Genomic DNA, 72,089 nt, shown 5'->3' on the forward strand with positions numbered 1-72,089 from the left:
TGTCCGAGTGAACATAGCCTTCAGGTTGCTCTATATATACTTCGTCAATCAAATCACCATTCAAGAAAGCATTCTTGATGTCCATTTGCCATAATTTCCAGCCTTTGCATGCTGCCAAAGCAATGACAGTCCTGACTGTTGCCATTTTAGCCACCGGAATGAAAGTCTCCTCATAGTCAAGACCATATTGTTGTGCCTACCCTTTTGCAACTAGCCTGGCCTTATAGCATTCTAACGAACCATCTACCTTGCACTTAACCTTGTACACCCATTTGTAGCCAATGGGGACTTTGCCTTCAGGAAACTCAACCAATTTCCATGTCTCATTTTCAGCCAAGGCTGCATACTCCTCATCCATGGTAGCACACCAATTATTATCTATAACTCCATCATCAAACTTTGTAGGTTCTTTGTAACTTGTCACACTAGCCATATATGCATAATGGCAAGCTAAATGACCAGTGTATGTAAACATGTCAACTGGTTTTTTGACTCTCTCAGATCTCCATAACTGTGGCTCACTCCTGTCACATCCTCAAGCATCTTTTATTTTCCCTTGTCCAACCTCCCCCTCACTAACATATACGTGTCAATGGACATAGGAGTACGACTCCGTAAGTGACCTGACCAAGGACTTACTGTAGGTGACCCATCACATGTAAGACCACTCATAGATGTACTCACTGTAGGTGCATTTTCAGCACTACTAGTAATGGCTGATCCATCAGTAGCCACTATAATAAGATTACCATACCATGATACTAGCTCATCAAAAATAACATCTCTGCTAATCAATGTCTTATGTGTAGACGGTATATAACACTTGTAAGCTTTTCGGTTTTGTGCATAACCAAGGAACACACTCTTGATAACTTTGGGATCCAATTTCTTCCTCTTTTTATCAGAAACATGCACATATGCAATGCTACCAAATGCCTTCAAGTGTGAAATGCCAAGCTTATGACCATACAACCTCTCATATGGAGTTACATCATGAATCCCTACTATAAGGGTTCTATTTAGCATATAAACAACAATCACTACTACTTCAGCCCAATAACCATTTGGCAAACGCTTCTCATTCAGCATCAATACCCTATTTTTCCTTTCCGCTACACGATTTTGCTGCGGTGTATAACTGCAAGTTAACTGTCTTCTGATTCCATATTTAGCAAGGTACCTATCAAAGTAATTAGAGACATATTCTCCACCTCCATCTGATCTAAGACATGAAATTTTACAGCTCAACCCATTTTTAGCATGCTTCTTGAAGTCCTTGAATGCATCAAACACATAAACCTTATGTTTCAGTATGTAAAGCCAAGTATACATGCTGAAATCATCAATGAAGGATACATAGTAACGAGTACCACCAAACGAAGTATTATGAGATGGATCCTATACATCTGAATGTACCAACTGCAAGGGTCGTGAGCTATTCTGTACATGTCTCATAAATGGAAATCGTACTTGCTTTCCAAACTGACATGCATCACATACATGTCCAAAGTCATAATACTTGAACTTAGGCAGTCCAAGCACAATCTCCTTCTGATGCATAGATTTCAGCTTTTGTACATTCACATGGCCAATCCACTTATGTCATGTCTCAACATCTCATATAGCACATCATCATGTGCAAACATGGCTGCTTTCAATTCTAGAATTGACACATCAAGAGTAAACATTTTGCCATCTCTTCGGCCTCTAGCAATCAATTTGCAGCCATTACTATATTCTTCAACAAAGCATCCATCTCTATTAAATCTCACCTATAGATTCTATTTTTCCATCTGTCCAACTGACAAAAGATTCTTGGTTATTGTAGGTACATGTAGTACATCATGCAGGATCTTTTTCTTGTCATCAAGCATCAATAACGAAACAATTTCTAAGTGTTGAATGTCATGTTGGGTGTCATCCCCAATACACACATAACCATGTGAACCTGCAACCATCTCACCAAACCATTCTCCATGGGATGTCATATGATTTGAAGCCCCTGAATCAATGTTCCATCTCTCATCTCTGTTCTTCCTAGATGCATTCTTAGACACATGCTGCATGGCAAACAATCTGTCAACCTGCTCATCATGAGCACTGCTAGAAGATGCATAGTGCCCGTGTTGTTTGCCCTTTGCCTTCATATCTCCCTGCTTCTCGTAACAATCCTTTGCAATGTGTCCATATCTGCCATAGTAATGACAGTCCTTATCTCTATTTAAGTGATCATTTGTCCACCATAAACCAAATCCATCACCTCTACCATGGGGTGATCTCCCCCTTCCTCTAAAGCTGCCAGATCCACGCTGGCCCTGTGTATTTGTGCCATGCCAAGCATTTTGTTGATGCTGTCCATAAGCATTTTCAGTGTCTCCTTGACCTTGAAAAGAGCCATGGCCTCTGCCGCCTCTACCATTGGCTAGAGTAAAGAACAGTGTCTCTACGTTGAGACGTACTAGAACATGTATTCAACCCAAGCTCAACTTCCTCATGCAACCTCTCGTCAATACTACACACCATTGATGTGTAACTCCCCCTCCAAAAACTTGTTAATCCTCAAATTTGAAAGCACCTTCACCACTTGAAGACGAGGCTCCTTAGGAAATAAAATGATGGAGTTTAGAAAAATAATATTTTTTCTTATAATTTTTAAATATTTATAGTATTTTAGACTTAAAAAAGATGTTGTATATGAAAATAATCACTATACTAATTTTGTAGAGCATCGGGATTACCCTTTTAGCTTCTTATTATATATCTATATAATACAATATGTTACAAAGATGGGCAATCACTAATATAAGACAAACTGCAATCACCAAGGAATAGATCCACTGACTAGCAATGAGTGAATATGTGACTGGCACTAAGAACTGTCAAAGGATTAGCATGTTAGACTGAGATACATCCCATAAGCATAACCATCATGCATAGACTGGGTCTCAGGTAATAGAAGAGACCAACTAAAGGCACAACTAACTAAGTAATGTAATGGAAGCTCAATACATAACCAACCAAGATGCATACTTCACTGACAACATCATGATAGAGGTAGGTGCCGGCCTAAAAGTAATGTCAAATCAGCCCATTAAGCATCAACTGCATATATAAAGCATGACAAGAGCATGTACATGCCACCAAGTTCCACATTCTCATTGTAAGATCAACTACATAACCCAATGCTCAATGTAATATCCAAATTTCAAGTATAGCAACTCCTAATGAAACAAAAGTCAAATGCGAGACAAGTAAAAAAAGCTCAAAACATCATGTAGAAGGCATCCATACATCCAAGATCTAAGTATATATCCAAGAGCATCCAATCCAAGTAACTTGCAAAGCTCTTACTAGAGCATCAAATAACCATACATAATTGTGACAATCAATGTCAAGATTCAATGCTCCAATCTTAGGTCAAAGGAAATCTGAAAGCATAACAAAGCATGTAACATGAACCATAAGCATCAATACATCAACCCAAGTAGTTCGTAAGCACCCAGGAGCAATAGACATATATTTTACTAATTAAATGAGCTTCAGTCATGGTTATTCTAGCAATAAAAAAACATCTATAAAACTAAGAAAAAGAGTGCTTAAATCAATCCCATAGCATTCCAATAGATTGGCATAACATCCCTGGATGATCCGACATCAAATAGACATCTCGGGAAGCATAAGTGACCTCTAGACAATGAATGAAGTGCTATCATGGACTATATGACAACAAATTGTCACAAACTATGAATCAATGGCTAATCCCAAGAGCTCCAACTGATGCCCAAACTAATGCCAAAGATATCAAGGAAGATTCCAAATATTGCTAAGAGCCGGGAGGAGTGCCAGGAGCTAGAGAATGGAACTGAAACTATCAGGGAGTGGGTAGCAACAAACAAGTGCAAACCACACTGATGTTGTTGATGTTGCTGCTATCTTTACTACCCACATTGGGACTTAGACCAATGATGACTGGGGTCACAAAAAGGCTTGAAGCAAGCCCCAACAGGTCTATTATCACTAGGAAGAAGAGGAGCACTAAATCATACCTCGAGGTGAAGAATCTATGGCTACCATTGAAACTGTGAGCTAAAGCTTTTCTCCACAAGCTAAAGCAATGCTAGGTCAGCTTGAGCTTTCAAGGAAGATAGATTTGACACCAGTTGAATTGAGTGAGTCTTAAAGTGTAAGCAGGGAGCAAAAGCAAGAGTTGTGGTGGAAGGAGCAAGAGCAAGAGAGAGAGACACACACAAGATCTAGGAACTCCAATAGTCACAATGTGTGATTGGCCTTTCCTTCATTCAAATGTCACTCAAAGAATAAAGAATAAAGTAACAGTGATGGGCGTCTGCCACCTGCAGTATACAAGTGTGCGGGTACTATTAGTGTAACTAATACATGGGTGGGTAGGCATATGTGCCTTTACCCCTAACATCCACTGTGATCATGTTGATTACATGTCAAAGAATAGAGTGGATGCTACTCATAGTGATGCTTATGTTTCCCCAAAGAAGATGGATTATTATCATGTTTTGGCTAAGTCTCTACTTCCCATTTGGATTGAATGTGCTCCTTCTTATGAAGCTCCAACGAGTTGATCACATCAGGTAAGGATGGCTGAACTCGACACTCATCATTGCACCAAGTAGCATTCAATGCAAGCATCTTTCTTTTGGAAGGAGCATTCTTTAACAAATGTTTTGTGGTCATTTTCACACAATCTCGATGATATCCATTATGAATACAAAGATAAAGTAGTATGAAGGTAGCATGGGCCTTGGTCTTAGTGGAGGCTATCTCAAATAGCTTGACAAATAGAGTTGTGCCATTTTCAATTGACCATGCCAATTGCTCGTCCAACAAAACCCATGCCTACTACTTGACCTAGTGGAGGTGTGTGTGAGCTACCATTGCCCACTCATTAGCAACAACCTTTGCAGTAAGAATGAAGAGTAGTGTCACTATATATTCTTGTTGCTATTGAGAGGACCAATTTAGTAATGATATGAGCAATTGAACTACATCTCAGCCTTGAAAAAACTACAAAGGAGATATATCACTAGTATACAAATCTGTAAGTGATTCAATTAGGTCAATTTGCAACTCTACATTAGCCATTGGTATTAGCCCATGCAACACTCTCTTGGCTTTTGCATTTATAGAGTGCATAACACTATTGTGGATATAATCATTATTATAAATATAATCACTCTCATTATGACCTATTACATACTTCAGTAGGGGGAGATTGGCTATGTTTGCTTTCTCTTGCACCTGAGTGGTGGCTAACTAAGTGGTGAGAATTATAAGCCACTCAAGTGTTTGTTGAGTTCAAGAGTTGGAGAGAGCCATCATTAGGGCCAAAAATGCTTCAAAAAAGGCACTTGTAAGAAAATGATTAAGTTGCTAACTAGTTGAGATTTTGGAAGAATGAAAATGCCAAATTTGGTTGCTTAGATGTGATTAATGAGAGAATATTGAATTCATCAAAGAGCTGAGCCATTAATTGTCCCTCAAATTTAATTTATGTCAGGGTCACCTTTTCAGTCATTTTTTGTCTTGGAACTTGGGAGAATTTGTATTTTCGAGAAATGTCCACCTAGATCGCAATTTGTTTACTCCCGCATCTTCTTTTCACACGCTCTTTCTCCATTCTCTTTCGCCATTCTCTTCTTTGTGCTCACTTTCTTATCACTGTGATTGTTGATCTACTAAAATGTTCAGCAACACCTCTGCAAGTGATACAGATGCAAGCACATGCAAATACAAACTTACCATCCAACTAGATCCAATTTATTCATCTTGGAGAAGTATACATCGTCGAGTACTAACAGATGAGATGGAGGCCAACAGATTGCGAACTCAAGGAAAGAAACATATAGATTTGTGGGTAGATGGAAATATTTATCCAAAGGATCCTTCAACAGGTAAACCTCCTAATTTTTTTAATATTCGTGACTACATGAGATATGTTAGGGAAGGTTATAATGGGATGCTTGGGTATTATAAAGGTTATACTCTGCATCTTACACATACATGGCTCAGATTAATGAAATGAGAAAAGCATTATTTATTGCACAGACAAGCATTTCTGAGCTTACAAATAAGATTGACATTTTGGAAAATGCTAATAAGTGATTACAAGACAAGTTAGCACATTTAAAGAAAACTCCAATAGGATTAAGAGAGAGAAAGAGACCATTAAAAAATATAACTAGCTTGTGTGAGAGAGCAAAGAAAAGAAGATTGAATCTTGCAAAAAAATATGTCTCTAACATGTCGGGTATTAATATTCGAGAGAGTGAGGAGAGAATCAGTTTTTTAAAAGAGACCATGAATAAGAATGATATTTTGAGGATACTTAGGTCACCTCAAAATATGGATTTGAGAGGCCCAACTTTCAAAGAATTAGTAAAGGACTTAAAGGACACAGTAAAACCAAAGACATGTGATACTGTGGGCATTAGTCGAAAAGGTTATCGGGCTATCTCAAGATTATGGTTTAAAAATCTAAAATGTAATAGAATAACTGCATTTGGGTTACCTCGAGCCCTAAGAGTATCGATTGCTAGGACTGCCATGAATCGTAAGATTCCACAAGTTTTCGAGGAATACATTTATATTGAAGCATCTATGCCATATGAAAAGACAAAAAGAAAATCTAGTTCTGAATACAATGTATTTAACAATATATGGGTTGATCTAAGAAGAGTGCAGATTACAATGGTTTATATGTATAGACTCACGTTAGAGGAATGTCACGGTGTTTTAAAGTTTGCCTTGAAGTTAGATGAAGCACATATTCAAAAAGGACAAAAGATGGAAAGAGTCAGCATTTGCATCATGAACAGGGCATTGGAATACAACAATGGTGGGGGTCAAGCACCAGTGCATAAGTTCCAGTCTGAGATGGAGATTTGGTGGGTTGGTGCAGCTCAGGTACCAATTGAGAATCATCAAACATTGAAATGGTTGTTTACTCATACAAGTATTCCAAACATTATTAAGTCTCAAAGTGAAGGAGAAATGTTGGTTGTTGATGGGGCTGGTAATTTTAATGTGGAATGGCACATGAGCGCTCACTTGAAAACTATCAAATGTATGTTTGGAATATGTAATGGGGCAAATGCAAAATATCCTTGTATTTATTGCATGGAAAGTGTTGGGTCTAAAAATTGGAGCAACTTGTGCCCTGTAAGAAGAGCCCCGACTAGAGACTCTATAGATCTAAGTTATAAAAAAAAAACAAGAAAGATATATGGGATCCAATTCTTTCAATTCCTCTTACTAATGTTCATATATGCACTTTGCATGTAGAGATTAGAATTATTGATAAACTTTTCAGGTTGCATCTTGACTATGCATACTCAATTAAGCCTTGTCTTTATCGAATGAGTGTATTGACAAATGTGAGGCATTACTCTCCAAAATGGGTTTTCATGGAGGTCAAGTTCATTTAAGAAAAGATCCAATACTTTCAGGGAAAACAAGAGATGTCTTGGTGGCTGATGTCTCAATGGGAGGCTCAAAAGCTAGACGTTTTTTAGGTAACCATACAGGAAAACATGTGAGCATTACTTGGGAGCATTGGAGAGAGCTGTGTGGGATAACGACAAACGTTGCAACCACACCACGACTTGCATTTCTAAGGATGAAAGTTTGGAGACACATTGATGTCTTTCTAAAGCTCCTCAAGCAACAAACGAAAACGTACACGTATCCAAAAGAATTCAAATGTTCGATTACAAATCTTGTTCAAGCAATAAAGGAGGCATGGGGAGAAAAAGATATCACTTTTTATTTGGTAAGGGAGAATATTTAATCCAAGCTTTCTTTGATAAAATTTCCATTGGCAGAAAATAATTGTTACTCTTATGAATTTGCAGCATATCCTTCATATCCATGGGCCTTACTTTGTGGAGGAGCAAGGCCCCCTCGCAACTTATAGCGGCCAAGGCATGGAAAAATCTCACTATCAAGCACGGTTCGAAGCACAAGACATGGAGGTGGAGTTACAAAAAGCAATGCCCTTGAGGAGCTATTCAATTGGTTTTTTCGACGACAGCTTCAAAGAATGAATACTTCAACTTAAGAATTCATAGTATTTTTCGACGACAACTTCAAAGAATGAATAATTCAACTTGAGAATTCAAGAAAGAAAAGTACAAAGCTAGCACTCAGAAGCCTTTACATCATCCTTCCTTTCCGGGATATTTCCTCTATAACGTAGAAATTTTCTTCTCTTGTAGCCAACTATTGATTTTATATTAGTTCAATTTGCTGCCAAAGCAAAAGATGAGAGAGCCAGAAAGTATCTTGCTCTAGAAGCAGAGAAACCAGGACCATAACCAAAAATCCTAATTGTCGCAGTCTTCTCCAAAAACATCACCTTGTGTGCATTGTATTGTAACCCAGAGAAACCAAGTAGCCTTGTAAGTGCCTTGATACATAGTATAGGCCATGTTGCTTTCTCTGAGAAGATGTTATGAAATACCAAGAAAACATTCGGATCAATCCTTGCTAAGTAATGGCCAAGTGCAACATCTTTCAGTGAACTAATACCAACTCTTGTCCCTTTACCCCGTCCCAAGAAGTTATCAAAATCTTCAATCTCCAACTGTAAAAAAAGATCAATGTCAAATGAATGTTGAAATCAAACATATTAATGTATATACATCTTACAAAATTTGAGATAATAGTACCAATTGATTTTCATCATTTTCTAGCTTAGTTGGATTCCATATGTTAATTGATGATTGTGTCTCATTGGTATCTTCCAATTCTTTAACATATTGCGACTCTTCTCTTCCAAAATGGAAAATTTCAAGTCGGTCTTGAAGGCCATGGAACTCCTCTTCAGTAATCTCATACTCTTCCTCAGCATTCTTTGCCTTATGAAAACAAAGAGAAAGGGCATCCCCTGCTTCAATAAACTTATCGTCCGTAATTTCAGTGTCAAGTTTAAGTAACTCTTTTTTAGATTCATTTTCGAAGTCAACAATGCCATTTGCAACATCAGAAGCCTCTACAATGATGGCTAAACAATAATCCTCCCTAAGATTGAAGAGCCTTTGAATGTCTGCTAGTAGTATGTATTCCTTGTCCTTGATAGGGAAAGTTGGAAGTGAAGCAACAGTATAAAAAGAAGAGTCACATACAAGATCTGCATTTGCATGGTTTTCTTCAATAATAGTCTCAGCTTTGAATTGGGCAACATCTAGTTTGCCAGCAATATTTGCTTCTTGCTCAAGGTCCAAACATTCCTCTGCATCCATGTCATTTGCTACCTTGTCCAAAAGGTAAAAGCTGGAACATTTTGGACCTTCTAATTTTTTTTCATCAAATTTCACAGGATATTTAACAAGAGAAAACGTAATGAATGCATGCTTGCATTTCCTAGAATGAGCATAACAGAGCAAATCTGAGGTACAAAACCGGTCAAGAGAATGAGATGTACACTTTCTTGAAAATAAAGCCTTCTCTGAAGGTGAGCTCCCAATAGGTATGTGAACATATTCCTTTGCATCCTTTTCAACTACCGGAAATGGAAGACTTTCAAACTCAGCAAACTCCTTCAAGAGAAACTTTTTACATAAGTTCAATACATGGTTAATATCCCAGTGATGGTTGAAAATATCCTTTGCAGTTCTGTAATAAGATAACTCCATGCCATTCTAAAGAAGAAAGTCTAGAAGCCTTTCAGATGGAGAAACCTATGTGATCTGAGACAATCTAGAAACCCTCAATGGTGACTTGCCTTTGATTGGAGACTTCTTAGGCGTTCCCACACTTGCTGCTGAACAAGGGGAGGAAGCTGTGGGAATTCAGGGGAGAAGGAAGCACAACCAGAAGCTCTTGCTAACCCTGATGACAATCTTCTTCTTTTTTTAGAAGGGGTTACCTGCTCTTGGGAGCGTGCAACATCCTTAGGTTCAGACATGAGTGAAAGTACAATACGGCGCGAAAGTGTGCACCCACTTCACGAGCGATGCCTTCTCACTTCGTATTTGCTAATCTACAATACGACGCGAAACTGACCAAGCGACCTCAAGAACAATATCTCCTTGCTTCGTATCAAGGGGTACACAAAATGGCGCAAATTCACATAAGAAACACTGAAAGTGGACCTCAACTCTAAACAAGCTTGTAAATTTGCAAAAAAATTCATAAATGCCTGACCACAGTGTTTATATAGACTGAAAAATATTTGCCACGTGCGAAGCCACGTAGACAGCCACATGGATGGCCCATGCAAAACCTAGCCAATTAAACACTGCCACGTGTCACGTACCCCGCAGGTATAAAAGATCGATGATAGCTTACATGGCTCACTTTTCAAATCTAGAGCGTGAATACATAGCCACGTCGAGATCAACTTTGCCCTATATCGGTCATTGCAATTACGGCGCGAGCAGGTGTTTTTTTAACGTGTGCTTCAACAAATTTGCGCCGTACCAGTCACCGCAAATACGATGCGAGCAGGTGCTTTTTAAACATACGCTTCATTGTATTCGTGTCGTATCGGTCACTACAAATACGGCGTGGGCAGGTGCTTTTTAAATCTGTGCTTCACTATTTTCATGCCGTATCGGTCACCACAAATACGGTGCGAGAAGTTGCTTTTTAAAACTGCGCTTCACTGTATTCGCATTGTATTAGTCTATGGCTTGAGAAGTTAAACCGTGCTTTAGTCCTATCACAAATACGACGCGAGGAGTAACATTTTAGACCCAGGGTTTTCTCCTATCGTGCCGTATTAGTCATCCGCAAATACAGTGTGAGGAGCTTCATTTCAAACCCAGGCTTTTTCTCCTATCGCATTGTATTTGTTGTTTTTGTTTGGGTTACTTATGGTTTTTAAACATTCTAACTAGTCTCATTTTTTACTCATGGTTTTTAAATGTTCTAACAAGTCTCATTTTTCTACAGGTTCATGGCTAGGACAAAGCAGACTGCAATGAAGGCGTATATAGACAGCAAAGAGAGTGAGGAGGAGACAAGGCTTTTAGCTTCTCAATCTTTCCATCCTAAGATCCCACCTACCCCTGGTTGCCCTCAGTCTCCTGCCATGGAATCTAAACAATCTAGTGCATAGACAGTGTCTTCTCCTGCCCAGAGTAAGCTTCATCATGTACAGTCCCCTACAACAATTGCTAAGTTTCCAACCTCCCTTAGAGCCCCTATTCAATAGACAGAGCAACCTGGACCCTCTTATGCCCATGGAGAAGAAGACCCTTCCAAGTCAAAGAGAAAGAGAAAGTCTAGATTTTTTTATGTTCAGAAATATTTTAGTGAGATAAGGAAGGCACAAAGAGCTACACAGCATGTGATTCCAAAGACAACATTTATCAGAGTTGTCAAAGATATTTCTTTTAGATGCCTTCAGGAAGCTGCTGAAGACTTCGTTATTGATGTTATGAACGATGCTTACATTGCTGCTACCCACGCTCATAGAATGACTTTTATGAACAAAGACTTTAGTATGGTCAGCAGAATCAGATATAGGTTCGACAAGGTATTGAGACCCTTGCCCACTACTGATAAAAAAGCATTTGAGATCCTTAACGTTCCTCCAAAATTATCTAGGAGAGCGAAACGGCCAGTGATTGAGGACGTGACACATTTACACCCTGCAAAGACCACCTCCGAACAAGTGTCTGCCTATCAAGAACCTAAAGAAGACGCCCATCAAGAACGACCACAAGAGACTATAGAGTCAGAGGATGAAGTTTGCAAGAGAAAAATCGTTGTCCTTGGTCCTATCAATCTGAAGAGAATGGGGGAGGTATACCGGAAAATGTTTGTGAATGTCTCTTGCACTTCTTCAGAAGACTATCTTAGTATTTCCCTTGAGGACAAAGAAATGTTTGTTAAGAAAGATATTCAATTAGTAGTCTTTTGTTGAGTAAGGTAAGGCTTTTTGGCTCAAAATTTTTAATGGATTGATAGTGTTGTTTTGTTCATTGCAATTGACATTCATTTGGTTTTACTATTGGTTTTAGAGCGTTGATTGCTTCTCTTAGCCAAGAAATCTCTAAAACTATATTTATCGTTGATCCACTATTATCAGTGGAATTGTTTTCAAAATCTCGTTCAAACATAGAATTATTTTTCAGATCGTTCGATCCAATTACAAACTACCATAATTTTTTTCCTTATGTTGAAAGGTATGCAATTTTGCAAAGGGTTTAATGTATACTTCTTTATAGTATGCATTTCTTACTAACATTTTACTTTGCAGAGGACATTGGAGCTTAATATATATTGATATTCTCACTCAAGAAATTATCCTTATGAACTCTCCTAGGGGTATCCACGGTCAAGCAAAAATGTGCGTTGAATTACAAATCCTCACTTTTTGGTTTATTGTTTATTTTATTTATTGTCCTTTTTTAATAACATGTTTCCATTTACAGTGCTGGGAGGTTGGTGGTAACCTTTTTGGACACTACATATGAGGATATTGATGATCCTCAAAAACCATATAGCTTTCTCTTACAAGAAGTGCCCTTACAAAATGATGCGTATTCTTATGGATGGAGAGTAATTTCAAATGTTTGTAGGACAATAGATTCAAAGATTCTCAAGATAGATGGGGTTAATGTAAGTATCTTTCACATTCTGTTTTGAGCAACATTATTAGTTTTTTTAGCAACAACATTATTATCAAATTTTATAATCATTCCATTTCTTTGTTTTTACTCCCTACAAGTACGAACTATCACTACCCTAATAACTTATTACAATTTTCCTTTACGCACTAGTGCCAAGATTACCCCGATTCATACACATGGTGGATAAGAGAGAGATGTTTTGAGTTAATTTTGGACGAGGCAATCATGCCAATCGACCCCGACTCTCCTCCACTTAAATCCTTAACTAAGAGTAAGGCAAAAGGCAAGTCATCTAGAAAGACAAGTAAGGCAAGCTCCAAAAAGACAGAAATGCCAACACTTTCTCATCCATCTTCTCATCTACCCCCTCAAGAGAAGAGAGCCCCTGTCCAAGTTAAATTCTTCAACCAACCAAAAACAAAAGCCACTGCAACTGCAAGATCTATCTTTTCAAAAAGTGACGAAGAAGTTACATTCAATTAAAAGCTTTTTGTCCAATGTAATGTTTTCAATTTTATGGCTTGAAGCTTACAATTGAAGGAGGCAAGCAACTCATACAAGAGAAAGAGCATTCAACTCTTTTCCCTACTATTTTACCATTTACTTTAAACTTATATTATGGGGATGTACAGTCTAGCATCTCCAAGGTATCCCTTACATCTTTAAGATTTCAATTGGAAGTGATATTTACCTCCTTTTCTATAACTTGCACCTTAAGATTGAAGGGCATGCAATCTGTATCTGAATCCAAGGGAATCCACATGCCTAGTTTAAGCTTGTATCTCCTGTAATCAAAACCCAAAGCAAGAGTTTGTCGTGCTATATTATAACACAGAGACAAGGATTGGGGGCGTACAATACACCTCATGGTATCGCCCTTATGGTCAACCTCTCTAGATTTCCAAAGCTTCCCTATAATGTTATCTAGTTCTACACTTGCAAAATTTCTACTTAGCCAATATACTTTTGTTCTTCGTAAGTTTCCTATTTTGAAGCAACCCACAAAGATATGTAAGGGGATAAACCATGACAGGCGTATTCTTCTTGAGATCCTTCCAACTATCATGGACTTTTGAATATCTTGACATATTTTGAATTTAAAACTATGCATGGTTGCCTTATCAGGAACCTCCTAAATAAGAGAGGAGAGACTTGGCAATGGCAAATCCTCGATATGTCTATATGTACCCTCTTTATATGGAACCACATTTTGTGCGTAATATATAAAAATTCTTCTCTCACTGAAAGAACTAATGGTCTCATCAGCATATATAATGTCTGCAAACGCCTTATGAATCGCATTCAAAGTTCCACTCAAACTCTCCACAGGTTGCCATTTAGTACTTGTTGATGGAAATATATCTATAATGAAGAATTCAATATTAATACTTGCTTAAATTTAAAAAAAAATCATATATGTTATCAACTTAAGACTTACAATGTGTTCGCTGGCAAACACATTCATTAGGAGATAAGTGCATATCCTTGGCCATGTAAGCATGTTGCACTTCGACTAACCACCCTTCATGCGTAATTTTGAAAGCAATGATACGCCCTTTCTAGTGATGTTTTATATCCTCTCTTTTTCTTCTTTTGACCTTGTGAGAGCCTTTGCAAGAGGGCAACATGGTCACCCAATCGTTTATGCAAAAGGTTTTGGGCTCCCAATTTCCATCTACTCCTGGGCCATAGACAGTGCAGGAGTTTATTAAACAAGACGGGCACCTTTTGGATGCCATTCTTAGATTGAAATCGCAAAGAAAAGTGCTCACTGAGAAAGGCAAATGAGCAAAGAAAGAAGCTCATTGAGAAAGACGAATGAATAAAGAAGAAATACTAAAAAGACTAATGAAAATATAGTGGGGGCACCAAAAGCTCCCGACTTTCAAAAAAGTTATTATTAACATCACAACATCGTTATCATAACTAGTTTTGTTAGATTTTATAAGTAAATAAGGACTTTGGGACCATCAAAACATGTCAAAGTTTGGAGATTTTGGCTAAAAGAGAGAAGAGAACCACAGAGTTGACTCTACTACCTCCAAAAAGGAGGAGACAAGAATACCATATTCTTGCACACGTGGAAAACTCTCTTTGGCCCTTTCCTTAATCCCGTGATTAACAAAAGTGCATTTTTTGAAGTGTTTTTGGTCCTAATGATTTTATTCAATCACTTAATTGATTTTAGAGAGAATTTGGTAGTTGTTGGCTACCATATCATTATGTCTCTTTGTATGACAAATCTCATGTGTTGTGACAAAGGATAGGAATTAGCATACTATTGTGTTCCATGTCTAGTACGTCTTCTTATATCTCACCATGATACACTTGGCAGGAGCTAGGTTGATTCTTACATTCCTGGGAGTCTCCTATTTCCCTTTGAAGTTCCTCCCAAGCCTTCCCTTTGTCTTTTTTCCTCCCATTCTCGAGAGCTATTGTCAATAGACTGACCTTTTGATAGACAACTCCCAACGGTGTACTTTTTAATTCAAATAAAAGAGGACAATGCTTCTTCAAGTTGAGTTATTAATATTTATGACAAAATACATGTGGAATTTTCTATAGCTCAGTATCTATGACTTTTTAGGAGCAGTCTACAACCTTTCCACATGACCCCTGTGCGCAAAAAGTGCATTATCTCCTAGATTGTAGCTCCCATTAGCGACATTTTTGGCTTGAATTGAAGGGGATGATAACCACCCTGACTCACAGCACAATGAACTTTTTGGTCATCAACAATAGCAAGCTGATATAATCAGGGCCAAAAAAGAGAAGAGACAAAAAATCATGGACCTTGATGCACTTGTGCTAGAGCCCATCCACGATCAATGGACATTTGTAAAATAGTAGCTAGTTCAATCTCCTGGGCGATGCCACCACATTAGATTTGGTCATGCCTTACTTCATGAGCCTTTCTCCGTTATCATTCTCACCATCATAGCTCCTATTTTTTTCCTACCATAGCTCATTGCTACCTGCCTCTAGCCCTCCCTTCTTTTAAAAGTCTCATGACAACTTTCCCTTCTATATAGATTTTGTGCTAGTTGGTAGTTGCCTCAAAACTCTAGAAAAAAACCCAAATGATCCTTAGCAATTGGCATTTCAAAAATAATTATCATTAGACCCTATAGTACTAGCATAGATTTCAGTGACTCCAATATGGCACCTCTGCTAGAGATCTTGGTGGAATTCACTTCTAGAGAGCAACAACACAACATGGATGCTCCCGCTTCATGCAACCATGCACAAACTTTCAATGAATGCATAAAACATGCTCTCTCATTCATTTCTTGCAAGTTTTGGGAAGTGATGTCCTAATGCAAGTTTGGTGGCCTAAAGGTGTGGATAGGTGGGTTGTCAGTAGTGCCTTTATTTCTAGCCGTGAATGTCCTCATAACCATGTTGCACTCAAGGACATGAGAGCTAACAGGCATAACTGACTGGAAAATAATGTTGGCTTCAAGGGCTTTGTGAGATGACAAAGCCTACTCCAATTCAAGCACTTGTATAATTCTTTCAAGTTCAAATTGAGGCATGGAAGAGGTTTTATAGCCTATTATGATTCTACGTTGAAGAAGGGATCACTCAAAATGCCAATCCTGGAAAGGAGCATGTCATTTTTTTTTCCCATGAAGCCTAAATAAGAGCTTGCTAAACACTCCACAAAATAGTGCTTAATCTCCTATTTCAAATGCCTAGAAGCCATTAACAAATGCTAGTTGACCACTCGAGCAAAAGGGAGAGAAATTTGAAGTGATTTCCACCATGGGCTTAAGCAAAGAGAGAAGAAAGGATTCTTTCTTGAAAAGTAATTGAGGTTTAAGCCTTCCCCAACTTTTGAGACTCCATTTTGATGGTAGACCTTCAAAATATGCATAAAAATTTAGTAGACCTACCAAATCGACCTTGCTACCTCCAAATATGTCTCTAGCTCCTACCATAGCTCTTATGTATCTTCTGAGAAAGCTACCATCTAACTCTAGTCCTCCTTGATGTACATCACTTGTTGCTCGAGTAACTAGGGTTTCCTATTTTGAAAAGAGAGCTCGATTGAGCAAGAGAAAGGGGGAAAGGACCAAAGCATTGAGCTATGATATAACGACTGTAATGAAGAGGACTAGAGAGGGAGAAGAGAAGAGAGAGAAGACTATAGAGAGGAGATAGAAAGAGAGAGAATATGAGAGAAAGACTAAAGAAAGAGAGAGAAAGAGAGAGAGGAAGCCATGAACCTGAAAAGGGAGGTGAAGAGACTTGATTATTCATAAATTGATACGTTAACTGAGTCTCTCAATACCTTATATACCCCATCAGTGTGATCAGGTATTTTCCTTGTACTAAACATGTGTCTATCTCATCTATCCCACTCTTTACAACCTTGAAGGAGGTGAATAATCTATAGTGGGGCTTTGTGGGTTGAGGATGACATTGACTCATAAAGGAATCGAGTGGGTGCTAAAAGCATACATATCACATCATTTTCCTCCCTTTCATTTTGGCTATGGGCTCAATCATTCTCAATCTGATGATTTAGCCGCTCCCTTTCGAAAGGGAGTGAGCCCTGAAGTAGAAGCATGGAGTGGAGCTTTAAAGTACTTTGCTACTTGGAAGTATAAAATTAGAATATGTAGGGATTTTGGAAATGCTAAAGGAATTACTAGGGGTCTATAGAGGTAGAGTCATTATTATTGAATCTATTTTTTATCTCCTATACTTTCTTTGTGGGTGTGGTGTTCCCCTTTTGCAAGTCCAATTGGGATAAAGGCCTTCATATGGAATTTTGGAGAGGGCAAGAAATGGCCAACAATGAGCTAGGATCAGATTACTATATCCAAAAAAGAATGGGGGTGGGGGTCTTGATCTTCCTACATCAAGAAGGAGCTATGGTGGAAGGAGCAAGAGCAAGAGAGAGAGACACACACACAAGATGTGGGAACTCCAATAGACACAATGTGTGACCAGCCTTCCCTTTATTCAAATGTCACTGAAAGAATAAAGAATGAAGCAACAATGATAGGCGCCCACCACCTGCAGTGTATAATATAAGTGTACTATCAGTGTAACTAATACACGAGTGGCTAGGCACAGTGGCGGGTGCTCGCCACACCTACAATGTATAGGTGTGCGGGTATGTGGGTACTGTCAGTGTAACTAATACATGGGAAGCTAGGCACATGCACCTTTACCCTCAACACCTTTATTTGGCAAGAATCGCCTCCAAGGATTCATTCTAACTACCCAGAGAGGCTTGCAAAGCCTCTCACTCCTAGGCCACTCGTTTCTTCTCTACCTTGGAGAAGTGAGTCATCAACTAATTGGTTGTCTCCCTAGATCCTTTCTAAGGGTAGTCTAATGGAATTTGCAACACTTTTGACCTCTGATAATAGAGTTTTCTAGAATGGATGGCTTATTAGGGACATTATCACCTCCCCTCATAGGTGTCAAAGAAGTATTATTCACATTGTTGGGCATCTTTTATCTTGACGATTACGCTAGCACAAGTATATATAAAAAGAAACTATGTAACTATACAGTTTAATGAAGAAAACGACAATATAAGCCAATGTTGGAAATGAAGAAAGATGTCTCAAAAATTAAAAGATGAATGCAAAATTACAGGATTTCAACTTGGCACATCCAAAGAATTTTCAAGGACATCATCACCTAGATCAACAACACACTAGCCTCCACAAAAAGTCTCGATCGATGGTGTTGTAGATGCCCTTGTTGAAAGACAAGGGCAGCTTTTTAGACTCTCTCTCTATTGGTCATATGGTAGTATGGAGGATGTCTAGATGGAATATTGCACTCATAGTCGTGGATGGTCTTCCACTCTCTGTTAATGCAATTCCATCTTGACTTGCACTACTTTGCTAACTAATGCACATTCATTGTAGCACACTTTTGTATAACAAACTTTCATCTATGACCTATTGTTTTGATGTTGGGGGATACCTTTCCAATCTCAATTGTGTACTCTAGGTCGAGCCTAATTCCTATAAATACCTTAGTCTCCCTAGCATCCCATGAGTTAGAAGTTGGAAGCTTGAGGGTCTTTTGACATGGGGCCATTTTCACGCTCATTTGTGTTAGTTGGAGTGATTTTTGATGTAGCACCATTGTCTATAGAAGCGTGGTTTTCATTTACATGAAAACCCTATACATTCGAAACATGCCTAATTTTTTGGATTCAATTCTTTGCTAGCAAAGACATAACCAGACGACTATATTGGAGACAAAGGCATTGTGTTGTCATGGATACCTGGCTACCTTACTGCCAAACTGTGAACATGCACTAATTCGATTAGAGGAGGAGTGGCCATTTGATATGTTGCAATTGGAACTGGATGGATCCAAACCATGTGAAGGGAAATCCACAAGTTTGGAATATCGTGGTGAGGAGAAGGGAGCATCCATTTGCCTAGGATGTGGTTGACCCATTAGCCCAACAAAGGTAGAACTACTTGCACCATTAGGGTGGCTATGCTAGGCAGAGTGATGCTAGAAAACTCACCTTAGCCTTGGTGGAGTCATAGGAGAGGGCCCATAAAAAAAAGGTGTCGTGGAGAATCCAAGACTGAATGGTTGAACTGCAAAAAAGGCTATGTTGCATTGGGATAATAGTGCAAAGTGTGTAACTATACGTAAGGATATAGTGGATTTATAAGGAAAGGTGTTTGTCTCCTCCTCCACTTGAGACGATGGCACATATACATCATCCAATCCTTCAAAGTCCTTAGCTTTGCGACCAATCTTGCCTTTACATTCCATGTAGAGAAAGCTCATCACTATTAAAGAAATGAAAATTAGTTACTTGTGATGTAATATCTTCATTGAATTGAAAAATATCATTATATGAAATGGCCTTAAAAAATAAAGCCAAACTCCACAAATCAAGAGGTGAAAGATGACAAAGCACCACATGGTATGTATATTTGCAGGCAAGAGATTGTACATTTCCAATAGTGTGGAGCTAAAGAAGGTCATATTACATGAAGTGCATGATGGAAAATTAGGTGGGCATAAGGGACAAAGCAAGACACTTAAAGCACTTAGAAAGCAGTTCTTTTGGCCAAACATGAAGAAAGAAGTCATAGACTATATCAAGACGTGTGCTACTTGCTAACTCGTGAAGGCACCACACTCCAAGCTAGCAAGATTACTTCAACCAATGCCAATACTTAGCCGACCATGGGATGTTATTAGCCGTGAAGGCACCACACTCCAAGCTAGCAAGATTACTTCAACCAATGCTAGTACTTAGCCAGCCATGGGATGTTATTAGCATTGGTTTTATTGTGGAGTTTCCCGAATCCCACGGTTACACCATCATCTTTGTAGTGATAGACTATTTCTCCAAGCAAGCTCACTTCATCCCCTGCCAAGGAGGTAGCCCGCCTCTTCTTCACGCATGTGTTCAACCTACATGGCTTACCCTCATCATCCTCTATTGAAATCGGCATCCTGTAAAACTGAACCATAGGTAGATTCATGAGAGTGACATGTGGAAGGAACATTTTAAGACTTTGGAAACACAATTGAGATTCTTATCCTCCTTCCAACCCGAGACAGATGGGCAAACAAAGAGAGTGAGCCAAGGCATTGAAAACTATCTCAGGAGCTACGCTTGGGTGGATAAAAAAGATTGGGCCTTGTACCTTGATGTACTCGAGTTTCGCTACAACAGATCAATCCACTCTACCATGGGCTACACACCCTTTGAGTTAGCTACATGAAAATAAGTCATCACACCCCTTGCCTTAGTCTTAGGAGCTACCAAAGCTGAAGATCAAGATACAGAAGAATTCTTGAAGAAATGGAGAGACCGCAATGAAGCAGCTAAGTAGAGTCTAGAAAGGAGCAAAATCACCATGACAAAACAGGCCAACAAGAAGCATAATGCAATACTCTTTACTAAGGGGGACATGGTCCTTATTAGCTCCAAGCATATATCTTTCCCAAAGAATATGAGCCACAAATTCACATCACTTAAGTCCTGAACAAAGTAACATACAAGTTCGACCTGCTAGAAAGCATTTGTGTCCATAATGCATTTCATGCCCATCTTCTGCACATGCTTTGTCCCAACAACCAATGGGGACGGCACGTTCCACTGATTCACTCTAATGGCCCCCTTGGAAACAGAAGCCTTTCTTTGGTGTTGAGAACACAAAGGATACCTTGCGTACCTCACCAAGTGGAAAGTACGTCCTCTTAAAGAAGCCGCTTGGATTTCGAAGGTGGAGGCTCGCGAATGTGGCAAGGATGCCTTTGCCATCTAGCTCGAGGAGAATCCCAACAATTCTTCCAATGCCCCTTGAGTCATCACTTGACTTATCATAGGCCAAGTAATGCCTCCACTCCTCAAATGTAATTGAGTCGAGGGCAGATCCACATGGTAGCAAGAATAAACCAAAGTAATAAAGCAGTCTAGATGGATAGATACTAACTGGCTTGATAGGAAAAGCTGTGCTAAGATCTCCAAGTCGTAGTGTGGTAGAAACTGATTAGTCTAATAGTAAAGGTTGCATTAAGACCCCGCTAATGTGTTAAAGTCCTATACCGACAGACACTGGCCAACGTATTTAAGAAGTTGTATTAAGACCTCGGATGAGTTAATAACCTCTACCCTTAGACAGCTAAGGACAACAATCTAGTATGCGAGGGTGAGTGTAAGGCCTTTGTAGCTATGCTATGGTGTTATTACTAGAAACACCTATAGTAGTGACTCTGAGCCTTGCTTGGTTTCCACTCTATGTGTGATTCCCTATACCTAGTGTGAACACTCATATGTGCGATGTCATAAGGGTGTAATCTTGGGATATGCTTATGTTGTACCGTTTCTTTCATTGCATAATACAAAAATATACCTTGCTCTCACATATCATATTACCTTTTTGTGCCGTGTTCAATGAGTGAATGAGTGCAAGTGCATCACACCCCTCCACCCCTTCTTATATCTTAGGGGATTTCAAGTTTTCACTGAAAACGATTCTTAAAACCCCACAAAAAATACATACGAGAACAGCTCCCTTGTTGCCAATTGACCATTGGACTAATCACTATTTCAAGTTTTGAGCTAAAACGGTTCAAAAAAATTCCCATATGGCAACAGCTCCCTCGTGACCAATTGATCATTGGACTACACGCCGCTATACGCCGCTGGTGCTGCATTTATTCTCCTGCTTTCTGTGTGTCCGAGTGTCTCTCCGGGGATCTGTGTCACATGGCATCGTTAATCGTCACAACCGGGTTGCCCTGTCTGAGGAAACCAGGAGAGCCACCCTGCATCCAACTACCAACGACCAGCAAGAGGCGGGGCTTTCTCTGCCGCTCTCCTGCACCGGCGTTGCCCTGCACGCGCACCAGCGATGCCAGGTTACGCAGCATCATCTCTCTCTCTCTCTCTCTCTCTCTCTCTCTCGTTTGTATAAAAATTCTTTGTAACGACGATTCCTTTTCATTAACCACCACAGGTGTAGTCCCGCCAAAGCTCAGCATTCTACCAGCACACTCGCTTCCGCAATCATGCCTTTCCATCTGGCTATTCCAGTGCATGACATCCAAGCTGCAAGGCAGTTCTATGGACAGTAATTAATCTCTTACTCATGAGAAAAACAGCATCAGTTTCTCTATGGTTTGTAGCTCCGTGTTCCATACTTGATTTTCATACGATTATAAATATTATCAGACAAACAAATTTTCTGATACATCTGTATACATCGTGGCTTTCTTGATTCGTTGTCAGCTGTTATCGGGCCAATTGCTCAGGACATATTTCTTCTAAGAGCTGTTCAGGGGCTAGGTTCTTCCTTTGGGCCCACCTCCTTCCTAGTGTCTCGATCTTATTTTCCCTACTATCCATGTCTTCTTGTTACAGGCCTGTGTGGGTTGAGCGAGTGTTATTAGTAGTATAAACGAAATCTTGCTCAATTCCTTACAGTATCAAGCCATAGTCTTTGTCTTCTTTTGAGAAAAAGGCGATTTAGGGACACGTGTTTTTCCTTTGTATGTTGATCAATTTCATTTGAAAGAGAATATTGCCGTATGCTTGTGAGACTTGGTCGTGGATATAACAAAGGGACTTGTGTATACATGGGCTTTATTCTAAACATACATGAGGGAAGAGAGATGAAGAGACCAAGAGCACACACACAAAAGCAATGGAAACTGAAGTACACATAGAGATAGGGTTGAAATCTTCTTCTTCTTCTTCTTTTTCTTCCGTACCAAAGAACTAAGTTTATAATATGATAGAAGACTAATATGAAAATACCACAATGTATGTATACGTGGCCATTGAGTGTGAACTCCCTAGGAAAGAAGAGGTGGCACAATCAATGTGCCACAACTAAGGATGGACTATGTGGGGTTGTAGAATCACTAGTGTATCCTCATGTCGGTCATCTAAATGCCAGTGGATAATATCGTGCCACATTACTAAGGTACATAGTGGATGCCAACTTATATAGAGCTCGACATCTTAACACTCCTCCTCAAGCTTATCACAGGCTCATAAACTCCAAGCATAGTTCTAAAGTGTTGAAGCCTCTTAGCTTTCAAGGCGTTAGTAAAAATGTCAGTAACTTGATTCTCTATGCTAACATAAATCAAGTCAATATCATTTGCCAGAACTGCTCTCTAATGAAATAATAATGAATCTCTATGTGTTTGGTCCGTGTAGGATAGATTGGGTTCCTAGCCAATTGAATGCTACTAAGGGTATCACAATAAATGATAATCTTCTTATCCACTTGTGTTAGCCATGGTGACACACTTCATGTATTATGCCTTTAGCATGGTTTTACCTTAGTCATGGTAGTTCTATATGTAAGGTAGCCCTTAGATGCCTCATGAAGTACAATTTATAGGAAGTTGTAAAAACGTGACTTGATGAGGCAAATTGGTGTCATTTTCGTTTATGGGACCTTCTCTGATGTTCATGACCTGTGTATGATGGATTCTTATTATTATATAGTAGATCTGACAATTGTGGTGCCATCATTCATTGTGTTCCTGTTCTATTCTCAGCATGTTTTCTATGTTCTACTTCTCATTCTCTGATTATTAGTGCTGAAGTATGTGTTTTTATGTCTCTATGTGATTATCTTTGAGTTTCTATGAGTTGTTTGATACAAGATTAGGTATTTTTCCTATGAGGCATTGTCTGTCTTACTATGCATTATGTATTGATTAGGGCAGCAACACTTTGGTGATCCTCCCATTGCGTCTCTGTATCTTTGTGTTAAAACATCATGGAAAATGGCAAAGGTTGAGGCTAGCAATTCGATTTTTTTGCATGAAGCAAATTTCTTGTTTAAAGCAGAGTTCCAACCCTTCTTATGCTGTTCTCTATTTTTGGATTTAAAGCTTAATCAAACTATTATTCTTTGACGTTCCAAATTTGAAATATTTGTCAAGAACTTAAGTAGTAGCGAACTGCCTGAAGTAGGATGCTTCATTTTAAAGTTTTAATTTTGTATTTCTGCATTTATGCCAGAGAATTACTTGTATCTATTGAATGTTATCCTGACGACTCAAAGCAGATCCAGAGAATTAAGAGAGTTATTGACAAGACAATAGCAGGGGTTGTTGTAGAATAATGGTAGTGAAGCATGAGGAATTGGCATAGTGGATGAAGAAGAGTTTCCACCGTTTGAAGGGGAATTTCGGGAGGTCAGTACCTCTGCTGGTATTACTATAGTGTATCATTCCCTTGCTACATATACCGAATCTCCTCCAAGTACTCTTGAAGGTGGAAATGAAGTGCCTAATTTGGATAGTACTTCAACTCCTCTAGACAGTGTAAGGGAATGATTGCAGCATCTGGTACTGGGAAGTGCAGTGGTGTTAAGGAGTAAAGTAATCATTGTGAAGAAGTCTCTTAGTTTTGATCCATTGCCTCCATTAAAGAAGATAAAGTTGCTAGCCATGAATCCTAACCTACCACTCAATCCTAAGGTTGGGACATCTAAGTTTTTGAATAAGATGAAAGAGGACTCGGATTGTCATGTGGCGCAGTTTCAAACAAGGTGGATTGCTAGCGGTTTTAACAATATGTTTGGGGATCAAGTCAAATCACAACAGTTTGCAGCAACCTTTAAAGGTAAGGCCATGGATTGGTATTGTACCTATGATGCTGGACCCTTTACTACATATGATGGCCTTAAAAATGCTTTTCTCAGCAGATTTAGAAAATATAAGACAACTACAAATGTGTTAAAGAGGCTAAAGCAAATCAAGCAAAAGGCCATGTTGGTCTAGGACTATGCACAAAAATTTAAGAACCTTGTCAACAGGTTGAATCAACAAGATAGGCCTTCTTTGGATTTATAATATTCATACTTTGCTAAGGGGTTGGATGAAGCTATTGCAGGAGCAATTGCTAATGTAGAAGTTGGAAATAATAACACTATAGATGCACTGGCTGAAGTTGCACAATGGGTGGAAAAAAGATTTAGCATGAGAAAATCTAAGAAGAAGATAAGTAGGACTCCTCAGACTCGGATTCTAATGATTCTGATTTAGGGGATAGTGGTGATGAAGAGAATACCTCATTGAGTTTTGAGTCGGATATTGAATCAAGCGACTTAGATGATGATCGGAGTAGATGGCATCAGAAGAGGCATAAAAAGAAATCTAGGAAGAAGGATAAGAATTCTTTTAAGGATAAGAAGAAGGGGAAACAAAAAGAGGAAAGGAGAACCTTGGAAAAAAGGTTGGAGAAGAAAATAAAGAAACAATTGTTGGATATGGGAGCTATGAATACTTCTTGGAATGTGAAGTCATGTAGCATATGTTAGAAAGTGGGCCATGAGGCTAGAGAATGCTGGTATAACCTAGTGGTGCGGAATCCAAGACAACAAACAGTACCGCTAGCGGCACCAATAAACCGAATAGCACTGAGATGACACAGTAGCGAGGATTTAGAGGTTTTGGTAGGAAGGGTCAGCCACCTAAGCAATGGGGCAATGACTAGCCAAAGCTATGGAATAATGCCCAACAGAGGCAACAAGGGTCTTGTTATTAGTGTGGTAGGCAGGGACATACGTCAGGACCTAACTGCTAGTTATGGATATGCCATTGGGTTGAAAGGGGAATGCAGATTGGAGAGCAGCAAGGAATGCAAATGGCAGGACTACCCCGTGGACAACAACCATCGGCATTTGCAAGAGTTGTTCTTGTTGAGATACTTGTTGAAGTTATGGAGGGCCAGGCAATAGCCCAACAGATGGATTAGCAAGTTAAAGAAGTTTTTCAGATAGAGATGCGAAGTAAGGGTGTTCTAAATGTAACTAAGCATGGTTTAGAGCCATAGGTAGGTTGTGATTGCTCAAACTGTATAGTTGTGGAAGAGTGTTTGGAAGAGAGCAGTTTTAGCCATCACTAGGGCTTAAGCCAGGTGCCAGGTAGAAGATCAATTGGGAGGACCAGGAAAAAGCTAGGGAAGTGGCCTCCAAAGAAGTTCTAAAATCGTAGAAGAAGTAGTTAAAACAATTTGATTGTGCAGAATTGCCACATGGGGTCTAGGAGAGTCAATTGCTTTATGAGGAAAAACAACAAGATATGCCGTTGAGATGGGGTCTAGGAGAGTCAATTGCTTTATGAGGAAAAACAACAAGATATGCCGTTGAGAGAAATGTAGTTTAGTGACCAACTCCAAAGCTTGGTTTCAAATGATTAGTTTTAGGGTTCTCATAAACTATTTGTTGCATTAGCTAATTCCTCATTGTAGTTAACTTTGGAACAAATCCTTGATTTGATTACAAGATTTAAGGAAAAGCTCATAGAAAAGATTATGCTAAATCAAGAAAAGTGTGGAAACACTATGCTAATGATAGTAGGCAGATGTTAGAATGTCAAGCAATTATTCCCATACAATTAGAGGTTGTGGATTATAAGGTTCCAACTATTCAAGTGGAATAGTTGGGTTGTAAATTTGATGATGTATTATTAGATGGAGGTTCAGGAGTTAATATATTACCTGAAGAGTTGTATTTGGCACACAAACTACAGGGATTGGTGGCATTGTTTCAAGTTAAAATTTTAGACCAACGGAGACTTTAGCTGATGGGGATATTAAAGAATCAACTTATTTGAGTAGTAGGGTTGAAGTTCAAGGTAAGTTTTGTCGTTCTCCGCATGGAAGGTTTAGGGGATTCATATAATATGCTATTGGGAAGACCTTGGTTTAGATTAGCCAAGCTGAAGCAGGATTGGCGTTTAGATACGGCAATCATTCCTCATGGTGGTAAGGAGGTTAAGTTATCTACAGTTAATCAAGTGGTATTGAAACCCAAGTACAGTCCATTGGTTGCTTAGACAATAAATGTTGTACCTTAGATTGAAGATGAAGAGGAACTCTTTTTGTAGGCTAATCCTACTATTGTACCAGTTTTTGAGGTAGATGTTGCAAAGATTCTATCTCAATATAATGTGTTTTCAATAGTATCTTTGTTGGAAGTGGATTTACCACTGCAAGTAGCTAGTTTACCATTATTAGTAAACAAGGACCCCATATAGCAAGATAGGGACGCCATACAGCAAGATAGTAACCTAATACAGTAGGATATGACATTGGTGGCAGAGAGCAATGGTAACCCTAAGGGGAGTAAGGGAATTGATATGGAGACAATCAAGGAGCAGCAAAAGCCTTCATCAGAAGCAGAGGAGGATTTTGATAGAGCAAGCTAGCAAGCTATTATTTATGCGGAGTTGAAATATGAACATAGTGTTTGAAGATGATGTTTAGCAAGTATATTTGGATGCCAAGTCTCGTTTCTAAATTGATAAAGGTGAGTATTTTTGTTGAGGAAGATTTTAAGTAGCAGTTGATTAATCTATGCAAAGATTTTAGGATATTTTTGCTTGGAAGTATATTGACATGAAGGGATTTGATCGAAGGGTGTGCCAGCATAGAATTAACTTGAAGGCAGATGCTAAACCTATCATTCAAAAGAGAGATTATATGAATATGAACTATGCTAAATAGGTGAAAGAAGAGATTGACGAACTTCTTAGAGTTGGCTTTATCAAGCATGTGAATGAAGTGACTTGGTTGTTGTGAAGAAAATTGCTAGGGTTTGCACTAAGGACACATAGAGTGTAGGACCACAACAGAAACACAAAGAGACAGACACAGAGGGCAAAACTCAAACCCTAAACACAAAAGTCAAAACTCAAACACAAATAGGAGAAGGGAGAGAGAGAACACAACTCTGAAGTGAATGAATGCTGTAAATGAATGTAAGAGTGTACAGTGTGCTCAAGGGCAGAGCAATGTCGGAGTGTGACGTCCACCGGAGATGGATCCGAAGTCTGTGACCACGAGTCGGAGTGCTGAATAGTGAATGGCAGCAGGCTAGTCACCAAAACTCAGTAGTTTGGAGGTTGGAAACTGGTAAATGCAGCAGTGTACCATCGATAAGAGGCTGGAAACTGTGCACAGTTGGCTGTAAACAGCAGGCTGAAACAATGTTTGATGTGGTTGGCGATGATTGGATGATTAGATTGCAGCAGATGATGATGTCGCCAGTAGCTGGCGTCAGCATGGATGAAGGCGCCAACGACAGAAGCAAACACGGATGGAGTGGCAGCAGTCTCGAGGGCGAGACAACCACGTGGGAGGAGGCTAATGGCTGAAATCTGCACGTGGAGTGACAAACCTGCGCAGACAGAATAAGGCTGAATGGGGGCAGCTTGTCTATTTATAGATGTGGAAGGGTGTCCCAAAAATTAGGGTTTTCACCGAACTCTCTCGAACCGCTCCTCGTTTTAGGGTTTTTACTTTAAAATACAAATTTTTAGTGTGTTATGGGGCTGTCCCAAAAATTAGGGTTTTCATTGAACTCTCTCGAATTGCCCCCCATTTTAGGGTTTCCACTGAACTCTCTCGAATTGCTCCTCGTTTTAGGGTTTTTACTTTAAAAGAGGATTTTTTAGTGTGTTATGGGGTTGTTTAAGAGACTAATCCGCAGGTAATGCATATTTTAGCTCAACAGCTATTACCTATTGTAGTGGTGCCCAAAAAGAATGGCAAGATATGGGTTTACGTGGATTATAGAAATTTGAATGCAACAACAATAACTGATCCGTTTCCTCTTCCGTTTACAGATTCTTTATTGGATGATGTAGCAGGTTATGAGATTTACAGTATTCTGGATGGTTTCTCTGGATATAATCAGATCCAAATGCATCTAGATGATATGGATAAGACCACTTTGATAACAGAGTGGGGAGTGTTTGTAAGTATTGTTATGAACTTTGGCCTAAAAAATAGAGCACCAAAGTTTCAAGGTGCAGCTCCTAAAACTTTTGTTCCACATTTTCTTTTGTGAGGGTTTTCATGGATGATTTTTGTGTGTTTGGCAACAAGGGATATCACGTGCAACATCTTAGGTTGTGCTTTGAAAGATGCTATCAATTTGGGATGTCACTTAACTTGTTTAAATCTATTTTTGTTGCTAAGAGAGGGGTTTTGTTAGATCATATTATTTCAGAGGAAGGTATAGCTATTGATCCAAGGAAAATTTAGGCTGTTTAGAAGGCTATTGTACCTACAACAGTTCAAGAAGTGATGCGCTTCGTAGGGCAAGTGAAATGGCATAATAGGTATTTGTGGTATTTAGCTCATATCTGTGCTCCGCTTACATTGCTTACTAAGAAGGGAGTTTAGTTTGTTTGGAGGCATGACCAGGATAAAGCTTCTGGTATATTGAAGAAGATGTTGGTAGTAGCACCAATTTTACAACCTCTGCAGTGGGATATTCCATTTCATGTATTTGTTGATGCATTTGACATTGCGGTGGGTGCAGTTTTGATGTAGGAAAGAGTTGCATGCTAGTTTAGACCTGTCTACTATGCAAGTAGAAGGCTTACAATGCAGAGAATAATTATACAATGACTGAAAGGGAAGCTCTTGGAATGATATTTGCATTACAGAAGTTTAGACATTACTTGTTGGGGAATCAAGTAATTTTCGTGTGGATCATCAAGCTTTATTGTATCTCATCAATAAACCGCAGCTTATAGGAAGATTTGCAAGGTGGATGTTTCTTTTACAAGAGTTTGATTATAAAATAGTGCATACACCGGGGAAAGAGCTTGCAATAGCTGATTTTTTAAGTAGAATAGAGTCAACAAACCTTGTGTTAGCGGTAAATGATCAGTTGCTTGATGGAGATCTATTCAATGTTCAGGTGAATCAATTCAATTCTTTGTATGATCAAATGCTGAATTTTTTGCTTGGAATGATGCTTGCAAAATTGTCAAGAGATCACCGCAGAAGGTTGTAGACACTTTCATGTTATTATGGGAGTGCTCTATAGGGGGGGCATTGACAATGTGTTGAGAAGATATGTAACTGTTGAAGAACAGCCCTCTGTATTGCATGAGGTACATGCGAGATTGACAGGACATTTCTTTGGTGAGATTACGGGCAAGAAGATTCTTCAAGCTGGTTTGTGGTGGCCAATGGTGTTTAAAGATGTTCATCAATATGCAAAGGAGTGCATTATCTATATGCGGGAAGGTCAACCTCAGTGTAGAGACATGATGCAGGATCATCCAGATTTGCCTCTAGAGCCTTTCCAAAAGTGGAGTATTGATTTTGTGAATCCTATTAAGCCAGGTGTCCGTCAGAGCAAGAACCAATATATTTTGGTATTTACGGATTATTGTACTAAGTGGTTGAAGCTAAAGCCTTGTAGGACAATAGGACAACAAGTGTGGCATAGTTTCTTTATTCTAATATAATGACTCGGTTTGGTTGCCCTATAGAGTTGGTAAGTGACCATGATAAGCATTTTCTGAATGAAGTGATAAAGGAGTTTGACTTCTAAACATATGATTTTGCATAAGAAATCCATACCTTATCACCCTCAAGCAAATGGGTAGGCCGAGAGTTCTAACAAGATCTTGTTGTGAATTCTTAAGAAGATAATCATTGATAATCATAAGGATTGGAACACTAAATTAGATTCAGCATTGTGGTCTTTTCGTACGGTATATAAGGTTTCAAGAGGTCTGACTCCGTTTAAGCTAGTTTATGGACTTGAAGTAGTTTTCCCAATGGAGGTTCCTGGCTTGAGAGTGGCAGTGACCCATAGATTATCTCATGAGGATTTAGTGCATGATAGGTTGCAACAATTCATGCAACTTGAAGAGGATTGGATTATAGCTCATTATCTTTCAGCGGTGGTGCAATCAAGAGGATATGCTTGGGTAAACCGACACATTAAGAAGAATATATTTAAGGAGGGAGATCTTGTCATGGTTTATAATTCAAAGCTTGAAAAGCATTGGGAAAGTTGAAGTTGCGGTATACTGGTCTGTATGAGGTTGTTAAAGATGTGGGTCAAGGAACTTTTGTGTTGACTACATTATTGGGTGAGATAATTAAACTAGCAATAAATGGGTTCAGATTAAGGAGGCTGATACAACCAGATTATGATGATTCAGGTCAAGAAGTTCACAGGAAGCCCACAATTGGAGTTAATTTGGTTCAACTTTTTGCAGTGTTGCTTCATACAATGGGCCTTGGGGTTTTGCCTCATAAGGCAATTTATGATTCTCTCAATCTTATGGTTGTCTATAAGTTTGCATGGATTGGTTTCTTAAATGGAGTACCATCATTTCATTGTCAGATGTTTGCTGATGTTATTATCTCTAGATTGTTTTTGGTCCTCATAAGGAAGCTACTCAAACTTTCATGGTGCTCTATGAGGTGTCGGGTATTTTGGAATTATTAACAGTCTTGTTGCAAGCATTATGGAACCTCATGGTTTGGTGGTATTATCTAATATTAGAGCTTGGCCATGGGAACTTGGCTGATGCTAGATATATAATTAAAGTTTTTTGGCAAGTCATTATGATTTGGGAAAATATCATTATGGCATTGGTAGAGTATGCTTTGAAAGGATTTTTAACTTGTGACCAGACATTAACAAATGATGGGTTAAAAGGGCAACTGGACTCAACTGTAGTTATTTTCACACTAAAATTGTATGAAGTTGCATGAGGTCCCCTCGTGTAATCAATGTTTAACACGCTTCCTCTTTTCTAGGAGATTCACTCAGTGTCAAGCTAGAAAAAGCGAAAAAGGGAGAGACATGGCAAGGAAACCATGATATTTGGCGCAGGTTTTTGAAGCGCTTGCTCAGTAGCGCCATCACCTGAGTCCATGCATTTATCTTCTTGCTTGTTCTCCATCTTTCTTGCTACCCGATTCTTCAGAGGTTATTGCTGGAGCTAATATGGTGAAAACGAGGTAGAAGGCGGCATCGAAATTACGTGTTAAGAGGGGGCGACAATAGCTAAGAGGGGTTCATGAGGAGGAAGACGAATGCAAAGACAGCCCTCTTGAGTTCATTTCTTCTAAGTCAAAGCAAACTACACCGAAGGCATCACCAACTATTGCGAGTGATGAAGATGGTGATATGCCAACACCAATCATCGATTGTACTATTTTCATGGATACATCTGAGCCCAACACTAGAGGGTGGCTCAAACAAATTGTTTTGTTGTCTTTTGCTGAATTATCGTGGGAATCTTGGAACAATAATATGCATGTACAATAGCAGCTTGCTATGCTTGGGAAAGTGGAAAAATTGGGGGTAAATTGGAAATTACACCTTCTCTTCTATCTCAAGTTTTCTCTATTGAGCTTAATGACCAATCTAAGCATTGGAGATGCACGGATGAGGTTATGCAATAAGAGTTTGGCAATATTACAAGTACCAGAAATCAATTTGTTTTGAGGCATGTTGATCCGAAAAGGAGATTCTTCATTAAATAGTTTATGCAAAGGTTTCTTCTTTTCATCAAAATGGATGTTATCACTAAAGATACATTTGGTATTCTTTGGTATGCTGAAAATGTAGCAATCCCTAATTGGCCTAGTACTTTACATGATAAACTCATGCAAGAGTTGCATGTATCGACAGATAGAAAGCAATAGCAGAAGTGTCGAATTGGACCAATGTTGGCAGGTTTATATGCTCATTTGCAAGTGGTATGCCCAACATTGCATGCATCTCGTCGGGAATCACAAAAGGGGGATAAGTCTAATGTATGCAAATAGCAAAAGTTAGTGGATGGTATTCTTGTGGATCTTGATGACTAGGATTTGCATCACTCTCATTCTTCATTGGATGCTGAAAATGATCAAGGACAACACCTAGTTGCTCCATTGTCTATGGGTTTTTCTTCACAAGATGTATCAAATGTTGAGGTTATGGGTAGTGCTATATCTTTGGATTTTTCTGAATGGGTGAATGAGGATGTTAAGCATGATCCGGTTTATGAGGATGTGGTCTGTGACCTTAATGTCACATTAAATATCACTATAATGTCACATTAAAGTGATATTTAATGTGACATTAAGGTCACATGGTCATTACAGGTATGCAAAAGAAAGTTAGATTCTCGAAGGGAAAAATGGAGATTATGTCTAAGTAATCTGATTCTATACAGTAGGGAGATGGTATGCATTATGATAGGAAAGTTATTACAGTAGGTGGTGTGTCTCAAAATCTTGAGGAGGCTTGTTTGCTTATGTTGGGATTACATAGGTTTATGGTTGATATGCATGCAATTGGTGCTGTTAAATTGGATGTGGTTCAGTCTTTGTAGGAACAATTGACATGTATGAAATCTAAGAGGGATCCTATGCTCATTGAGATGGAAAAAATGAAAGAATTGCATGCTAGTGAAGTGGATGCTTTGTGGGGGCAAATTGATGAATATGGTGATATGCTGTCTAAATGTAAGATATGTTTGGTTGCTTTTAAGGAACGGGCAACAAATATGCAGGAAAAATTCCAGAATGAGCTTGATTTAGTAGCTCAAGAGAATGCCAAGCTGACATGATTTTTTTAGATGCTCAGTTGCAACCTTTACATAAGGTTGAGAAACAACTGTTGCATGATATGGAAGTGGATTTGGATGGTTCTGTGTTCATGCAGCAGGATTTGGCAGCTATGAGGGCTACTTTGATTTGTGTGATGCATGATCAGTGGGTTGCTATTGCTGGTAGGATGCTACAGGTTATTGCTCGGCCTTATTTAGTGTTGCAGCAGTCCTTTATGTCTGAAAATATGGAAGCATTTATTCATGAAAAGAATGCTCTTAAGGAGAAAATGGATGGGATGCAAGTTGAGTATGATAGACTTGTGGAAATGGTTACTACTTTACAGAGTGCCAAGCAGATTAATCATGCTGAAAATCGGTTTTCAGATGTTGATGTTTTCAAGGCTGATATCAATGATGTATTGCATGACATTAGTGAACAAGTAAAGATCAGGGAGCTTATAGTGGATAAGATTCATAACATGGATGTTTTACCTCTTGTATCACATGAGGAGCATGCACAAGAGCAGTCTATCACTGACTCTCATGATGCTCATGAGCCTCATAGCTCATGAGACACTTTCGTTCCATTGTTAGATTTTGTTTCTTTGTTTTTCCATCATACTCACTATGTATGCCTTCACGTTTTGTGATTGTCTTTTGAGTGGATTATGCAACCATATTAGAGGGCTATAAGTATCCTACGAGAGAGGCTCTACTTATCGTTTATCTTTGTGGCTTACTTCATGATGCAAGTTTGTAAGGCATAATTTTTTTCACTAGATATGTGAGTTTTTTACGTAAGGTATTTGACACCATGAATCATGTAAGGGTTTGAGTCCTGGTTGTGCTAGCCATCCACAGGGTGGTGCCTGGTGTTAGCCATGGTGACACACTTCATGTATTATGCCCTTAGCATGGTTTTACCTTAGTCATGGTAGTTTTATATGTAAGGCGGCCCTTAGATGCCTCGTGAAGTGGATGCCTCATGAAGTGCAATTTATAGGTAGTTGTAAAAATGGGATTTGATGAGGGAAACTTGTATCATTCTCGTTTTTGGGATCTTCTTTGATGTTTACGACCTGTGTATACTGGATTCTCATTATTATATAGCAAATTTGACAATTGGTGCCATCATTCATTGTGTTCCTATTCTATTTCTCAGCATGTTTTCTATGTTCTACTTCTCATTCTCTGATTATTAGTGCTAAAGTATGTGTTCTTATGTCTCTATGTAATTATCTTTGAGTTTCTATGAGTTGTTTGATATAAGATTAGGTAAAAATGGGATTTGATGAGGGAAACTTGTATCATTCTTGTTTTTGGGATCTTCTTTGATGTTTACGACTTGTGTATAATGGATTCTCATTATTATATAGTAAATTTGACAATTGGTGCCATCATTCATTGTGTTCCTATTCTATTTCTCAGCATGTTTTCTATGTTCTACTTCTCATTCGCTGATTATTAGTGCTAAAGTATGTGTTCTTATGTCTCTATGTAATTATCTTTGAGTTTCTATGAGTTGTTTGATATAAGATGAGGTATTTTCCCTATGAGGCACTATCTGTCCTACTATGCATTTTGTATAGATTATGGCAGCAGCAACTTGCATCCCCAAATCGCCCAATCGCTTGTGTAACCAAGCTACCTCACATGCTGCAATTGTAGCATCTCTATACTAGACAAAGCAATTGTCAACTGACTGCTCCAAATAACAACACCATTGCCAGAGGAAAACATAAAACCATTGGTAGATCTCATGTCTAAAATACTACCAGTCCAATTTACATTTGTGTAGCCATGCAAGTCCTATGGTACACTTGTACCATAGAATAAGGCATTGTTCAATGTAGACTTAACATAGCACAATGTGCACCGCATTGCATCCAAATGTGGCTTTCACGGAAGCTGCATAAACTAACTCTCTAAACCATCTTTGTAGTTCAGGTTTGGTCTAGTGATCATCAAATAGATAAGACTGTCCACAATCTTTTGATATATAATGACATCCTCAATCAAGTCACCCTCATGTGCACTAAGCTTAGCATAAACATCCAAACATATAGAAATAGGCTTGCAATCAGCGATACTATATTTCTTCAACATATCCAACACATACTATCATTATGATAACCATATACTCTCTAGAGAGTCCTGATTATCTCTATGCCAAAAGAATAGCGTAGCTCTTCCAAATCTTTTATCTCAAATTCAATCTTGAGGAGATCTTTGTCTCACTATCGCCCACAATGGTTAAATCATCTATATATATAGTAATGACCACAATGCATGCATCTCTCTCACATACATAGAGTGAGTGATCAACCAGTGCTTTGCGAAATCCAATGCTGATAAGATATTTTGCAATCTTATCATGCCATGTTCTTGGTGCTTGGTTTAACCCATACTAGATCTTATGAAGCCTACATGCATAATTTGGATGACTCTCATCTACATAACCAAGTAGCTGCTCCACATAAACTTTCTCTTGCAACTCTACATGCAAGAAAGCATTTTTTACATCTATTTGATGCATGATCCAACCCTTGATATAGCCATTGCTATAATAGCCCATACAATAGCCAATTTAGCTAGTGTAGCAAAAGTCTCCTCACAATCAATACCATGAGTTTGCGCATAACCTTTGGTACTGGTTGTGCCTTATAGTGCTCAATAGATCCATCTGACCTTGTAAATCCATTTGCAGCCAATAGCTTTCTTGCCTTTAGGTAAGAGCACAAACTCATGTGTAATTATCTATAAGTACAACCATTTTTTAATCCACAACACAATCCCAATACTTATTATCCATTGCATCCTCCAAACAAGTGAGTTCCACATCCTGCACAATCTTAGCCATGTATGCATAGCGATGAGCTACATAGCTATCATATAGTTGCTGCGTTGGCCTTCTCACTCTATTTGACTTGTGTGGACCTGGATCACTACTAGATGCTTTAGCATCCTCTTGTGCCTTCCGCACACCAGGTGTTTTAATAGATGAAATCCCAAACTCTTCATCCAAGCTCTGATTAGAGCCATTTGAATCAACATCAACATGAGAGAAACCTGATGATACACTTGTTGCAATAGGTGAGTCTCCAACTTTTTATATATTTTTCCTCGATATTTGTGATGTATTTGATGAAGTAACCTTAATCTATGACCTCAATTTGCTACTCCAAGTTCTATTAATAGAACCATGACTAGTTGACGCTTGTGGTCCTTTCAACGTCTATGACTGTTGACTTGTTTTTTGCATAGCCACACACTCATGCTCATTAATCCCAATTGCATTTTGCACATTATTGTATAAGCTATTCATTTCATTAAAAACATCCCTGCTAACTCTCAGCTCGTGTGTAATAAGATTATAGAATCTATATCCCTTCTGCCAACGAGAATATCCAACAATTATACATTTTTTTACTTTAGGATCTAATTTATTGCACAACTCATCAGGAATATGTACATAAGCAATATATCCAAATACTTTTAGATGGGATAGATTTGATTTTCTACCCATAAATTTCTCTTCAAATGTAATATCATGTATAATAGTAGTGGGTCTTCTGTTAATAATGTATACAACAATAGTAACTGCTTTAGTCCAATAGTAATGAGGCAAGTTTCTTTTTGACATTAGTGCATGAGCTATCTCTGCAACATGCTTGTTTTTTCACTCAGCAACTTCATTTTGCCGCGGAGTATATCTATATGTATATTGTCTTTGTATGCATACATTTTTATGTGAAAACGTATGCCTTGTTTGCTTTTTAAATTGACATGCTTTACATACTTTATGCATTTCATCAACCCTAAACTTGGGCAAGCCATCCACAATCTGTTTTGACTACATGTCTTTGAACTATTGTACATTTTCATGACCAATTCTCGTATGCTAAATTTCAATATCAGTCATAACACTTGAATCTTGTGTAAATATGACAGTATCCATTTCAAGTAGACTTACATCAACCTGCCAGCACGTTCCCTTTTGCAATCAACTTTTAATCATTTTTGAGATCTACATAAGAGTCATCATATGTAAACCACACATTAATAGAGAGGCTTTCTTTTTCTCTCTTGGTTCATTGAGCTGTAGCTTTCTAGCCTTTGTATTTACCATAGTACAAGGGAGTTTCGGAAACGGGGGAAACGAAAACGGGAAAAACTGGAGTTTTAGAATCGGGAAAAACCGGAGTTTTGGAGTTTTGGCCAAATTTTGGAAACGGGGAAACGACGTTTCAGATTGTACACTAAAATAAATATTGTATTATGTGGGTATGTAAATATATCAATGTCTACAATAACATGCATCCAAATTTTATACAAAACTTTGAGTCTTCATGTCATATGATTGAAATCATGATTCATTACACATGTCACGACTCACAAGTGAAGATTGAGGAGTCAAGACTGAGGACTCAATGCTTGAAACTTAAGACAACTTAACACAATTAAGACTCAATTTTCAAAACCTAAGGTAACAAAATGAATTAGAATTTATGACTCGTGAATAATCTATGATCTAAAGAGCAGTGAAGATTGACATTAAGAACAATGGAACAAGAATCAAGATGCATAATAAGTGAAATCAAGATACAATGATAGATGTAACTATGTCATGTGAATAATCTGTCAAAACTCCAAAGTCCAGTGAGGCTAAAAGTATCAACATCAATGAACAACTGACAACTGTAGTTTGGACTCTGCATTGCTAAATTGACTCCTGTATATTATGAGTTATGACTCATGACTCATGAGGACTCTGAAGATGTGTGCACCATCTCCTCGTCCAACTCCGAGGACCGTGATCGAGAAGTTGAATAAGCAACCTCAGCCTCAGCCTCTCACTCTGGCTCTGACTCTGCCTATAATGCACGACCACGCGTGGCCCTCACTCTAACTCTCCTCTGTGCACGAGTCTCATGCATCGGTGCCGATAGCTCCTCATTGAGCATGGAGTAGATATCCCGCTCCTTTTGTGCTGTTGCAGAATGTCACGCGCCTTCTCTATGTCAATCTTGTCAACATTTACTTGTAAAGATGAACAAGACAAAGATATATCATATGAGAGGAGATTCAACATGTTCAATGTTCATACATATCACAATGTACAATCCAACTTCGAAGCAAATTAGCAATGTCAAGTGTTGAGGACTCAAGGTTAAAAAGTTAATTATACATAATACTAATCATTACTAATTTACCTGTGAAGACTCAAGGGACAAAGCGGTCATCTCAAGAAGCTAGAGATTGCAATGGCAAAACATTAAATGCTCTAGTTGGACAGTTGTGAGCTTGTTTATCTTTTTGATGTGGAAGAGGGTCCATGTACTCCAGTTTCTCTCAGCAAGCCCTGAACTACAATCTTGCGAGAAGACTCAAATGACAATGCGTTTCTATTCAAATTTAAGAGATTGAGGTTAATTAATTGACAATTGCTAATATGCAAGCTGCAAAATCAACATTTAAGTGGACAATAGATTATAGAACTTGTTACCTAGGTTGCATAATGCATTAGATAATTAAGATTCAAAATATAAAAGTCACTAGTCACGTATCAAAGTAGGAGCACAATTGCCGTATTTCTCCCACCAAGAGACAAGTTGAAGTTGTGTCTCTCGAAGCCTAGTTGTGAGTTGGTCAAAATGAAGAGAATGATTGTGGAATGCCAGCAAATCATCATCTACTCTCCTCATCATATCTATATCATCCCCTATGAGGCACCTCATGTACTCCATGAAGCTCTCTAACTTCTCGCTAGTGGATTGCTTCTCGTTGCGCTAAAGGGGATGCAAGATATGTGCGACAGCATGGATTGGTTTATGAAAATAATTCCATTGCGCACTCCATACTGTACGAATCTCATCAACCCTTCAGAGCAAAGGATAATTGATCATAGATAAAATAAGTTAAAAACTTAGAAGTTAGAATAATGATCAATAATCAAGGAGTCGTTAATACCAATAATTACATATGTAAAAGTTAAACAAAAATGTACTTGTCTTTGGGCAAAAAACTGTTGCGAAGCAAGGCCTCGCCAATTTTATCCATGTACTCATATAGAAGTTCCAAAGTGCTCTCCTCCATATCAGTGATGTGCAATTCAATGTAAATAGGAGTGAGACTTTTTACCAATGTCTCTGTCTCAACCCACCAACTCTCATTTAAAATATTGCGCCTAAAAGCAAGAGCCTTTGGAGACTCTCTCTCACTCCATGTGAGCCATTCTTGGCATGCAATGATCTGTATCAAATTTGGACGGACCCGTATCAACCTCTCCAATACAATAAACATATAAGCAAATCTAGTGGTAGAGGGCTTCAATAGCTCAAGTGTGCTATTGGCTCGAAACATGCCTGTGACGGATGGCCTTTTCTTCACAAATCTTACCATATTTGTTACCATCTTGAAAATGTCATCCACCCAAGATATTTGCCTAACATCTTCAATAAGCAAGTCAAGGCAATGGGATGCACATGGAGTCCATACTATACTAGGAAACTCCTCCTCAAGCATACGTTCCATAGACACACAATTGCTTCCATTATGTGTCACCACCTGCACCAGGCATACGTTCCATAGACACACAATTGCTTTTATTATGTGTCACCATCTGCACCACATTTTGGACTCCTACGTCCATGATGACTTGTCGCATGTGCTCCCAAATGAAAGCTCCTGTGATGGTAAGATTTGAGGCAGAGGCATCAATGGCCTTAATGAACATGGTGCCTTTACATGAAGACACCAAAACATTGTAAACATTCCTTTGGCGCATATCTGACCATCCATTGTATAATATTGTGCATCCATATTTCACCCATGTCTCTTTCAAGGGTTCCAATTGAGCCTCTATGGATGCTTTCTCCTTTCGAAGCTCTCGTGTGCATAATGCATATGTGGATGGGCCTTCTCACTCACACTCTATGCGGCTTACTACCCTGATTGTCTTTTTCCATTGATGTGTAGTGGCCATAGTGAAAGGGATAGCACACTGAATGAATAAGCGTGTGAGTTCCCTAGTTGCCTCCACAATTGCCTGCCTTTGAAGTCTTGCATGGACACTTGCACCATGTAAGGAGCCCTTTTGTCCACCACCACTAGAAGATGACAACGGGGTCTTTTTTGCACTTGGACCTGATACAGATATGGATGCACTTCTTTTTGATGGGCCACTGGCACCTCCAATTTGGCTAGCGCCACTAGGCCCACTAGCCTCTCTTTGCCCCACTTGTGCTTCATTCGTCCGATGTTGTGTTGGATGAGAAGATTCATCCTCTTCTAGCTCAATACCCATACGCTTTCGGCACCAAAGATGGAGACTTACTGTACTTCTATTGGCACATTTGTGTAAGGCGCGATGTCTTTGTTGGGAATGTATGCCAAGTGGCCTTTCATGCATGTTACGCTCCCTGATTTTTTCAATCCACAATAGTTGCACCGCCACTTCTTTGATCCGTCGGAGCCCTCATATCCTTGAAGAAGAAGAAGAAAAAGGAGGAGGTGGCGGTGGTGGCGGGAGCTGGAGTGTGGTGCGGGAGTCGAGAGTTGGAGTGAACATGATGCCGTCTGTTGGAGCCTAAAACTGGACTCAAATCGCGATCCGGTGCGTTAGATAACTAATACTGAAACAGGCCGTAGGATCGCGAAACGACGGTTTGTCGTTTCCATTCCAGTCCGAAACGGCCAATCCATTTCGGAGCTGCCGAAATGGTGTTTCGGGATACTATGGTATTTACTTCAAATAGCCTTGCCAAATACTTCCATGCAATAGTGGGGGTTTTAGATTTCTACAAATAGCCCATCATACTATCTATGACACTGACAGACAGGCAATACATGACTTTACTTTATGTTTGCTCCTAATCTTTCTTAGCCTTTACTTGTTCTATAGTAGCATTTCGGGCAGGAACTTCAGGTGCTAGTGCCATGTCTCCTTCAATGTAATTCCAAACACCTTTGTCCTTCAAGAAATTTGTCATCTTGAACTTTCGTGTAGAATAATTGCTCTTATCAAGCTTCTCGTTGACAATCTGGTTGATGTTATCAGATATTTTGACAGAATAGAAAACCTTGCAAAAAACTGCAATTTGCAAGCAAGTTGATACTAAGTGCATCACAACTAAACATGTAGCCTTTTCATAATTGCATAACAATAATTGCAATTTGCAATGTGTATGTAGATGCCTTTTGTGTTTGCAACCCAGCAAACACTTGAAACCTTATAGATTCAAAATCTGTAACCTGTGTACCTATAAATGGTCGATATAGCCAAAATTGCAATATGCCCAAAAATTGCTGTTGGGACAACTTGCGGGTCCAAAATGGAGGCTGAAATGACCTCAGATGCTAAAAATTGTAGCGGGAAAGCTCGAAAGGATCTATTTGTAGTATGTACACTGTTCTTCTTGCTCACCAAGTTTCATTGCAGACTATAGCCTTGTGAGCTTTAATAGCCTCCTGCGACTATAACCTAAGGTAAATCGAGTAAGATGGAATAGTTTCTTACCCGTTGCTTGCTTGCTTGCTTTCGTGCTCCAACGCCTTTACCCTAGTCTTCAATCAAGCTTTGCACAACCGTGGAATGGCTTTGATACTATGTAAATAGACAAGAGGAAAGAAAGGTGAAGAGACCAAGAGTACACACACATATAAAAGCAATGGAGACTTGAGCACACACAGAGATAGGGCTGAAATCTTTTTCTTTTTCTTCCTTCTTCTTCCATACCAAAGAACTAAGTTTACAACATTGTAAAAGGCTAATATGAAAGTACCACAATGTATGTACAAGTAGTCATTAAGTGTGAGCCCGTTAGGAAAGAAGAGGTGGCACAATGAAGGTGCTATAACCAAGGATGGACTATGTAGGTGTAATCCAAGTATAGAATTGCTGGCGTATCCTCATGTTGGATACCTAACACGCCAGTGGATAATATTGTGCCACATCACCAAGGCACGTAGTGGATGCCAACTCATGTAGAGCTCGACATCTCAATATTTACTTGGTGTTGTGCTTGAGCTCATGATGTTTCACATGCTTTTATGAGTTCTGCCCCCCCCCCCCCCCCCCCCCCCTCTCTCTCTCTCTCTCTCTTTCTCTCTATGGCTTGCAAATGGTATTCATATCTTTGTACTATCTCATGGTCTTGTTGAGCATTCTGGTTTGACATCTTCTCAATTACCATGTGTCACCCTGTTGATACATTTGCCATTATTCTTTTACCTATATACATCTTTCTCAATTGAAGCACACTCATGAAAAATGTATGCTTGATTCTTTGTTCAGTCATGTTTACTAGAGGCATTGCACGTGTAGTTTGTCTCTGCAATCTCAAGATTGGAACTGTTGTTGGGGTGTATGAGTATGGTGGCTGAACCAATGCATGGTTTGTAGTGGCTATTAAATTGGACCTATAATGTTAGTTTGATTAGTTGACTCTAAATGAGCCAATTCGTATAAAAGTTATTGATTTGCTTCAAGGTGTGCAGAGTTCTGGGGTGTTTAGAAGGTCGTTCTTCAAAGACATGGGTTGACTTCAATTTGTACGGGCATCAGGTGAGTTATCTGTTCACATCATGAAATTGTAGGGAAATCATCTCCTCCTAAAACAAATATAGTGTTGTATCATTGCAAAAGTCACTTTATTGATGGTAGGAAGATCATGTCCATGTAGGGAAAATATATCAGTGAACATTGCTTAAGTTGCTTTATTGATTTGATTTTCCAGTGGCATCTTGTCCATAGACTTTGCTTTGAAGGGTTAGTGTGAATAGTTCGACTCCCTTCATGGCCACACGCACACAAACTAGCTCTCTGAGATGACATGCCTGTGTAATGGGAAGTTCTTCAAGACAGTTAATGTTACTGTGAAAGTGGTATTTAGATGCCTTGGCTAGGATAAGTAGAGAGCCAAAAAACTCAACTTGGGGAGCAGAACCTTACTCTCAAGAATACTCTTTTGATCATTATTCTGTGATTATCATTCATCCAAGGAAACTGTGTCCATGATTAAGGCAAGCTCAGCATACACAAAGGAAATGCTACACAGCTGAAAGGAAATGCACAAGGTTGTCAATCTTTTTTGTTGCTTTATGTGCAAGTGTAATCAGTTGAGTTTTGGGATTTGCATGTGAACTTATGATGCATCTTTATCAGCTACCAGTTGTGTGTGGTGCCAGAATTCTGCTCTCTTCATGTGCCATTTCTGCAACATGGTGATATTCTGACTGCATCATATGCTTTTGTTGATCTGGTTCTGGTCAGCCCTGCCTGTTACGTGGTTACAGTTAGCACATTTTCATTATTCACAGGGGACTCCATCCCACGAATCATGTATGAAGAGGGGGTTTCTCTCTCTAATTGGAGTGATTATGACCGGGCAAGTGACGTGGATTTGTGATGGTCCACTACAAGTTATGCCTTCTTCCTTGGATTAGGAGTTATCTCATGGAGTTGTAAGAAGCAAGCTATTGTGGCCCTTGCTTCTACAGAAACAGAGTACTGTGCATTATGTTCTACAGCTATGGAGGTTTGGCTTCACTACATGTTGGCAGACATTGGCTTTCCTTAGTCTGGACGTGTGGAGTTGCATGTCAACAACCAAACTACTTTAGCTTTGGTGAAGAACCCTATGTTTCATGCTTACACGAAGCACATTGAGGGTCAGTATCACTATGTTCAAGAGTGGATTGTGAATTCCGAGTTAGTGGTAGCCTACTGTCCCATGGACAACAGCGCGGCAGATGTCTTCGTCAAGCCTTTGCCCAAGGCTTCCATGCCTCATCACATGAGGTTATTAGGTCTTTAGACACTCCTGGGATTTGAGAGGGGGTGTTAGCCTGCCTTTGTTAGTCATGTCAGTTTGTCATCTCCTGGTTGTGAGCTCTTGTCAGAGTTTGATAGAGACATAGAAACTCTAGTAGTTTAGATGCATTTTCTTTATTTGTTGGCTTCCTATGTGCATTCCTAGGCGAGTTTCTGCTTTCCATAGTTTGCCTACACATGTCGGACATTGTCATTGTCATTTGGGACTTTTTCGGGGTTTCCCCTATTTTTTGTATTTTTCTCTTCAGTGACAAGCATCTATTATTGGTCGGCCAGCGTTTATGGCCCTACAAGAGTAGGTTGGCTAGTTTTTTGGTGCTTTGGCTATTTATAGCTGCACCCCCCACTTGGCAGAGAGACACTCTTCAGTCTTCAATCTTCTGTTTGCAGGTGCACACTTTGACACTCCGATTTTCGGTGCTTGGTGCTGCCATCATCATCAGCCTGATTTGGTGCCCTCATTGGTGCTTTGGGTCTCGTGCAGGGACTGATCAGTCCATCTCCATTGCATCAGCGTTCTTCTTCAGTTAGTGCAGTATTCTTCCTTCATCTTCTGTTTCTCTCTCTCTCTCTCTCTCTCTCTCTCTCTCTCTCTCTAGATGTCCTAGGCCTCGAAACAGACACCAACGACACATTCATAGGCGGATACAAGGGATTATTGCTCGGGCTAGAGCTAGGTCCTCCATACCCACATGAGATTGTACCATTTGGAGCTCATTGTTACTAGATAGAGCTCTATGTTTTACACATAGCCATAGTTAGTTTCCTTTCTTATTTTGCTTTGTGCTACATACATATTTTGCCCAAACAGTTGTACCATCATACACATGATTGTAACTCATGGTCTCATAGGTCATTTTGGCCTTTTGTAGACATCGATATATCATTTCATTTCATGTCATCTCTAGTTCTCTCTATGTTCGTGTTTCTCTTTGTTGCGCACTCTCACAGTTTTTACTCATTCCACCTAAATAGGCCAATGTAATGTAGTTTCCTTCTCAAAGTGGAACTCCTAGTTCCAGGTTTTTGTTTTTGGGGAAGGGTGTGCTGGGGAATTTTCAGGGCTGGGGGCATGGATTGGGGGTGTGGGGGGTTTTCGAACCCAATAATTGGGTTGGGTTTTTGTCTTAGCATCACACTCAGTTACGATATAGTTTTGATTTCATTTACTGCTCAATAATTACTTTGAAGCTACTTATCAAATCAGCTTCACTGTGGGAGACTTTGATTGCTCATTTATTGTGCAGAGACCATTGAACTAAATATCTGTAAAAGCTTTTGTTTCTAGTGGATGCACGATTGCATTCAGGAATGAGTGCATGTGTTGTTCCCTCTGCTCCGAGAAAAAGGCTCCTAAGGTCCAGCTGCTTTACATGCAAATGGATGAGGTGATTGAACTACTCTCAAAGATCTAGTAGAGCTTTAAGTTGACTAAAAGTCAAGTCCAAAGTATACGCCTAGGAGTTGTTCCAGAAGAGATGGAGCAGCAATGTAAAGCTAACAGTTAAGATTGAGCTGAGAAGATGGCAATATTGCAACATAAGTGTGAGGTATGGTACTTTTATCCCAAGAGAAATCTGAGAACCAAGAGCGGTCTGTGACTCATGCCTTGAAATCATGCCAACCAAATGAGCAAGAGCGATTCAGGTCAGAGTTGCGAGCATGAGCAAGCCCACTAAGTTTGGAGGCTGGATGTCAAAAGCCCACAACTTGGCTTTTAGACCCATGACCTCAAGATAGAATGCCCACAAAAGGATTTAGGCCCAAGCATGATGGTAAAATTAAGAAAAGAAAGAGTTTTCTTTGTATCCAAGTTTTGATCCCTACTTATCAATTCTCAGATCTTCTAATTGTAAGGCCCGTAAGGTTTTGGATCTGAGTATATTACCTAGAATGGAGGTGAGCAAATTAGTAACGGAACCTTCTTCAAACAAATCCAAAGGATAAGCTATGAAGGGAACAACCTTGGGTGCTCAGTTAAGGACAGGATTATTTAGACTATTCGAAGACATGACTAGATAGCTTATGTCCATTACAGTGCCTTGATCGGATAGGTTGGAATTGCTACAACTGTTTCCCCCTGTATCACAGGGAAATCAAAAGGGTAGATTGAAAAATTTCAATCTTGTCCTGACGACACATTGTACATCAAGATTTTGGTATGAAGATTTAAATTTTGTGATTCTGAAATTTGCGAGGTTAATCCTAGACTTTATGTTTGTAAAAGTTTGTGCACTCAAGATATGTTACAGGCTTAGTACTTCAGTTGAGGTTTTTCTTGGATTTACATCCACCAGTGTTGGGAAGATGGAGTACCATATCTTACATTGCACTCTTACTGGTTTTCGGGGGCATAATACCAGAGCTATGCATTAAAAACAATCATAGTTCTTCCCTCTTGCAGTATGCAGACACCAAAGACATAATGCACTTGGTTCACTGTGGACATCAGTAAGGCAGGCTCTTCATGTGTCCAGGATTTGCAACTTATAGGATTCCCAGCCTTTCTGCATATTGCTAGTAAGTTGGCTGACAAGATTGATAAATGAGCCATCTTTAAGCAAGATGGCTAAACATGTTTCAATCCAAATTTTCTGTATCACTTTGAGATAGCACACTAAAATAGGGCTATGCTGATATTTGTGTTCTCTTGACGATCTGAAATTGGCCTTGTATAAATGTGTCCACGGTGTGAGATGTGCCCTTATATTTGGGCTCACTCTCTTACACTCCATGAAGCTTTTACAGATCCTTCATAAGCCCACACCTCGGTCACGGAGGATATCTCAGCCCTTGTTGTCCATCACTGTTCTTTATAGTCTGGCCCGTGTTTCCCAATTAGTACATTGAATTTGGTTCCACGCACTGGTCCGATTGCACATAGAATTCTATTGCCAAGTGTCTTTTCTATTTGCATAGTTGTTTAAATTTGAATTCTGCTTGAAATTTGGCAAAAGTGTTTTACATTGGCCTGTTAAAAGCTCCGATAATTGTCCTAACATACCACTGTATTGCAGCTTGTGTGCCATCAAGTTGCTAATTACTGTGCTGAAAGCTCTGCAAATCCTGTAGGTCAGTGTTATAAAAAATAAACAACCATCTAAATTGTGGCAACATAGATACATATCGTGCAATCAGGATCATGTAATAATACAAACAAGAAAAGTAAAATGATGGTTTAAGGACGAAATCGAGATCAGACACAAAATTGTAGTAAATACAAATATTTGATGCAAGTTTCATTATAATTACCTTGCATTTGATATAAGCAGATGGTGATCCTGTTCCTGTACCCCATTTTGGATTGGCCATGCCCGTAGGAGACTTCCTCAACTTAGCAGAAAGGGTAAGAGCAGGTGGGATCCAATTTATAATTGAACCACACATTCGCTTCAAAGGTCAGCCAGGTGAGCAGGTAATCACACGAGGGCCGTCTTTGGGCTTCTCTTGTTTTCCGAGAGCTATCTTGGTACTCTGCCAATTGCAGCAGAACGAATCTCAATTTCTGTTTCTGGTTGTGCATGCAGTGGACCATGTTTTTCAAAGATAATAGTGGAAATTCCTTGGAGTTCAAAGCAATGACAAACCCAAATAATCTGTTTGCTAAATATGTAGTGAAAGAGTAATATGCTGTCTGAAGCTAGAGGTGTACTGTTCACTTATTTTCTTGATTACTTTGGACCGCTATGGGTCTAGCTATATGCATTAAACAATAAGAGTCTACACTTTGAGATTTAGACATCTCGGAAATTTGAATGTGATTAAAAGTACAAGTGCACTGTGCTAATGTGCTAAGAGAGTTGGGGTGTGTGTGTGTTTGTGGGGGCATGTTAAGCCACCTAAATTGGCCATTCTATCAATCATATTTTTTTGGCTTTGAAAAGAGTCTCACAAAGCATTTGTTCAACTAATATGAGACTTTGAACTTTTCAGTAGGACAACTGGCTAAGAATGTTCTAGAAAAGGGGAGCTCAGCTGCACTGCTGCGTTTATCCCTTGATCCCCACCTTTAGTGGCAGCTCTCCTCCATCAACATCTTCATCACGTTGATCATCATCTTCTCCTCCCATTTGCTGCCCTTTGCTTGGGCCACTTAATTGGCAACCATCTCTATACTTGGTTAGTCTTAGTTATGTTGTTATGTGCATTATGTGCACTTCATCAATGCATGGTGGACACTTTGAGGCGAATCATTCATATCTTAACCATATCCTCCTCATCCTCCGCTCAGCATCGCCATGACCATGAACGCCTTTAGCGATAAGATTGGCCTTCATCACGAGTCGAATTTTAAGGCTTGGTCAAAGTTTATGTAGCTTGAGTTGCTTGATTCTAAACTTGCCCACCTTGATCACAATCAACGATGAAAGGCTTGAAATGTCACAAACTAATGTTGAGTTAATGTAGAAGATTTGACTTATTGAGTTTCACTCACGTGTACATCTCTTTCCTCTAGTATTTGTTTATAAGACTTATCTTATTGACATATGTGAGAGGTTTAACTTGATATACCAATCTTAGATCGTGAGATCCAAGGGTTACTTTGTATTATATGAAAGTTATGCTAAATTCATCGTGGAGTACAAGTTAATTGCTCTTTTTGTGTACTTTGTGACTTAATCGCGGATTAAATAAATTAACAATTAAAAATATATTAAAACAATTTAAAAGATTTAAATTGATGATAATTTACTTAAAATTTCAAAAGTAAATAAAATTGGACTACTTATTAATCAATTTGTTCACTCTTTAATTGAGTGTTTTCTAATAAACTTTTAATTAAAAATTTGCTTAACATATGTTTGTGGTCTTGTAGCTCAAAGAGTGGTCAAACATGATAAGCTAGTGTGCAACCCCAAATTTTATAAGAGGATGTTTTTTCATGCCAAAGCATCTTTATTTTGTCATAAAAGATTGTGTTATAAATGATCAAATATGGTAATCCCGTAAGGTATTTTTTTGACATGGCATTAGAGTTATCTTGAGACATGTATTTCTTCTACATGGAATCTCTTTGATATATTATTTGTTCACGATGGTAGATCAAGAGGATCAATTGTCTTTCTTTAAAAAAAGCAAGGATTTGTAAGTATTAAGGAATTTATTTTTTAATCTAATGCTTTCATTATTTGTTGTAAATTGTAGGAAATCACGTCTTTGGTAATCTTGCAAGGGCTTGTATTTTACAACTTAGGATTGTCACAGTGTTTTTCGGAGGCCGTTGTATATTATTTGCATTATGTAAATCATGTATTTGTATCAATGTAATCTAGGAAACAAGTATTAACCACTTATACAAGATTAACCATATCACATTGCTACATGCTTAAAGGCGAAAAAAAGACAAGTTAGAAAAACATATGAATGCACTTTAAAATGCATAGACATTCAAATAGAGTATATAGAAGCTTGTAGGAGTTGCATACCATCGGACAGTGAGTTAATCATTTAGTCAACCAATCAATCAAAACAATTGATTATGTAAGTTACAAAGCATTTGAGGTGATGAATAGTAATTGAGAAGCTTTCGATTGTGGAGACCAAGCTTCATCGCATTGTATATTAACATTGGCAATCCAGTTACAAATTGTTACAATTCAGTAGTCTTATACATAAATTGAATTGTATGTGTTACAATATTGAACTAGAGTGGGCTTTGAATGGTAGAAGTCTTTCTTTTATGACTTTCTAAGTAAAGTTTAAGACTTAGATTTTATAAAATTATCTCATTGTATGTTATAGGGTTTAGTTACTAGTTTACTTTTTTGTACACATAATGCATTGGTATTAAATTTTCACGAGTATTGGGTTCTCTATGAGTGAGCATGATACAATATGATAGCTAAATGAAATTTGAACAAGATACATGTTCTCTTTGAGTATACACAATGCATATGATAATTACATGAGATTTAAGCAAGGTATATCTTAAAAGGATTATTTTATTGATCTCATTATTTTTCTATTAAAAATATATATTATCCATTAGAAATATGGTGAGGTATTGTGCTTAATGTCAATATTAATGATCGTTTGACTTGGTATTCTAGTAAGAAAATGTCTCTAGTGGCAATTAGACTTTAGACTAAGGTTATTTTGGCGTTTTTTTGGGTTTAAAAAAAGTGCTCTTGGTAATGTATTCTTGTTTTCATAGGAACACACGGGATGAGTCTCTACATCCACAATAAAACATGTCACTCTATTTTGTGCATTCCATTAGAAGGCTTCCTAGCATTCCTTGTTGTACATATACCATACAAGGTGGGATACATTGATACACCATCAACTATGCACATTGGCATATTCTCTTAATATATCTCTCTTTGTTGAATTCTAATCTATGTGTGATATATAGGTTCTTATCATTCCTCATTGAGTGATATGAGTACATGGATTGAGTAATTGATCTATCTTTTTCAAATTGGTGATTTTTAATTTGCATTGGTATTTTCTTGGATGTTGTATAATCATTGTCGTGCTTATATACGTTGTAATGAGTTATAGCATCTCTTGTAGTTGTTGCAAATCCCTCGATCAATAACAAGCGTACATGTTAAGTTTTTTTATACATTTTAATAAAACATGATATTCTTATGATTATATGATAAATTATACATGTGAAGTTGAATTTACTTGATATTGAGCTATAATAGATTTAAAGATTAGTTTTTTAAAATTTTAAAATTTAATTTTATTCTTTTTTTCATTTAAGTATCCTAAACTTTTCTCTTCATCTCACTTTCCTTGAGCTTGCATGGTACACATTTGATAAGCAGTTGATCATTTCTTGATAAAGGTTGAGCATCCTTTTATGTATATAGAGGATGTGTAAAAAAAAAGAAAACATTATAAATAGTATTAATTCAATTGGAATGAATGCTTTTTTCATTGCTTGAAGATTTTTTACAAGTTGAAAGCCCTTGGGAACTATTAAAACATTCTTTGCATGTATTACATAAAATTAAGTATCACTTATGTTTACCAAAAAGCTTCTACAACTCCTTGAAGAGAATAGAGACATTCTTCTATGAAACAACCAAGTCTATCTTGACTGTATGGTAGTGAACACATTTGCATCTTTACTATCTTACCTCTTTTTAAATTGGGGTGTTATCTTCTTGAAGTTTGTCTTAGACACTTAGTATGGTTTTTTAAAGTACTTGATGTATCATAACATACTCTTTAAGTGACATAATGTGATTCACTTATGTTTATAACCAATTCATTAGTACTTTATTTACTTCTCTTTATAATACTTAAGCTTTATTTATCATTATGATCATGTATCACCAAGATAGTAATGGATAATTGAATTACAATTAATTTTTTTTATAAATCATGATTGATTTTTCTTTTGTATGTATTGCATGCTATCCAATGTGATATTTAATCTCTTGTATGAATTAAAGTTTGATGCTTCTCTTTTTTGTAAAGCATGGTTTATATGTCTTGAGGATATGCTATAAAGGTACATGTCATATGTGAATAAAAATATCTAAAATGACTTATACAACTCTTATACTTCTAAAAATTTGACTTATATGTACTATATTATATGGAATAAAAGTTTTATTTCACTTTTCTATCATGTTTTAAATAAAAATTACACAATTTTAATAACCTTTATTATCTTCATTTTTAAACACTATCTTTTCAAGTAAGTGAGATAATTCATTGAGGCTAATTCAGACATTCACTTTTACTAACCTTGTTTTTTCTTAGTTAATTTGACTAGGAATCACAATGTGTATTTTTTTCTACCCATCGTAGTTTTGTGGCTTGCTGCTTGTAACATTCATTTTCTCATATAGTTGTTAAAAAAAACATCTTGATCTTTGCTTCTCTAAAGTATTATTTTTGTAGTAAGTTACTATATTTTGTTGATTTCTTCTCATTTTTTTCAATCATCACTTGATGCTTGTGTAGCTTGATTTTGATAGCACTTGCTTTATTTGCTTGCATGTTGCAATGGCTTCTTTTTTGGTTGCATTTTATATGCAAAGAAAATACATTTGTATATTATTTTTTTCATTATTCTAGAAAAAGTATGAAATGAATAAATATAAATAGGATCCAATGGAATGATGAAGATAGGCTTTCATGTGGGATCTTCTTTATATCTTTTGGTGTATTACTTTTCACTCTTTTCTAATTTTTATGACCATCCTTTTATTTAGTTCTCTTTGTCAAGGAATATATACATATTTACTTCATTGGAGATTCCAACATGCATTTCAAAGTGTTTAAGTCTCTTACAAGGTACCATTCAACTGTGGTTATGGTAACAATGTATTTGTCATATCCTTCAACTAGGAGTATGTCACCATGCTCTTGGCAATCAATGATGTTTGGAGTACTTGTGCACATAAAGAAGAGATGTAGCACCTCAGATGTCTCCTTTGGAACTCATGTAGCAAGCCATTATACATGGCATTTTGATTAAATACTAAAGTTTTCGAGGTTATTTTTGTCGAATTGTAAGAATCTATTCATCAATGTGACAAATCCTTTCAAGCTTTACTCTGTTGATAACCTCTATTTCATCTAGTTTTATGATAAAGTGTGGTTTACCACCACATTCTTCTACAGTTGTAGCACCTTAAATGTCTCCTTGGGAACTTATGCAGCAAGTCACTATATATGGTGCTTTAATTGAACATTAAAGTTTCTTGATTGTTTCTATTGAATTATAAGAATCTGTTCATCAAAGTAATAAACCCAATTGTATCTATGAGTTCAAGTTAGAGACATGTCATTGAAGCTAAATAATTTAGCTGATTGAATGTTGCTTTTTGGAATGAATAGAGTGAAGAATACAACAGAAGGCAAAAAAAAGTGATAGTTTAGTGTGTGAAGGTAGGCTAGATAGATACATAGAAGAGGATACAATAGATCTCACAAAGAAGGGGAATGGAGTAGAAGAGCTTAAAGGGAAGGGATATTTAAGATTTTTTGGATTTTAGTAAATTCAAATTTACTTTCAAGTACATTTTTAAAGAATAGAAAAATTAATTGACACTTTTATTATTTCATCAAGAGGTATAATATTAAAAAAAATTAACTTTAAACAATCAAATTTTTATTTTTATAAAAAATAAATTATAGTACATTTACTAATGATTTCACATTAAATATCAAGTGCTACACTACCGTAGCTATTTGAATATAAAATTTGGTTGAAAAAGGGCTCTTAAATATAGAGAGAGAAGGGGTTTGAGAAAATCCTTTATGGATAATATTAAAAAGAAAAAATGAGTTTGAAAAACTAGAGAGAGAATATGTTTATCTTAATATTTTTCTCCAGTGTTCCTTATTTTAACGAGGAGAGAGAAGGAGGACTAAAAGACCTAATTTTGAGTGTATATTTTTCCTAATATCAAATCCTTATACAACTTGTTTGGACTCAAAATTGGCCCTAATGCTTAATAAACACTATAACATAACTTTGTATCTCCTCTTCTAAAATGAATAAATAGAAAGATATATTCATAAGATATTAGAAAAGAGGGCAAGACAATGGTTAAAAAAAGCTTAGATAATTAAGCTAAAATAGTAAAAAAATATTCAAGTAAATATTGATTTTTTATTGATTAGCATCAACAAAATACGATATTTATCTAATGAGCATAGGCCAAAATGCCTAAGGTCAAATAATGGGGATGAATATGTTTCTAAAGCCTTTGAGCAGTTTTGTGACGAGAGGGGTATTAAGCGTTAGTTAACCACCCCATAGACTCCATCTCAGAATGGTATGGTTGAGCCAATCAATAGGACAATTCAGGAGTGAGTTCATAGTGTGCTTAGCTAGACAGACTTACTACAACATTTTTGAGCTGGGTAGTTACTACGGCCATACAATTGATCAATGAGTCTCCATGTACTACTCTTGACTATCAGGTTGTAGAGGATGTATGGCTTGGAAAACCTCTCTCATATGCTCATTTGCGTATCTTTGATTATAAGGCTTTTTGCAATATATCTAAGTTAAGCATAATAAGCTAGATCTTAAGTCTAAGAAATGTATCTTCCTTAGTTATATGAATGCAAGTAAGATGGACTATTGCCTATGGGATCCGTAGGCTCAAAAGGTTATCCCAGCCATGATGTTGTTTTCCATGAGAAAAAAATGCATAAGTAGCTTGAGCATGTCACCAAGGTACACATGGTGATATTTTAGGAGGAGCCTCCTATTATTGTATAATTGGCTAGATAGCATGTGCAGCAACTAATGTCCCACTAGCTCAGGTGCTTGATGCTCCACATGATGTACATGCCCCACAACCAGCTTTGAGGTGGTCTACTAGAGATAGATGACAGTTTGCATGTGGTTTAAGCTCTCTATGGATTATGTTATGGTGACAGATGCTGGTGAGCCTCTTACTTATGATGAGACCATGCACAAAGAAGATAATCACTCTTGGGAGAGGGCCATGCAGTCAAAGTATGACTCACTGTAGAAAAATCATGTGGGATTTGGTTCCTTTGTCTAGTGGTGGCAAGTGTACTTTGCCATGCGGGAGTGAAAAGAAAAAAATTGGTCACGAATTTTTAGAAGAAAAAAAATATTACTATAAGAATTTACAATGTAATTTTAATGTCATATAATGGAGTTTAACCTTCAATTTCATATTTAAATATCATTGTAGAATTATTGATTTTTATCCATTAATGTTAACAAAAAAATTGTGGATGTACAAGTTGAAAAGTACCCCTAGAAGCCCCAAGCCAGGATATAAGGCAAGATTGGTTGCTAAGGTCTTCAAGCAAGAATATGGTGTGGACATTGATGAAGTCTTTTCCCCTGTTGTGAAGCTGACTACCCTATGTTTGGTATTGGTGTTGGTTGCTCAGCTTGACTTGGATCTTTATCAGATGGGTGTCAAGATGGCTTTCCTTCATGGAGACTTACATAATGAGATTTAGATGGAGTAGCCTAAGGGCTTTGCAGAACATGGCAAGGAACCCCTAGTGTGTAGATGGAGGAAGGGTCTTTATTGCCTTAAGCAAGCACCTAGGGAATGGTACCACAATTTTAATACCTTTATGCATTCACATGGATATTTCTGTGGTGATATGGATCCGTGTTTATACAGAAGAAGGCTTGTGATAGCAGCCTTATGATTTTGATCCTCTATGTGGATGATATGTTGATTGTTGGGAGTGCTCATGATGATGAGTTGGATGCCTTAAAAGATCATCTAAAGAAGAGATTGAGGTAAAGGACATGGGACATGCCTCACATATTCTTGGGATACACATTATGTCCGATTGCTCTAAGGGGTTCCTCTACTTGTCATAGGAGTATATCCAAAAGATCCTTGAGCGGTTTCATTTGTAAGATGTTAAGCTGATCGATTGTCCTTTACCTTCTCACATAAAGGTTAATTAGGTTGATTGCTTGCAATATGATGAGCAGAAGGCCAAGATGGACAAGATTCCTTATGCTTATGCAATGGATAGTTTGATGTATGCCATGATAACAACTCATCCTGACACATCATTTGCATTGGGAGTTGTGGCATGCTATATGGTTACACTTGGCATGCGACATTGAGGTGCCATCAAGGGTATTAGGAGGTACATGAAGGGCATAACAACTATGTGCATATATTATGGTGGCTAGGATACACGAGTCATGGGATGTACTAACTTTGATTATATATGACATGCAAACAGTAGGAAGTCCACCTTTGGCTATGTCTTCACCTTTGTTGGAGGTGTTGTTTCTTGGATGTTCAGGGTGCAAAAATACATGGTCGTATCTACTATAGAGGTAGAGTATGTTGTAGCCAGTGAGGCTTGCAAGGAGGGTCTCTGGCTAGGCTATCTAGTGGTAGATCTTGGCATTACTGATGTGGTCCCTACACTGCATTTAGATTCTATGAGTGCTGTATTTAGTTGGCCAAGAATTCAGTCTTCCATGAGAAGACAAAGCACATTGAGGTGCATTACCACTTTATTTGAGATATTGTTGGGGATAAGTCCATTGAGCTTGTCAAGATGTCAACTAACCAAAATCTTGTAGATCTACTCACTAAAAGTCTCTCAATGGAGCATTTTTCCTTCCTTAGGAAGTTGATGGGCGTTAGATGAGATGGCATCTTTTCTCATCTTATTGTACTTATGTATATTTGTACTTTGTCACTTTTTTCTTATTCTCTCCTCACTAGGGACACATTCGCCTTTAAGTGGAATGTTGTTAGGGGTAAAGGTGCCTATACCTAACCACTCGTATATTAGGTATATTGATAGTGTACCTAATATACGAGCGGTTAGGCACCTAATAATAAGAGTATCACACTTATTATTTTGATTCCGATGGCAGTGCGAAGTTCCATATGTGTAAGGAGAGTGTATGAATGACCTCTATACTCTTGATGCCTACCATGCCAATTATCCATTTGATCTTGGAGGAAGGAATGACTTGTAAATGCTCTATCTAGATCAACATTCCTACGATGCAAATTTTCCTATCTTAAAAATAGTTTGTACTATAGACAACTTGTAGATAGCTTGTAGACAATACATTGTTTTGAGACAGTTTGGACCATGTATTAATGACATCCAAGTGTAACTTATATGGCTTGAAAGTGCACTTCAAGAGCTTCGTTTTGACATGTCATATGTATTCTCATTCAGAGTTTCCCATAGAAAGTTATGGTCAATCTTCTATAGTAGGCCTATTTTGGATAGCATGTTGTCCATTGTTTGTAAAGATGTGAACTATTAAGAATTGGTGGCTAAACTCATACATTGCCAACTCATACATGATTTACATATCATATACACATATGTATGCCCCAATTCCACATGGATTTGAGCTTCCCTACATACATATTACCCATTGTAATCCTTTCCTGTGTTCTATTCAAATGTTTCTTGCAAGTCATTGTTTGAAATCATAATAATATTTATTTTTCCTTCTACATATTTTGACGTTCATAAAAATTTTATTATGTTGTGACCAATTTAATAGCATAAGTGTTTGCTCAATACCACATTGTAAATATATAGTAGGTAGTAATGTCTTTATTAGTGTCCAAATGATAGTCATAAATAAATGGACCCGATTAAAATCTAGCAATCTAACAAATCATAAATGATAGTAATTAATAAACTGACCTAATTAAAATCCAATAATATGATAAACCATAGTGATAGTAAAAAATTAATGGACCTAGTTAAAATTTGGTAATATGACAAACCCTTCTTTTAGACACAACAAGGCAATCCAAAAACACATTTATGAGACTTTGCTTCAAGTTGCCATGTGCACCACATAACGAGCAAGGCAATCTCTTAGTATCTCTAGGTTGTGTGATCGCATAGGCCCTAGGAATGGAAAGTCCTACTTTGCAAATCTACCACATTCATGATCAATCGTGTCCTCTCCGTCAAGTATAGATGTTGTTCAATGCACAACATACAATAATGCATTTTCCTAAGAATGCTAGGGAGGGTTGCAATATCACCCATTCAAATATCGCCATTGCTGCACATACATAATTTCTCAACAACATAGAATCTCGAGTTTCCAAAAATGCGACTATCAAGCATTGCCCTTGGATAGCTTAGATATATACCTAAGAAATTCATATCCATGTACACGAACATTGCATTGACATCAAGTAATTTTTGTTTCTATGAAACCAATTTGTAGTTCGCTAACATCTCTCGGATTATCCATGTTAACACGTGTAACATCAAGTGCTCTAGTGCAATTTGGTAAACCCTTGAACAAATGAAATCCATCCTTGACTCTTCTAATGCTCTCTACATTCCTTGGCCATTGTATGAAGTAAGATTTGTGCATCAATATTACTTCCACAAATTTATAAACTATCTTTGACATTGTTGACATTCCCACTCCAAAATGCTCTCCAATTTCAATTTATCAAGTCCCCTTGGGGAGAAGAAGAATAGAAATGGCCGCCATCTTCTCAACAATGATAAATCTTCCACGAAAAGTTCTTAGATAAAAAAGAATGCCACCTTATTTCATAGAGTTGTGTTGTACGCTTGACAATTGCATGAAGAGGCTTATCAAGGAAGCGAAATACTTTTGTAAAGAGTGCATCATCACCTCTTGTCACACATAAATAGGAATTCCACTAGTTAAGAGATAAAGGCTTATGTAGTAATTAGAAAGGGGAAACTTAGTGTGCCTTTCCACGACCACTTTTTGCACTATCCTAAAAATCAAAATGACACAAGCATGAAGAGAGGTGTACCACACACACAAGAAACTCTAGACAAGTTATGTTGACTAGGCATACTACAAGGGAATGGGCAAATAGCGATGCCCGTTTTTGACGTAAAATAGCAGCATCCCTATTTGTGTCATTATTGGTGTTGCTAATTTTAGTTAGTAATGCAAATAGCGATGCCAATAGTGATGGAATATTGAGGAAAAAAACGAAAACTTGAGTGTGGCATTTTAACAGACCATTTGTAGAGAGAGAGAGAGAGAGAGAGAGAGAGAGAGAGAGAGAGAGAGAGAGAGAGAGAGAGAGAGAGAGAGAGAGAGAGAGAGAGAGAGAGAGAGAGAGAGAGAGAGAGAGAGAGAGAGAGAGAGAGAGAGAGAGAGAGAGAGAGAGAGAGAAGAATAGAGAGAGAGAGGGAGGTAGAAATACATAAACAAAGAGAGAATGAGAGAGGGGGAGAGAGAGGAAGGAAGAGAGAGATAAAGAGAGGGAGGAAAAGGAGAGAGAAATAGAGAGAAGGGAAGAGAGGGATATGGAGAGAAGGAGAGAGAAAAAAGAGAGCAAGGAGAAAGAAATAGAGGAGGGAGAGAGAAATAGATAGAGAAGGGAGAGAAATGTAGAGGGAGGAAGGGAGAGAAACAAATAGAGATAGAGGGAGGGGAGGTGTATGTATGTATGGAGGGAGAGAGGGAGGAAGCGAGGGAGCAATGAATTGAGGGAGAGAGAAGTATATTGTTTATCGTAACATAGATGAAATGGATAATGATGATGACCATGACATTCAAGATCAAGAGGTGTATCTCAATCATTATATCCTATGCCCTTGTGCAAGTTGAAAATTTGATGAAAACGTCACTTATTTATAGATTCCATGCGATGAGTTTCAATTGAAAATAGTAAGAGAAGTGTGTACCAATCATGCTTTACATTCAAACTACAATTGAATATCACATATAATAATATTAGATGTGCCCTGGAAATGCCTACTGAGAAGTGCCATTCCATCCCAAGGAATGCACCTATTGCAGTATGTAAGAAGAGTTTGTGGGCATGTAATGGATGGAGTACCTGAGCCGATAAACCCATTGGAGGACACACCGATAACTTTGCCCTCGACACCAGAAGACATTGGGGAGCTTTTAGACATTTCTCTAATCTTGAAGCTCTAGATGGAGTCAATGATCGATGCATTATTTCCCATGGACACTAGGCCATCTGATCCATTGAGAGAGGAGGCATCCATACCAGTATATGATGGGTGCTAAGTATCTTGCTTAAAGTTACTACACTCCTAATTGTATATGTAAAGTATGGTTGGAGTGATGTAAGTGTGATCGAGTTGTTCAGGTACATACTAGGCTCCTTTGTCTTTGACTCCATTATAAGAACAATTTTTACTTTCTTTAAAGGTATTTGGGTTTTTTTTTTCACGTTGCTAAAATATCACATATTGCCACCTAGGAACACAATGCCCGAGTCTTGTGATGATGCACGAATACTGTTACGAAAGCTCAGCATGTACTACAACAACATTCATACATATGTCAATGATTGTGTCCTATATTGAGGAGACTATAAGACTATGGAGACATGCACAAAGTGTGGTGCTCACAAGTATTGATAGGACCTGCAATGACAAACCATCTCTCAAAAGGTTCTCAAACACATGTTTCACACCTTAGGCATGCGAGCTTGACAACATGGCATGCACAAAATGGATCCACAAATGGAGTCTAGCTAATACTTGTAGACTGGTGAGTATAGAGTCACATTGACTCTACCTTTCCAAGATTTGTATGAGAGCCAATGAATTTTCAGCTTGGTCTTGCTATGGATGGCATGAATCCATTAGATCTTTGCTCAATTTTTAACAGTGTGTGGTAAGTAGGCCTTGTAAACTACAACATCCTACCATGGCTTTCTGTGAAGAAAGGACACCTAATTATTAGCTTGCTCATTCCTAGGCGCTATAAAGTCAAGAACATGGATGTCTATCTTTGTCCATTAGTTGATGAGATCAATATTTTATGGAAGGAGGGGATTGTTGTGGAAGATGTGAGCAAGCATATTAGTAGGTGGTTCAAGCCATTCTTATATGGGCCATGCATGACTTTTTGAAGTTTGGGGAGTGCTTAGGTAGATGAGCTTTCATACTCATTGTTGATATCTAACATGGCTCGTTTATGTTTGTGTTAACTAGATAGAGATATTGTGACAGGTTTGGTTACTTTAGATTATTATACATGTTTATGTATAGGCCATCGTTAGTCTCTCAAAGGTCGCAAACCATGAAGAAGATGGTATATCAGGGGTGCATCACATTCTTGTTGGAGGGCCATGAATTGAGGGTAGGTTTTCTTGGACGAAATCCAGCACGAATGAATGCCCAAAGTTAGTATGAGTGGAAAATGGTCCATGAGGGGTTACTTCCAAGAAAAATTTGATAGTTCTCAATTTTGTATAAGTTGGTATATTGGACCCACTTATATATCAACCATTTTTTGGATCCCACGCACATTTTCAAGAATATGGGCAGCTTATTGTGAGACCATATCATAGGAAAGAGAGACACTATAGGGCCACGAATGGATTTGAAGGAGGTAGGTAATATGAATGCGATTTGGCTATAGTCGAGCTCTGATGGTCATATGCAACTACCTTGTGCTTCTTGGGTCCTATCCACTAAAGAGAAGCACATGGTAAAGCAAATTATTAAGTTGTAGAGGCGAGCTCAAGCTCAACTGCCAATATCCATGGATCGCTTATTGTTCAAGCATTTTAAGCGAGCACTAATTGCTACCTCTCACATAGTCGATGCGCTGTCCCTCTCTATGAGTGTAGTGAGCTTACCTTGATGCCTGATTGAGTTGCTTCCTCCATCAAGCACTCCGATAGCTCCACGATTCGTGATGCAAGCTCAAGCATCCTCAAGCCTTTCCTCGAAGCTCCATCCTCCATAGCCATGTGTGAGATGAGAGAAGAGAAAAGAAGAAGAAGAAGAGAGGAGATGGTGGAGAGCTTCACCTCCAAGATCCTTCACTCTCATACACTCACTTTCTTACTCACTCATACTCCCTTCCTCAAGCACTCACAAGCAAGCAAGATAAGAAAAGAAGAGAAGAAGAAGAAGAGTCCACTTTTCCACACAACAAGGAATGATCTCTCATTCACTTTTTAAAATTTATATACAAAACCCTAAATCCGTTTTGGGCAGCAGTCATTCCCTTATCCCCTTTTTTACATGGCCGGCTGTGGCCTTGGGCCTTTTTCCCATTGTTCTCCTATCTTCCTAGCTTCCTTCCTACCGCCATCTACCTTTACAATTTTCACAGGTGAGAGTCCGACGCTCTTAAAATAAATCATGATGCGCCTTGCGCTCTTTTACAAAAGTATTGACTTGTGCTTTTTCTTGTGCGCCTCTCTTATTGATTTAGGACTTTTTCACACTTCTTGTGTTTCTTGATTTTTTCTTGACGCGCATTCGTTTTCTATTCCACTTTTGCCTTGGCCTTGTCTTTTGCTTTAGATTTTTTGGATTTTTTAATTTTCCACCTTGTTTGTCTGAGGGTTAACATTGCCCCCCTCCTAGTTGAGTGCTAGTCCCATGGTATTTGTTGGGTGGTGAGTCGAGGATGGTGTTGGGGTAGCCAGGTAGCTTTTTGAGTTTGTATACATGCCATGTTGGGAGGTGTGTTGGAGGGATTTATGGAATTGAAGGGCCTTTGTGTTGGATATGGTCCCTAGTGATGGAGGGATTTATGGACTTGTTGGAGGGATTTATGGAACTAAAAGGCCCTTGCATCGGATATGGTCCTTGGTGTTGGAAGGATATACGGACATGTTGGAGGGATTTATGGAATTGAAAGGCCCTTGCGTTGGATATGATCCTTGGTGCTAGAGGGATTTATAGACATGTTGGAGGGATTTATGGAACTGAAAGGCCCTTGCGTTGGATATGATCCCTAGTGCTGGAGGGATTTATGGACCTATTGGAGGGATTTATGGAACTGAAAGGCCCTTATGTTGGATATGATCCCTGGTATTGGAGGGATTTGTGGACCTTTTGGAGGGATTTATGGAATTGAAAGACCCTTGAGTTTGGAATGAGCCCTAGTCTTGGAGGGTTTTATAGACATGAAAGGCCCTCATACAAACCCTGGTGGAATGTGTGCTGGTGGAATTTATGCCTTTGGAATTGAAAATAAAGTTGAATGAATCCCTGTGTGGAGAGAGGCTGATGAGTGGATCCATCTTTGAAATTGAATATTGTGTTGAATGGATCCGTGCTTGGCCCTTTGCAGTTTCCTTCTCTTGCACTGTTCCAAATGAGCTTCTTCATTCACTTTTCGACTAGGGCTGTCGCATCCACCCCTTGATTTGTCATGCCTGCATAGTGGCATGTTGCATAAGATGGGGAGTGCATTGCATGGATGATGGGGTCTATGGGGCCGGCGGTCAGGGCCTCTATTTGTACCTAGAAAGAAAAATAGGTGCACTACCTAGGGGTGTGTTTGCCTTACCATGGAGTGCTTGGTGCCAATGCTTATAGGATTGGGAGATGGGTCCAAGCCCTCGGTGTGTTCCACACTTGAGGACCCAGCTTGTACATAAGGGAGGTGCGGTGCAGGGGGCTTAGGGTGACATGTCTAACCATAGGCGAGTGTTACCTCCCTAGGTGTGTCCTACCCTTGATGTGCCCTAAGCGTGGAGTGAGGAATCAAAGTGAGGCTAGGGCTTTAGGAATGGAGCTGGCCGACCGGGGCCAACGGATGTACCTAACTTGAGAATCCCTAGGTGTAGTGATTGTGATTGATGTGCAGCTTGCAGTGTCACTTTTTTTGTTAATATAAATTAAACCCATGTTACATAGTTGTGATAGAAGTTAGTCTTCGTCATCATCAGAGTGAGGTGGAGAAGGGGGCTTAATAGATTTTTTAAAAAATTGGTGACTTTGGAGATACCCCTTGAGGTTTATGTAGACCTGAAGGGTGGTGGTGGAGAGGAATGGATGATTGCAGTAGGTGAAGTAGTTGTCATTCATGTCCTCTAGAAGAGCTAATAAAAATGAATGCAATAGAGCATCTTGCATCATTAGTCGAGCCATTGCGCAACTATCTATGGCATTAGGATCAAAATGGAGTACTGGGAGGCCGCGCTTCTACGGGGTGGGGTCTTGCCTAAGGAGTATCCTAAGCAATCTAAGGTAATTACAAGTAGTAATAAAGGTGGAGTCAGGGCATGAAGAGAATTCGTTAGTGAATTGGATTAGGATATCATACAAGTTCTCTGATGTGAAGAAGAGGGCATCTTCATATGTAGTACAATGAGGGTTATAGATTATAGGGAAGTCGTAGCGACCGTGGACACTGGAGTCAAAATCCACTCCCACCCTTCGAGGGTAAGGCATAAAGGTTGGGCCCTTCTGCTTGAAGGGTTGAGTATTGCAAAAGGCCATTCAAGTGTCCAAGTTGGATTCGCAGACCCTCCTTCTCCATTTAGGTTGACATTCGTAGCCAGCCACAGACTGTGGCACTTCAAAACCTTATTTTTTCCAAAACTCGGCATCTTTAATGGCCCATAAGGTGGGATTCTACTCTCTTTCATCTAGCCATTTCTATCCGAGCATGTTTCCGATGTTAATTATCTCCTCCACCACCTTGATAGGCAAGATCTTACGCAAGGTGGTGGAGAACTGGAAGTTAAAATCGAACGGGCTCCTGGACATTTCTTGCCTCTCCCAGATTACAAGGTTGTCATGGAAGCTTGCTGGGGCATGGTCCTCACATGGTGGGATAGGTGCTTGGGATGCCCTCACTTCCTTAGCATTCCATTTCCTCCTTGTCTCCTCCACCATTTGTTTTTTTTTTCCGTTAGTGCCACCTTTCTTTCTGTGGAGATGTCTACGTGTTGTTGCTCTTCAGGTCGCGTGGAAGGAGGTGGTGGGACAAGCTCTTCTTCGCGTGGTCCCATTTCAAAGTTCACATCCAACTCTCTTTCCTGGCTTGCTGCTCTCCTTCGATGAACCCAAGTGCATCCACTTCCTGTGAGGTTATGCTTGCAAATAGGAGTTAACGATGTTGCTCTTCCAGGCTTGGGCCAACCCTACTAGGTTGTGGCGGCATTTGCAGTCCTACTTTTAGCGCTCTATGAGCCATTCCTAGTTTCCTTTTCATTGCCTCTATGGACTCTCCCTCTTCTGTTTGGGTGATGTCCAATAGGATATCCAAGAAGGAACTTTGCTGGGTCTGGAAGCTCTTTTTGGTGGCCTCTACTCTGCTTTCAGTAAGTATTTTTTCTTTTTCTACTTGAGCGAGATGGTGTGCCAAGGCTTTAACTCTTTTTTCGTTATGATTAGCCCATTCTTCTAGCCTCCTGTTCATACCTTCGAGGCTTTTCCCCTATCTCTGAGCTAGCAATGTCAGTTTGTCCTTATATTTTGCTACTCTTCATGTGCTGCAACAACATCTTGGGTTAGTTTTTTCACCTCTCTTTTATACCTGCGAGGTCTTTCCTCCCTCAGCTCCTCCAGGTCTTCTATGGCTTTAGTGATTTTTCCCATTTCTGCTTATAGATATTCGTAGCGTGCCACAATTTCTTCATTGTGGTGCCGTAGGCATCGTGTGACCTCGGTTTCTTTGTTCAAGCGCACTTGCCATTCCGCTTATGTCTCTTCCTTAGCTTGTAGCTGCTCTTTTAACTCATTAACTTCCCTTTCGGCCATGGCCATTTGGCATGCTCTCTCCAATTGGGATGCAGCCAATGTGCCTCTTTCAGCTTCGAGTTCTGCTACCGCGATTCTCTTCTCCTCTTTGGCTCTCTCTAATTGAGAGAGGAGCTCCTTGATGCACGACGGAGGCGCCTTTACCCCCAACAACCTCCCACTTAAAGGCGAATCTACCCTAGTGAGAGAGAAAAGAAAAAGAAAAGACAATACAAATGTACATAGGTACAAGGGATGAGGAAATGCGACATCTCATCCAACGCCCATCAACCTCCTGAGGAAGGCAAAGCGCTCAGTAGTGAGGCTCTTCGTGAGCAGATCTGCAGGATTCTCGTCAATGGAGATCTTGACAAGGTCAACAAACCTGTCCTCCACGACACCACGTATGAAGTGATACCTCACCTCAATGTGTTTCGTCTTCGCACGGAAGACTGGATTCTTAGCCAATTGAATGGCACTCATAGAATCCGAATGCAGTGTAGGTGTAGCATCAATTCCAAGGTCAGCAACTAGACGGCCTAACCATATGGCCTCCTTGCAGTGTAGGTGTAGCATCAATCCCAAGGTCAGCAACTAGACGGCCTAACCATATGGCCTTCTTGCAAGCCTCAGTGACTGCAACATACTCGGCCTCAGTGGTAGACAAAGCCGTACACTTTTGAACCCTGGACATCCAAGAGACAGCCCCTCCAGCATAGGTGAATACATAGCTAGAAGTGGACTTCCTACTATCTGCATGTCCTGCGTAATCGGAGTCAGTGTACCCCACGACCCCTGTATCCTAGCTTCCATAGCAAATACACATATCTACTGTGCCCTTCAGGTACCTCATGATACTCTTCACGGAATCCCAATGTCTGCTGCCAGGTGTAGCCATATAGCGTGCCACAACACCAACTGCATGCGCAATATCTGGACGAGTGGCTATCATGGCATACATCAAACTGCCCACGGCTGAAGCATAAGGGATCTTGGCCATCTCGGCCCTCTGCTCATCTATCTGCGGACAATCGGCTTGTGATACCTTCACATAAGAAGGTAATGGATAGCCAATAGGCTTTATGTCCTGCATGCGGAAGCGCTCAAGGTCTTTATGAATGTACTCCCGTTGTGAGAGATACAAAAGCCCCTGATGCCTATTGCGCTTAATGCGCATCCCAAGTATATGTAAGGCCTATACCAAATCTTTTATCTCAAAGCTCTTCTTTAGCTGAGATTTAAGAGCATCTAGCTCATCATGAGCTTTCCCTGCTATCAGCATATCATCAACATAGAGTACCAAGATAAGCAAACTGCCATCATGGGCTTTCTTCTGTAAAGACACGGATTCATAGCACTCCTGCTGTAGCCCTGTGATGACTGCATAAAGGCATCAAACTTATGATACCATTCCCTAGGTGCCTGCTTCAAGCCATATAAGCTCTTCTTCAACTTGCACACTAGGTGCTCCCTGCCAGGTTCTGCAAAGCCCTTAGGCTGATCCATATAGATCTCATCATGCAAGTCCCCATGTAGAAAAGCTGTCTTGACATCCATTTGATATAGATCTAAGTCAAGCTGTGCAACCAAAGCCAAGACTAAGCGCAGGGTGGTCATCTTAACCACAGGAGAGAAGACCTCATCAAAGTCCGCACCATGTTCCTGCTTAAAACCCTTTGCTACCAATCTAGCCTTGTATGCCGGCTTGGGGTGTCCAGGGGTACTTTTCAGCTTGTACACCCACTTGCATGGCAAAGCCTTCTTGCCCTTAGGCAAGGCAACCAAATCCCAAGTCTCATTCTTATGCAGGGAGTCTATCTCAGACTGCATAGCCCTCTCCCAGGAGTGACTGTCACCCCTGCGCATAGCCTCATCATAAGTGAAAGGCTCTCCTGCATCTGTAACCAAAACATAATGCATAGAGGGCTGAAATCTGTCAGGTGGACATCTGTCTCTAGCAGACCGTCTTACCGCAGGCTCTGTTACTTGTCTAACTGCCTGTCCAACACCCTGGCCTTGTGGAGGAACTACTGCAGGCTGTACTACTGGCTGTGCTGGAGCTCTAGGCTCCTCCTGAAAGATCACTCTGTGGATCTCAACCACCTTCTCAGGCTGCCTGTGCATCTTGTCTTCATGGAAGACGACATCATGGCTGCGTACTATTTTCCGCGCCTGCGGATCCCATAGGCGATAGCCCATCTCTCCTGACTCACCATAGCCAAGGAATATACATTTAATGCTCTTTGGATCCAATTTACTCCTCTTGTCCTTGGGTACATGGCAGAATGCCTCACATCCAAAGACACGGAGATGCGCATAAGAGGGTGGCTTACCAGCCCAAACTTCCTCTGCAACCTGGAAATCCAATCCACTGGAAGGCAATCGGTTTATGACATGCACTGCCATACTAACTGCCTCAGTCCAAAAACTCTGGGGTAGGCCTGCATGGCTAAGCATAGAGCGCACACGCTCATGAATAGTCCTGTTCATGCGCTCAGCCAAACCATTCTGGGGTGGGGTGTAAGGGGCGGTCAACTGACGCTTAATACCCCTGTCATCACAAAACTGCTCAAAAGCACGTGAGACATATTCTCCCCCATTGTCAGTCCTAAGGCATTTCAGTCTATACCCAGTCTGGTTCTCAACAAGAGCAAGCCATCTCTGAAAAACTGCCAAGACATCGGACTTCTGCTTTATGGGATAAGCCCACACTTTCCTAGAAAAATCATCAATGAAGGTGACGAAGTACTTCGCGCCACCCATAGACATGCAAGGCATAGGCCCACAAACATCGGAATGCACCAATGCCAAGGGCTCACTCATGCGTGGCCTACCCGATTTCTTATGCGTAGACCTATTCTGCTTACCATAAAGACAATGATCACACGAGTCAAAACATGCATAATCCAAAGGCGGAAGATACTGCAAACCAGATAACATTTTCATTCCCTTTAAAGACATATGCCCCAAACGGGCATGCCAAAGTGATACATGTGGGATAGAGCCCATGCCAAAACATGGTCTACAGAAGACCCAGATACAACAAGAGGATAGAGGCTGCCAGCCTTGGCGCCTCTAGCAAGCACAAGTCTGCCTTTGGTGATCTTCCAGGCAGAATCCCCAAAACAGACATGAAACCCTGCATCATCCAACTGTCCTGCAGACATAAGACTGCAAGTAAGCGCAGGTACATGACGTATATCCCTTAGCAAAAAGGAACTGCCAGTGGAAAACTGCAACTGAATATCTCCACAGCCCACAATATCAAGAGACCTGTCATCTCCAAGTCTGACTGATCCAGATACAGTACGGTAAGAGTGAAACCACTCACGGTAAGGCGTCACATGGAAGGACACACCTGAATCCAATAACCAGCACTGTGCATACATACTAGGTGTCTCAGTCAAGTGTGAAGCATCAGAAGAACTAGCTGCAAGTATAAACTCATCACCACCATCGGACTCCTCAGTCTGCGTGACATTAATTTCCTCAATCTTGACGCTGGACTTCGTAGGTACTATGCTGCGATCAGAGGACTTCTCCTGCACTTTATCTTTCCCCTTATCCTTGCGCTTCTCATTGCGCAACTCATGACACTGTGGTCTAATATGGCCCTTTTTCCCACAATGATGACAAGTGACATTTGCATTGCGCCCACGCGACTTACTACGCGACTTGCCACCACGAGATTTAGACCGACCCTTCTGCGAGTCACGGCCTCGGCCATTACCACAGTCATACCTGTCATTCCTGCCTCTAACTGTCAAAGCATGACTACCACGAGAGGCATCCAAGTTTTTGCGATTCACCTCTTCCTGAAGAAGAGCACTCTCAACATCTGCCAATTTTAGAGTAGCACTAGAGGCACATAGGGCAGTGTGGAATACATCCCATGACTCATTCAGAGTCCCAAGCAAGAAAAGAGGAGTTACTTCCTCTCCAAAGGTGATATCCTGCGAAGTCAGGTTCTTCAGTATAGCATGGAACTGGCTTAAGTGAGCAGACATAGTCGCATTATCCTTCATGCGCAGATCCATAAGCTGCTTCAACCAGTACATCTGACTTGCCGGACTTTTCTTATCATAAAGATTTTTTATCTTATTCCATAGATCCCATGCACTCTGTCTTCCTCAAATACATTATAATGTACCTGTTCAGTGAGAGACAATACAATCGTGGACTTGCATAGCTCATCAAGTTCAAGCCAGTCGTCATTGTCTATAGTTTCAGACTGCTCCCCACTCAACCGAAGTGGCTTAATCTGAGATTTCTGCACCAAGACCTGCCAAATTTGACTCTTCCAGTAAGAGTAGTTGGTACCATCCAACTTTGTAATGTTAAAGATGGCACTATCATGCGAAGATGACGCCATTATGCAGGCTGGAAATGCCCAAACAGTCCAAAAACTGCTTGCTGTTTTACTGCAGAAACTGCCCAAAAATGACCAAAACGGGGTTCAAAGGGCGAGCAAAGTGTGCCAAAAGTTGTTGCCCACTTAGTACTAGGTGTGGTACACCAAATTAGGATATTTCAGCATGAAAAGTACATCTCAGTCCACCAATAACTGCTTGTTGCAATAAATTGCAGGTATGCAGTCTAGAGAGCAAACTGTCCCAAAATAGGATCCAATGTCAAGCAAAAAATGCTAGGTCCAAAGCCGGCATGAAACGGACATAAGCAAGGCCAATAACAGTGAAAAGAACATGAGCTCAACACCGAAACATGTCAAAATAACATTTGCGAGTGAAAGGCACACCCCCAGACACTCTAGGCAAAGTGTTCCTGTAACTGCCAAAACCTGACACAAATAGGTGTCTGCTCAAAGTGAAAGATCCAAATATGAGACTCAGCTCATAAGCATCCTGTGAACCAAGAGTACATCAATGCATATCCATAAAGATCGGAGTATGATCCCAAAGTCTCAATGCGTATGTAGCTGCTCAAGACATAAACTGCTCCAAATACATGTAAGTGCTCCAATAGCATGCAACTGTCAAAGGTCAAGCAAGCATGTAAAATGCTCCCACTGGCACAAAAGGCGTACAAAGCGAGCTCAGAAGCTCAAACAACCCAAGAGAAAGCACCAGTGATAAGTGACCCTGTCAATGCATCAAGCGCATCCAAGAGAGCATGACATACATGAAGCACCGGTCGTATTAACCATGAAGCAATACATAAGCCCAAATAAGCTCTCGGTCAACTCAATGACATCCAAATAGCAACCAAGATCAGTGATCAAGTAAGCCGGGAATGCTCAAATACATCCAAATCCAAGCTCCAAATGTCGGTATGGCATACATGAACCAAAGCATGTAATGCAAAAGCCTAACTGTCAAGCAGAGACATGAGGCATAGGCAGTCCACGAGCATGCCAAGTCGGTCCAAATGCCAGTGAAGACAGAGCTAATGCGAAGCTCAAAAGCATCCCATAATCTCATACATATGCTCCAAGCCGTCCCCAAATGTCAGAGACATCATGCCAAAGCTCAAAGCATACATCCGGTATCGGTAGGCAAGTGCCAAAGCCTGTAAAGTACCTTCAGCCCATTGTTATTCCAGCATGTATTTATTGTTCTAAATAGTAGATTTCAGCCCCGAATTCAAGCCAAAATCATGGTAAAACCAAATGCATACATCCCCAATACATCCGGGTAGGAAGTAGACCGCATACGGGCATCAAATAAGGTAACCGGAGTAGAGTATAAGCATCAAATGCCAATGCCAAGTGTGGCTGCCCTATTTCCAGCACTGTATAATAGTAAATAATAGTCCCAAATCAGCCAATATTTCAGGCCAAAATCATGGCATAATCATGTGCATACATTCCCAAGGCACTAGGCATCATGTAGACCGCATATGGGCATCAAATAGCACAACCGGAATGGAGTATAAGCAACAAATGCTAATGCCAATGGTGCTGCCCTATTTTCAGCCTGTTATGACAGTTTATGACAGTCCCAAATCTGAAGAGATCAGCCCCGAATGATCAAGACCAATGCCCAAAGCTTGAGTGACATCAAACATGAAGTCTATAGCCGTCTTGATCAAGGTGGAGAACAAGAAGCAATGGCCAAGTGTGGAGCTGAAGTAGATGAGTGCTCACAGCCTGGAAAAAAATGATGTAATCTGCCCTGTTGGTGCTGAACTTGCTGCTGCTCCACATGGGCTGAAAAGGGGGTAATGGGGGGCTCAAGAAGGGCCTATCAAAGGCCTATGACAAGCCTCTTTGAGCCTTGATAGGTGTAAGGCACAATATGAGGGGAATAAGCTTCAAGGGTTTGAAGCCATGGCTGCCCTTGCTATTTGCAACCTGTAGACTAAAATAAAACCCTGAAAGAATGATCAAATACCTCAGTTCAATGCCTTGAAGGTGCCTCAATAGGCTGGGAAGGTGCTCGAGAAGCCGGGGAGTGACGGGAGCTCGGGGAGATCGGATATGGCTGCCCGGGATGGAGACCCAATGCGTGAAGCGAGTCGATGCGAAGGTCGGGAAGCACCGAGTCAAGCTCGAGCAAGAGAATGCCAAGCTCTGATACCAGTTGAAAGGTGAGAAGGATCGAAGCTTGCACGCAAGCTATGGCGGGAGAGCAAGAGCAAGAAAAGAGAGAGACAAGAAATGGGAACTCCAACAGTCACAATGTGTTGCCGGGCCTTCCTTTATTCAAACTGTCACTAAAAGAATAAAGAATAAAGTGACGTGACGGGCGCCCGCCACTTGCAGTGTGCAGTGGTGGGTACTGTCAATGTAGTAATACATGGGGCGGCACGGTAGAGGCGGCTTTACCCCCAACATGGATCTATTGGAGGGATTTATGGAACTGAAAGGCCCTTACGTTGGATATGATCCCTAATATTGGAGGGATTTGTGGACCTTTTGGAGGGATTTATGGAAT

The 72,089-nt window shown here is 39.4% G+C and overlaps 1 protein-coding gene across 3 annotated transcripts; it reads left to right on the forward strand.

The window, feature by feature from the left end:
• Positions 1 to 21,705: 21,705 nt before the first annotated feature.
• On the forward strand, positions 21,706 to 48,710 carry LOC148038917 (uncharacterized). Of its 3 annotated transcripts, none has more exons than XM_087674804.1 (7): positions 21,706 to 21,986; positions 22,085 to 22,198; positions 42,957 to 43,023; positions 47,310 to 47,364; positions 47,565 to 47,707; positions 47,820 to 47,938; positions 48,226 to 48,709. In XM_087674804.1, exons 1-6 carry the CDS (start codon positions 21,835 to 21,837, stop codon positions 47,916 to 47,918), a joined length of 630 nt encoding a protein of 209 aa, XP_087530930.1. In that variant the 5' UTR covers positions 21,706 to 21,834; the 3' UTR covers positions 47,919 to 47,938; positions 48,226 to 48,709. The 3 variants fall into 3 exon arrangements, 2 of the variants coding, with proteins under 2 accessions (XP_087530930.1, XP_087530929.1); XM_087674803.1 differs by having other exon boundaries at positions 47,820 to 47,914; XR_015690350.1 differs by having other exon boundaries at positions 21,707 to 21,986; positions 47,820 to 47,993; positions 48,074 to 48,710.
• Positions 48,711 to 72,089: the final 23,379 nt, after the last annotated feature.

The sequence above is a fragment of the Lygodium microphyllum genome, chromosome 3 (genome assembly GCF_053477565.2).
Source record: "Lygodium microphyllum isolate KBCC chromosome 3, Lygodium_microphyllum_v1.1.10, whole genome shotgun sequence".
Classification (NCBI taxonomy): Eukaryota; Viridiplantae; Streptophyta; class Polypodiopsida; order Schizaeales; family Lygodiaceae; genus Lygodium; species Lygodium microphyllum.

Bases quoted from the DNA above. Each gene is read 5' to 3' on its own strand.
- LOC148038917 (XM_087674803.1), top strand. From the start codon at position 21,835: ATGGCATCGTTAATCGTCACAACCGGGTTGCCCTGTCTGAGGAAACCA. The intron at 22,199-42,956 runs GTAATTAATCTC...CAAGGTGTGCAG, and splicing joins GCAAGGCAGTTCTATGGACA to AGTTCTGGGGTGTTTAGAAG. The intron at 47,708-47,819 runs GTAATCACACGA...TTGTGCATGCAG, and splicing joins AAGGTCAGCCAGGTGAGCAG to TGGACCATGTTTTTCAAAGA.